Source organism: Psammomys obesus, unplaced genomic scaffold (assembly GCF_907164565.1).
Source record: "Psammomys obesus unplaced genomic scaffold, mPsaObe1.curated_primary_1811, whole genome shotgun sequence".
Classification (NCBI taxonomy): Eukaryota; Metazoa; Chordata; class Mammalia; order Rodentia; family Muridae; genus Psammomys; species Psammomys obesus.
In genome coordinates, this window is record NW_026592368.1 from 566,827 (window position 1) to 636,719 (window position 69,893).

Sequence of the window (69,893 nt, forward strand, 5' to 3'; positions counted from 1 at the left end):
TGGAGGTGCTGCTGAACCCAGAACAACAACATAGACGCTTCTAGGGAGAAAGGGGACTGTGAACTGAGGCAATTTAGATTCACATAATCCGCGAACTTCTCCTGGGACTTCACCAGGAACTTACCCGTGGACTTCTGGTAACTCAGTCCCTAGGCGCTTCCCCTTATCCACCTCCCTACTCTCTCCTTGGCAGAGGCAGTGGAGGTAGCCCAACAGTGCCCACCAAAGAGCATAGTGTCAGGCCCACAGTGCTGGCTGCTCCTAGCAAAGAGAGCTGGCTCAGGATGTGAGATAGAGAATACTCAGCGCCCCCCCCACACACACACACCAGGCACTCCCCTAGGACTGGCTGCCATTATCCTTCCCTCACAGAGGTGGAGCTATAGAGACAGCTTCCAGCATCTGCCACAGAGCACAGTGGCTCCTAGCACAGCACACAGTGCTGGCAGGCACCAAGTTCTGTGGCTACAGCACCACTGAGCTGACTGTTAGCCTACACCCAAATTGGCCCCAGCAGGATCGAATCTGAGAGTAGAGAACAAGGGGAACCCCTGTGTTTTCAATTTGGTCCTGCTAGACAGTGAGTGTGCCTTCAAGTGAGTGCTTGCAGAGCCCCAAATCCTGGGGCCCTCTACACAAGCAGCCATCAGATCCCTTTTACCCACACCCCTATTGTGGGCATCATAGGGATTCTTGGGACAGCGTTTTCAACATCGAAGCCTCTGCTGTGCGGGTCTACCAGTGAATTCCAGGCAAACAATTCCTGGAGTCCAGATAGAACTGTATACCAGAGGCCTGTAGGCCACTAAGATAGTCAGGGAATCTGTGCTACGCACTGCACCCACTAACGGCACCTACAGATAGTGCCAGCATTACATTCCTCCCTTGGGTACAGCAGAAACACCAATGTGCACTCTCAAAGCAGTGGACCTCTCTCTTCCTTAAAAATACTCCAGACACCAGAAAAAGATTGATCCAGTCTGAAGTACAGACTCCAGGAATAAACAGGGTTGCAGATAAGCAGAAGATCAGAGGCTGGTGTAAGAACACACGCAACAAGAATCAAGACATCATGGCTTCAACAGCAACCCTCAAAATCAATGGACATTTCAGTTTATCAGAAACCACAAGAAAATGACTTTTAAACCATGCTTATCCAGTTATTAGAGGCATATAAACAGGAAATAAATCTCTCAGAGAAATAGCCACACAAATATAGGCACATAGAAAGGAAATGGACAAAACTCTCAAAGAAATACAGCCAAACAAGTAGAGGCACAATTAGTGACATACGAAGAGGAAACAAACAAACAAAAATAGAAGCCATCATGAAAAGGTAGGAATCCACATTCAAACAGATAAAGGAAATGGTATTAAGACATGAAAACAATTAAAGTCAATAAAGAAAACACAAACAAAGGAAATCCTGGAGCTGGAGAACTTAAAGAACAGGAACCACAAAGGTAAGCATCACCAATAGAATACAAGAGGTGGAAAAGAGAATCGCATCTGTTGAAGATACATTTGCAGAAATCGATATGTCTCTCAAAGAAAAAGCAAAATCAGAAAAGTTCCAAACAAAAAATCCAAGAAATCAAGGACACCATGACAAAATCTAAGATTAATAGGAATAGATGAAAAAGAAGATACCAGGCTTCAAGGTCCAGAAAATATTTTCAGGAAAATCAGAGAAGAAAAAATTTTCCAACTAGAGATGTCCATGAATATATGAGGCCTTATATATAAACCAAATAGACTAGACAAGAAAAGAAACTCCTCGTGTCACATCATAGTCAAAACACTAAACCTACAAAACAGAAAAAATATTAAAAGCAGCCAGAGAAAAAGGCCAAGTAACATATAAAGGTAGACCTATCAGAACCACACCAGATTTCTCAACAGAAATTATGAAAGCGAGAAGGGCTCAGGCAGATGTCATGCAGACTTTAAGGGACCATAGATGCCATGCTAGTCTACTATACCCAGCAAAGCTTTCAATCAATAGATGGAGAAAACAAAATATTTCATGACAAAACCAAACTTAAACAATCTACATAGCAACCTGGCCTTATAAAAGATGCTAGAAGGAAAACTCCAATCAAATAAAAACATCTACAGTCAACAAAACATAGGATATAGATAAGTACACAACAAAAAATTAATAGAAGCAATGAAACAGTATCACCACCAACCCCACAACAAAAGAAATTAACATTCATTGGTCACTATTAACTATCAACATCAGTGTACTCAACTCGCCATCAGACTAACAGATTGGTTGCAGAAACAGGATTGAACATTCAGCTGCACTCAAGAAACACCTCTGCAACAAACATAAACACTACCTCTGAATAAAAGGGCTGGAAAAAAGGTTTTTCAAGCAAATGGACCCAGAAACAAGCTGGGATAGCTATCTTAATATCTAATAAAATAGATTTTCAACTAAAACTAATAAAAAAAAAAGAGGAGTGGCACTACATTCTCATCAAAGGAAAAATCCACCAAGAAGACATCACAATTCTGAATATGCCCCAAATACAAGAGCACCTACATTTGTAAATGAATTAAATACTATGAAAGCATAAATCACACATTGATCTCAACACCTTAATAGTCGGACACTTAAGCATTCTATTCTCACTAAGGGACAGATCATCTAGAGAAAAGACAAATAGGGAAATAAAGGAACTTACAGAGGTCCTAAATCAAATGGACCTAATAGATGACTACAGAACTATTCATCCAAATTCAAAAAGTATACCTTATTTTCAGCACCTCAAGGAAACTTCTCCAAAATAGACCATATAGTTGGTCACAAAGCAATCCTCAACAGATACAAGAAGGTTGAAATAATCCCTTATATTCCATCTGACCACTATGGACTAAAGCTGGACCTCAACAACAATGAAAATAGCAAAAAGCCTATACACTCACAGAAACTGAACATTTCAGTGATAGCTGGGTTAGGAAGAAATAAAGATTTCCTAGAATTCAATGAAAACCAAGGTGCAACATACCCAAACTTATGGGACAAAATGAAAGCAATACTAAGAGGAAAATACATAGCACTAAGTGTCTTCAAGAAGAGATTTGAAACATCTCATACAAGTAACTTAGTGGCCCAAATGAAAGCCCTAGAAAAAAAAGAAGCAGATATACCCAAGAGGAGCAGATGGCTGGAAATAATAAAACTCAAGACTGAAATCAATAAAACTAGTCAAAGAATCAGTGAAACCAAGAACTGGTTCTTTGAGAAAATCAAAAAGATAGACAAACCTTTAGCCAAGCTAACTAAAAGACAGAGAAAAACTAGCCAAATCAGAAATGAAAAGGGAGACATAACTATAGGACTGAGGAAATTGAAACAGTCATTAGATCTTACTGCAAAAGCCTATATGCAACAAAATTTGAAAATCTAAAGGAAATGGACATTTTTCTTGATAAGATTCCATTTACCAAAATTAAGATCAGGTAGAAAGATTGAATGCTCTTATCCTCCAAAGAAATTGAAGCCGTCATCAACAGTATCATTTCCAAAATTGGCCTGGGTCAGATGACTTCAGCGCAGAATTCTACCAGACCTTCAAAGAAGTGCTAACTCTAATTCTCTTCAAACTATTCTACAAAACAGAAACAGAAGGAACATTACCAAACTCATTCTTTGAAGCCACAGTCAACTTGATACCTAAACCAGACAAAGACCCAACAAAAAAAGAGAATTTAAGACCTATCTCGCTTACGAACATTGATGCAAAAATAATCAATAAAATACTTGCAAACCGAATCAAAGAACACATAAAAGATATCATCCACCATGACCACATAGGCCTCTTCCCAGAAATGCAGGGGTGTTTCAACATACGAAAATACATCAATGTAATCTGCCATATAAAGAAACTGAAGGAGAAAAACCACATGATCGTCTCCTTAAATGCCAAAAAAAGCATTTGACAAAATCCAACACACATTTATGCTTAAAGTCTTGGAGAGATCAGGGATACAAGGCACATATCTAAACATAGTAAAGGCAGTATACAGCAAGCCTTTAGCCAACATGAAACTACACAGAGAGAAACTTAAATTAATCCCAGTGAAATCAGGGACAAGGCAAGGCTGCCCACATTCTCCTTATCTTTTCAACATAGTAGTTGAAGCCCTAGCTAAAGGAGATCAAGGGATACAAATTGGAAAGGAAGAAGTCAAAGTATCACTATTTGCAGATGATAGAATAGTATACATGAGTGACCCCAAAAATTCAACCAGAGAACTCCTTCAGCTGATAAACACCTTCAGCAAAGTGGCTGAATACAAAATTAACTAAGAAAAAAATCAGTAGCCCTCCTGTACAGGAAAGACAAAAGGGCTGAGAAAGAAATTAAGGAAACAACATCCTTCAAAATAGCCCCTAATAACATAAAGTATCTTGTGTGTGATTCTAACCAAGGAAGTGAAAGACCTATTCGAAAAAACCTTCAAGTCTCTGAAGAACGAGATAGAAGATACTGGAAGATGAAAAGATCTCCATGCTCATGGATTGGTAGAATTAACAAAATGAAAACGGACATCCTGCCAAAAGCTATCTATGCAATTCCCATCAAAATACCAACACAATCCTTTACAGATCTTGAAAGAATAATTCCCAAACTCATGGAAAAACAAAAACATAGAATTGCAAAAACAATCCTGTACAACAAAAGATCGTATCTGGAGGTAACACTATCTCTGATCTCAAGCTGTACTACAGAGCAATAGTAATAAAAACTGCATGGTACTGACAGAGAAACAGAATGGTGGATCAATGGAATCGAATAGAAGATCCAGAAATAAATCCACACAGCTATGGATACATGATTTTTGACAAAGAAGCCAAAACCATATAATGGAAAAATGACAGCATGTTCGACAAATGATGCTGGTCTAACTGCATGTCCATATGTAGAAAAATGCAAATAGATCCATATTTATCACCATGCACAAAACTAAAGTCCAAGTGGATCAAAGACCACAACATGAAACCAGACACACTAAATCGGTTAGAAGAAATAGTGCGGAAGAGTGTAGAACTCATTGGCACAGGAGACACAACTTTCTGAACAGAACACCAAAAGCACAGGCTCTAAGATCAATAATAAGTGGGACCTCCTGAAACTGAAAAGCTTCTGTAAACCAAACAACAGCCTACAGACTGGGAAATGATTTTCACCAACCCTGTATCTGACAGAGTTCTAATAGCCAGAATATATAAAGAACTCAAGAAGTTAAATAGCAAAAAATAAAGTAATCCAATTAAAAATGGGGTACAGAGCTAAACAGAATTCTCTGTAAATGAATATAGAATGGCAAAGAAACACTTAAAGAAATGCTCAACGTCCTTAGTCACCATGGAGATGCAAATTAAAATGGCCGTGATATTTTACCTTACACCCATCACACTGGCTAAGATAAAAATCTCAAGTGACAATACACGCTGGAGAGGATGTGAAGAAAAGGGAATTCTCCATTGTTTTTGGGAATGTAAACTTGTACAACCACTTTGGAAATCAATCTAATGCTTTCTTAGGAATTTAGGAATAATGCTTCCTCAAGATCCAGCTATACCACTCCTAGGCATATATCCAAAAGATGCTGAAGTATACAATAAGGGCATTTGTTCAACCATGTCTGTAGCAGCTTTATTCACAATAGCCAGAACCTGGAAACAACCCAGATGACCCTCAACTGAGGAATGGATACAAAAATTGTGGTACATTTACACAATGGAACACTACTCAGCAATTAAAAACAAGAAACTCATGAATTTTACAGGCACATGGTGGGATCTAGAAAAGATCCTGAGTGAGGTATCTCAGAAACAGAAAGACACACAGTATATACTCACTTATAAGTGGTTACTAGACATATAATATAGGATAAATCTACACAAATCTAAAGATACCAAGCAAGGAGGAGGACCCTGGTAGGATGACCAATCCTCACTCAAAAAGACAAACAGGATGGACATTGGAAGAAGGAGAAAACAGGAAATAGGACAGAATCCTACCACAAAGGGTCTCTGAAATACTCTACCCAGCAGTGTATCAAAGCAGATGCTGAAACTCATAACCAAACTTTTGGCAGAGTGCAGGAAATCTTATGAAAAGAAGGGGGAGTTAGTAAGACCTGGAGAGGACAGGAGCTCTAAAAAGGAGAGCAACAGTACCAAAATATCTGGCACAGGGGTCTTTTCTGAGACTGATAATCAAACCAAGGACCTTTCCTGTATATTACCTAGAACCCCTGCTTAGATGTAGCACATGGTAGCTCAGTATCCAAGTGAGTTACCTAGAAATAAGAACAGGGACTATCTCTGACATGAACTCTGTTGCTGGCTATTTGAACATCTCCCCATGAGGGGGGAACAGCCTTGCCAGGTCACATAGGAGGACAATTCAGCCTGCCTTGATGAGACCTGTTAAGCTAGGGTCAGATGGAAGGGGAGGAGGACCTTCCCTATCAGTGGACTTGGAGAGGGGCTTGGGAGAAGAGGGAGGGAGGGTGGAATTGGGAGGGAATAAGAGAGGGGGCTACAGCTGGAGATACAAAGCGAATAAAGTGTAATTAACATTAAAAATTTATCAATTAAATTCATATTATACACTTTGGTGCCCTAAGGGAGGAATAACTTTTAATTGATTGACATATGGGTTTGCTCTATTATCCAGGATTGCACTGAACTCTGATTTATTGAGAGGTTGATTTCCCTGTGCCTTTTGATTGCATATAGTCTTATAACAGATAGGTTCTCTCAAGTATGTAGTCTTTGCAAATTGTTAATGTGAAACAGAAAAAGATATCCTAACAAACTACAGTTTGGCCAGCTAACATTCCTAATTGTAGTGCTGGTTTTTTTTTGTTTGTTTGTTTGATTTAAATTTTTTGTTCACTCTACTCACCCATCCTTTCTTAGGGAAGTAAAATTATTTGAGGGGACATTCTTCCATTACCATATTCGAATGCACAGTACATGCAATGCCCTAAACTTCAGTATATTAGTTGAAAGTATCCTCTGTGATGCCTTTAAATGATTGCATTTTTAAAGAACTGAGAAGGATTTCTTACACATCCTAATGTTTTCAAAGCATGGTAAGCAGTGGATAAACACATTTCTTTAGAAGCAGGTATGGATCATAAGGACACCTCTACTCAATGACTAATCCAGAATGAAAGAATAGAATAGAGTGGAGTAATTTAAATCTCAGAATGTAAGCAGTGGACTTGGTGTCTGCACCGCAATTAAGTAGATGTTTTAGAAGAGAGGACTGTTGGCTTTTCCAAAGTGAGAAATAAGCTGACTCTGTCGGGTGCAGACAGTATTTTCAAGATACAGATGTATGTATAGTAGAAGAAAATCTGAATCACTTATAGTCAGTAGGAAGAGTCAATTCTACTGGTTATCATTGGTTTGGAAGAGTGTGGTCCATTTATTTTGCTATATCTGCATATAATGGGCATATTCAGGACTTCTTTTGATGTAGCATGTCTTCATAAGCCAAAGTTGTTTTCATATGAAAAATTTCTTGCTTCAAACTTGGCCAAAACACTCCAATCAGGAAGCTCATCCCTGAGCTCTTGCTGTCTATCTTCTTTGCTGAAATCATGGTGCCTGTGGCTACAGATGATTCAAAACATATTTTTCCAACTTGTTTTCAAGCAGAACACAGGAAGGACCTCAGATGGAGAGCCTAAGGGAAGAGTTTCGGAAATATCAATGTCAGTAGAGGAAGTGTCTAGAAGGACTTGGGGTGATTAGTGTGACCACTGCACTCATTAACAAAGTGAGAAACACTCATGTTCCCAAACACTTGAGCTTAATATATACCTGCTGGACATAGTTACAGTTGTATCCACCAGTCTTATGTCTGAGCATATGTGTGTGTTAATAGGATGTTCTTGATTATTACATTTGGGCTCCTGTACATTCCCAATTTTGTGTGTGCCTTTACTGACAATGACTGTTATGTAACCATCAAGGAAGATTTTTGCCTTGAAGGAGATGTGAGAGTTGGTGTATTTTTCCCTCTTCATATTTTTTACACAACCAAAACCTTTCTAAAGGAAACGTCTTTCCCTGACTTTTACCTACAGTAAGTACAATCATTAATTGTAATTGTCCAGAATTTTTGTGATTTAAATGACAGATGGATTAAAACTTCATTGTGTTTTTCACGATCAGTCTTTTCCATTATCAAAAGTATTGAAGTATATTTTCATGTGTACTTTTCCTCGTTCAAAGAAAAAGTGATAATTTTTGTATTATTCATTTTACTTTCCTCATATGCTATTGGAACCTCATGACATTTTACATCATGCTTGTTATGCCAAATGATTCGAATATATTCAGTGTTATGATTTCATGGTAGGGATACTTTTCTCTAAGTTTGACATGGTACTTCTTGGCTTTCTTCAAGTCCTGACATGTTCTGTAGAAAGAGATGATGCCATTGAATGTAAAGACTGCTGAGTGCCTGGAATGTTGTGAATGTGACATTGACTTTGTTACATACAGCTGATTTTACAACAGGTCTCTCACCACTAAATTTTGGGAGATTTTTTTTCTCAACATATATATTTTTTATCTCATATTTTATTTTTCATCTCAGTGTTTCCTTGCTAATCATTTTTTATTCTCAGAAAGATTTTAAAATGTTTATGTTTGCCATATGTTTCCAGTGCTTTGCCTCAATTATACAAATGTGCATATTGAAATGTTCATTATGTGAGGGTGACCACTTTTTTGTAGCTTTTTGAAAGATGTAGAAAGTCTGATCTCTCTAGACGAACATTCAAGTGTATCTCATTATTGAGGAAACAAAGTGTGCTTATCTAATACAGACATCACACATCTCTATAAAAGACCCTGAAATAGAGCAAGAGAATTTGTAAATTTATGAATACACAAGAAATTCACAGAAAGCAATAGGTAGAAATTTACAAAATTAAATATAGTTATGAAAGTGAATTCTGATCAATGTGATGTTACTGTTTATTTCTTATAACATTGGTGGAAAGTTAAGTAAAAAATAAACGGCAGTGGAATAAAAATATGTTCAGATGTCAAAAATTATCAGATATTTGGGGGTGGTGTTACATTCAGTTTGAAACTAACATAGCATAAATAGCCACAGATCCAAAATTTTATATGTTGATGCAACAATTTGTATCTCACTGCAGCACTTCAAAGTAGATATAATTTGTTAAAAATCATAATTTAATTCATATAAAATCACAAATGTATCTCAGGCCTAGAAGACTGGGGACTCTGGATGCTGAGTGAAACCCTTTCACTGCATCATAACTGATGCCCCTTGTTACTCTCCTTTTCCCTTACTCTCTAATTTTGGCAGCTCAGATACCAGTGTACATCTGTATATGCTTTTCTCTATGTCATACACCAAAAAGCCCAAAACTGAAAACACTTTACTTTAGTTACATGAGCAATCGGTATCTTGCTTGTCCTTGATGAACCAAATGATTGTATCCTGTAAAAAATTATTTAACTTTCTATATAGTCAAAAAAAAAATCAAAGTAGTTCATTTGAGGAAAACAACATTTTTACTATAAAAAATTAATAAACACTTAATCCCAAACATTTTTCTGAGTACACTTATACTAGTTAGTATTTTTTCCTGGACTATAAGATCTACATTTATTTATTATATATTATAAATATATATTATATAAATATATAAACCATAAATATTTATTAATATATTAAATATAAATATATAAATATTTATAATATAGTATATATTATATACTACATATTATATATGTTATATATTATATATATATATTATATATGTATGTGAGCAACTGCAAGTGTTTTAGGATATTGCTAGAAGTGTGTCTGAAAAGCATCCTGGATTGTTTTCTACATTCATATCCTTCTGTGTGTTAGCAGAAATTGGTTCCACCCCAACTATATATCTTGATCCTCATCCTCCACTCTTGCCTGTAGCCATATACTTGAGGTCTTTATTTCCACGAATTGCATCCCTGTGGTCTTTTCTTCGTACACAGTCAGAATGGCCATTTGGTGTCCTCTAAATCATTTCACAGAGGTCTATAGTGTATCTGGTCTGCATTCATTTAACTGAGAAATATGCTTTTGGTGTCTACTCTTCTGTATCCACTGATCTTTCTTCATCTCCTGATTGCTCTTTTAATTGGTGCCCTGATTGCGTTTTCTAGTTCCCCTTTTCTCAGGAAATTTAACAAAGATAATGTACTACTATACACAGGTATTTCCCAGCACTGCCTGAAACACAAACACAAGCAGCTCATCAAGAGTGCACCAATGTCTCTCATTTTGTCAGGGTTTGGTTGACAAAATGTTTTGATGGCAGTCATTGTCAGAACTGTTCTACCATTTATTGTTCTACCACTTTTCCTAAAATCTTACAGAAATAGAAGAGAATTCAAAACAATGTAGATTAATTTGTAGATTAATTTCCTTTTAAATTAATGGATTAAAAGATTATTTCATTGTATTAGGTTTCAAATTTATTTACTCTAAGCAAATAAACAATTCATGAAGTATTCTGTAATTTTTAATGTAAATTATCTGATGCCACAGAAATTTAGAAATAATGCAAGAAATATCTCATATGTATTTTCTTTCCTATTAATGTGCCTGCATTGTCTGTTACTATTATTATCCTAATGAGAATATTGTAACTAACCATATCTTGGACCGAGAGATGGCTCAGTGGTTAAGAGCACCAGCTGCTTTTCCAGAGGTCCTGGGTTCACTTCCCTGTTCCCATTACTAAGGAACCCACTTGGAGACTGAGCTGCCATGGGCTATATCTGTATAGCAGTTTTAGCTTATTGCCTTCCATAGTTGTTGGTTGGAGTATCAGCCTCAGAAAAGAACCCCATAGCCAGATATTTTGTTTCAATTGATCTCCTTGTGGAACTCCTGTCACCTCCAGGTATTTCTATCTCCCACTTCTTTCATAAGATTCCTTGCGCTCTGCCCAAAGTTTGGCTATGAATCTCAGCATCTGATTTGATACCCTGCTGAGTAGAGTCTTACAGAGGTCCTCTGTGGTAGGCTTCTGTCCTATTCCCTGTTTTCTCATTCTTCCCATGCCCATCCCTTTTACCTTTTTGAATGATGATTAATAGTCTTACCCAGGGTCCTCCTCCTTGCTTAGCTTCTTTAGATTTTAGTATATCTATCCTGTTATATGTATAATATACACTGATAAGTGTGTATATACCATGTGTGTCTTTCTGCTTCACTCAGGATGATCTTTTCTAGTTCCTACCATTTGCCTACAAATTTCATGATTTCCTTGTTTTTAATTGCTGAGGGACATCTGGGTTGTTTCCATATTCTAGCTATTAGGAATAGAGCTGCTCTGGTCGTGGTTGAACAACTGTCCTTGTCATATACTTGAGCATATTTTGGAAATATGCCTAGAAGCGGTATAACTGGATTTTGAGGTAGCACTATTCCTAATTGTCTGGGAATGCACCAGACTGATTTTTCAAAGTGGTTGTCCAAGTTTATATTTACCCCAGCAATGGAAGAGGGTTCCCCTTTTTCCACATCCTCTCCAGCATGCATTGTCACTTGAGTTTTTGATCTTAGCCATTCTGATGGGTGTAAGGTGAAATCTCAGGATCATTTTGATTTGCATTTTCCAGATGACTAAGGACTTTGAGCATTTCTTTAAGTGTTTATCTGCCATTCAATATTCCTCTGTTGAGAATTCTCCCTTTAGCTCTGCTCTCCTTTTTTTTTTTTTTTACTTGGAGTATTGATTTGTTGATTTTTGGTTTCTTGAGTTCTTTTTGTATTCTGGATATTAGCCCTCTGTCAGATATAGGGTTGGTGAAGATCCTTTCCTAGTCTATAGGCCCTTTCCTAGTCTCTAGGCTCTCATTTTGTTTTAATGGCAGTGTCCTTTGCTTTACAGACACTTTCAGTTTCCCATTTATTGATTGTTGACCTTAGAGCTTGTGCTGTTAGTGTTCTCTTCAGAAGGTTGTCTCTTGTCCCAATGAGTTCAAAGTTCTTCTCCAGTTTTTCTTCTAACAGTGTATCTGGTTTTGTGTTGAGATCCACTTGGACTTTAGTTTTGTGCATGATGATAAATATGCATCTATTTGCATTTTTTTTACATGTGGACATCCAGTTCGATCTGTCTGTTAAAGATGCTATCTCTTTTTTGTTGTATCATTTTGGCTTCTTTGTCAAAAATCAATATCTATTAGTGTGTGGGTTTATTTCTGGGACTTCTATTTGGTTCCATTGATCCAACATTTTTTTTCTATGCCAGTACCATGGAGTTTTTATTATTGTGGGTCTCTAGTACAGCTTGAGATCAGGGATGGTGATATCTCCATAAGCTCCTTTATTGTACAGGATTGTTTTAGCATTTCTGGGTATTTGCTTTTCCATATGAAATTGAGAATTGTTCTTTCATATTCTATAAAGAATTGTGTTTGTATTTTTATGGGAATTGCATTAAATCTGTAGATTGCTTTTTACAGGATGGCCATTTTCACTATACCTATTGCCTGCAGAAGCCAAAATAGGTATTGGATTTTCTGAAACTACACATACAGAAAGTTGTGAGCCACAATGTCAGTGCTAGGAATAGATCTCAATACTAGTGGAAATCTTATCAATGATTTTAAATGCTGAGCCAGCTAACTAAAACAAATTTGGTGTCTTGATTTTCTCTGTCTGATATTTGAGGATACATCTTTGATTCAGGTATTCTTTGCATGGCTATAGCAGAGGGCCTCCAACAGTTAGTCTTACAGATCCATGAGCACGGGAGATCTTTCCATCTTCTGATATCTTCTTCAATTTCTTTCTTCAGAGACTTGAAGTTTTTCTCAAACTGGTCTTTCACTTGCTTGGTTAGAGTCACACCAAGGCACTTTATGATATTAGTAGCTATTGTGAAGGGTGTTGTTTCCCTAATTTCTTTCTCAGCCTTTTTGTCTTTGGTATACAGGAGGGCTTCTGATTTTTTTGAGTTGATTTTGTATCCTGCCACTTTGCTGAAGGTGTTTATCAGGTGAAGGAGTTCTCTGGTTGAATTTTTGGGGTCGCTCATATATACTATCATATCATCTGAAAATAGGGACACTTTGACCTCTTCCTTTCCGATTTGTATCCCCTTAATCTCCTTTAGTTTTCTTATTGCTCTGGCTAGGACTTCAAGTACTATGTTGAAGAGGTATGGAGAGAGTGCGCAGCCTTGTCTTGTTCCTGATTTCAGTGGGATTGCTTTAAGTTTCTCTCCATTGAGTTTCATATTGGCTATAGCCTTGCTGTATATTGCCTTTACTATCTTTAGGTATGTGCCTTGTATCCCTGATCTCTCCAAGACTTTAAACATGAATGGGTGTTGGGCTTTGTCAAATGCTTTTTCAGCATCTAAGGAGATGATCATGTGGTTTTTCTCCTTCAGTTTGTTTATGTGGTGGATTACATTGATGGATTTCCATATGTTGAACCACCCTTGCATGCCTGGGATGAAGCCTACTTGGTCATAGTGGATGATATCTTTGAAGTGTTCTTGGATTCGGTTTGCAAGTATTTTATTGAGTATCTTTTCATCAATGTTCATAAGAGAGATAGGTCTGAAGTTCTCTTTTTTTGTTGGATCTTTGTGTGGTTTAGGTATCAAGGTGAACTGTGGCTTCATAGAATGAGTTTGGTAGTGTTCCTTCTGTTTCTATTTTGTGGAATAGTTTGAGGAGAATTGGTGTTAGCACTTCTTTGAAGGTCTGGGAGAATTCCGCTCTGAAGTCATCTGGCCCAGGGGTTTTTTTTTGGAGGGGAGACTGTTAATGACTGCTTCAATTTCCTTGGGAAATATATGGCTATTCAATCTTTCTACCTGATCTTGACTTATTTTTGATAGATGGAATCTGTCAAGAAAATTATCCATTTCATTTAGATTTTCAAATTTTGTGGCATATAGGCTTTTGTAGTATAATAATAGTTTGGATTTCCTCAGTGTATGTAGTTATGTCCTCATTTTCATTTCTGATTTTGCTGATTTGGATAGTTTCTCTCTGCTTTTTAGTTAGCCTTAGTTTGGCTAAGGGTTTGTCTATCTTGTTGATTTTCTCAAAGAACCAGCTTTTTGTTTCATTGATTCTTTGAATAGTTTTATTTGTTTCTAATTGATTGATTTCAGCCCTGAGTTTGATTATTTCCAGCCATCTGCTCCTCTTGGGTGTATCTGCTTCTTTTTTTTTTAAGGGTTTTCAGTTGGGCCATTAAGGTGCTTGTATGTGATGTTACAAATTTCTTCTTGCAGGCACTTAGTGCTATAAATTTTCCTCTGAGCACTGCTTTCAATGTGTCCCATAAATTTGGGTATGTTGTGCCTTCATTTTCATTGAATTCTAGGAAGTCTTTAATTTCTTTCTTTATTTTTTCCTTAACCCAGCTGTCATCGAGTAGTAAGTTGTTCAGTTTCCATGTGTGTGTCGGCTTTTTGTTATTTCTGTTGTTGTTGATGTCCAGCTTTAGTTCTTGGTGGTCAGATAGTAAACAGGGATTATTTCAATCCTTTTGTATCTGTTGAGGCTTGCTTTGTGACCCACTATATGGTCTATTTTGGAGAAGGTTCCATGTGGTGCTGAAAAGGTGTACTCTTTTGAGTTTGGGTGAAAAGATCTGTAGACGTCTGTTAGGTTCATTTGATTTAGGGATTCTGTGAGTGCTTTTATTTCCCTATTTGGTGTCTGTCTAGTTGATCTGTCCCTTGATGAGAGTGGGGTGTTGAAGTCTCCCACTATTAAGCTATTAGGATCAATGTATGATTTAAGCTTTAATAATGTTTTATTTACGAATGTAGGTGCTCTTGTGTTTGGGGCATAGATATTCAAGATTTTGATGTCCTCTTGGATTTTTCCTTTGATGAGAATATAGTGGCTCTCCTTATCTTTTTTGATTAACTTTGGATGGAAGTCTATTTTATCAGATATTAGGATGGCTACTCCCGCTTGTTTTCTGGAACCATTTGCTTGAAAAACATTTTTCCAGCCCTTTACTCTAAGGTAGTGTTTATCTTTGTTGCATAGGTGTGTTTCTTGGATGCAACAGAATGTTGGATCCTGTTTCCGCAACCATTCTGTTAGCCTGTGTCTTTTTATTGGGGAGTTGAGTCCATTGATATTGATAGATAATAGTGACCAATGCATATTAGTTCCTTTTGTAATGGAGTCAGTGATCTTACCCTGTTTCATTGCTTGTTTTCTTTTCATTTTTGTTGGGATATTATCTGTATGCCATGTTTTCTTGGGTGAAGTTGTTTTCATTGGATTGGAGTTTTCCTTCTAGTATCTTCTGTAGGGTTGGTCTGCTGTGTAGATATTGTGTAAATTTAGTTTTGACATGGAATATTTTGTTTTCTCCATCTATGTTGATTGAAAGCTTTGCAGGGTATAGTAGTCTGGGTTGACATTTGTGATCTCTTAGAGTCTCCATGATACTTGCCTAGACCCTTCTGGCTTTCATAGCTTCTGATGAGAAGTCCGGTGTGATTCTGATAGGTCTACCTTCATATGTTACTTGGCCTTTTTCCCTTGCTGCTTTTAATATATTTTTTTGTTCTGTAGATTTAGTGTTTTGACTATCATGTGACGTGATGTGTTTCTTTTCTGGTCTAGTCTATTTGGTGTTCTGTAGGCCTCTTGTATATTTATGGACATCTCTTTATGTTGGGAAAATTTTCTTCTATGATTTTTTTGAAAATATTTTCTGAACCTTGGATCCTGGAGACTTCTTTTTCAACAAATTCTATTATTCTTAGATTTTGTCTTTTCATAGCATCCTTGATTTCTTGGATATTTTGTGATTGGAACTTTTCTGATTTTACTTTTTCTTTGAGAGAGGTATCAATTTCTGCAAGTGTGTCTTCAGCCCCAGAGATTCTCTCTTCCATCTCTTGTATTCTGTTGGTGATGCTTACGTTTGTGGTTCCTGATCTTTTCTCCAAGTCCTCCAGCTCAAGGGTTTTCTCAGTTTCTGTTTTCTTTATTGATTCTAATTCTGTTTTCATGCCTTGCATCATTTCTTTCATGTGTTTGAATTTGGATTCCTGTCTCTCTATGATGGTCTCTATTTCTTTGTTCATTTCCTGTTTATATGCCACTAATTTTATCTCTAGTTTTCCCTCTATTTGTTTGGCTATGTTTGCCTGTGTTTCTTTAAGGATTTTGTCTATTTCTTCTTTCTTTACCTCCAATTGACTGGCCAACTCTTTGAAAGATTTGTTCATTTCCTCCTTATGAGCCTCAAATAATTGGGTAAACATGGCTTTAAAGTCATTTTCCTGTGCTTCTGATGAATTGGAGTATCCATCAATTTTGGGGTTTGCTGGTGAAGTCATGATGTCCTGATTTATGTTGGAAGTGTTCTTTTGCCTACCCCTGGCCATTGGCATATCTGAAACCTTCCCTGTTTGTTTTTGGATTCTGCAGATCAGACTGGTACTGTCTCTGGCATCTGGAGAGTTCTTCAGGAAGCTGAGAGAGGTTCCGTGTCCTCAGCCTGTGCTGAGGACTAGCTGTACCCATGGGAGAAAAGTACGCAGGCCCAAATGGGGCAAATGCAGTCGTGCACGCACGCACGTGTGTGTGTGTAAGTGTGCGTGGACATGTGTCTCGAAGGACAGAGTGATGGATAATGTTGAACCCTTGAGTGTGTGGGAGGTGTTCTGCACTGTATATGTTGCAGGCGCTAGTGATGATCGCAGTGCAATTTCTGGTATTAACTGCCTTAACTCCTCAATTAGACCCACAGAGCAGTAACTTCAATGTCCCAAGTGCCCCTCTGTTTCCCAAAGTGGGTATATAGGTGGGAAGGGGTTTGATGCCTGGCTTCTGTTTTAGAAGGACCCAGGATCTGGGGATCTGCAGATTCTCAAGGGTGCACTCACAGGCAGGTCACTTGGCAGAGATCAGGGTATCCGGGCTCTCTGCTCTTTGGCCCTGCTTCTTTGATGTGCTCCGCCAGCTCTGTGCTGCTGTCACTGCCAAGTTATGAGGTCTTGTTGCAGGTGGAGATTTCAAGGTGGTCATGTCAGTAGGGATCAGGGTATTCAGACTCTCTGTTTTCTGGTTTGGCCCTGGTTAGTCTTAAACTGGAGGGCTGATGTGCCCCGCCAGCTCAGTGCTGCTCTGCCACCAGGTTAGGAAGTCCTGCTGTAACTGGAGACTGGGTTGCTCGTCCAGATGCTTTCTGGGAAGTCCTGGGGTTTCTTCACTGTGCTTGCCAAGCTTGGGAGGCCCAGCGCCTGGTGTGCCTAGCTTGTGTGGCGTTTCTGTCTGGTTTTGGTGAGTATATAGTGTATTCTCTGTCACTGTGGGATTGGGCAGGCCGTACCATCAGTGATCACAATCCTGTGGAGGTAGTATGGTGTCTAGCAGATTTGGGCCCTGGGAGGATGGTGCAGCCGCTGAGCGAATCTGGGACTCTGAGACAGGTACTGCTGGCATTTGCCGCTAAAGGGCTTGGAGCTCTGCCTCAGTGGCTGCAGACCCCAGGCAGTTAGGTCTGTGCTAAGAAAGATGAGTCCGCTGTGCCGAGGAGGAGGGTAGTCTGGGGGAAGGGAGTGCCAGGAGATCAAAGGACCGTTTCTCACCTTCCCCAAACAAGTCCCTGGGTGACCCGAGACCAAAGTTTTCACCTCTTGCGATGTTCCCTGTTGTTTAGAAAGCCTCACCGTTGTTTTCCTGGGTTAGAGGTCCTTCCACTCACCAACTCAGATGTTTAGCTCTTCCACAGCTCAGCTGTGTTATGCTAGACGCCATCTTGGCTCTGCTCCCCCCCTTTTGTATGTTTATGGACATCTCTTTCTTTAAGATGAGAGTTCTTCTTCTATGATTTCTTTTGAAAATATTTTTCTGGACCTTGGAGCCTGGAATCTTCTTTTTCATCAATTCCTATTATTCTTAGATTTCATCTTTTCATGGCATTCTTGATTTCTCGGATGTTTTGTGTTTGAAACTTTTCTGGTTTTACATTTTCTTTGAGAGATAAATAAATTTCTGCAAGTGTATCTTCAGCACCTGAGATTCTCTCTTCCATCTCTTGTATTCTGTTGGTGATGCTTACCTATGTGGTTCCTGATCTTTACTCCAACTTTTCCAGCTCCAGGTTGTTCTCTGTGTTTTCTTTACTGAGTGTAATTCTTTTTTCTTGCACCATTTCCTTCATCTGTTTGAATGTATCTGTTTGAATCCTGCCTTTCCATGATGGCTCTATAATTTTGTTCGTTTCCTCTCTATATGCTTCTACATGTACCTCTATTTGTTTGCCTGTATTTACCTGTATTTCTTTGAGAGTTTTGTTCATTTCCTCTCTATATGCCTCTGCTTGTGCCTCTATATGTTTGGCTATATTTGCCTGTATTTCTTTTTTTTAATTTTTATTTTTTATATTAATTACAGTTTATTCACTCTGTCCCAGCTGTAGCCCCTTACCTCATGCCTTCCAACACCCACCCTCCCTCCTTCATCTCTTCCCAAGCCCCTTCCTAAGTTCACTGATAGGGGAGGTCCTCTTGCCATTCCTTCTGACCCTAGCTTGCCTGTATTTCTTTGAGAGCTTTGTTCGTATCCTCTTTATATGCCTCTAATAACTGGATAAGCATAGGTTTGAGATTATTTTCTGATGAATTAGAATATTCATTGATTCACGGGGTTGCTGAATCAACCCCATGATGAATCAACCCAGTCATGATATCCTGATTTTTGTTGGATGTGTTCTTATGCCAACCTCTAGCTACCTGTTTGTCCATAACATTCACTGTTTTTCCTGGAGGGTGTACTTCAGACTGGGTCCGTCTGTCTCTGGTGTCTGAAGTATTCTTCAGGAAGATTAGAGAGGTCCACCGGTTCAAGCGTGGATGCTGGTGTTTCAGCTGTAACTAAGGGAGGAAATTCGCAGACACATGTGAGCAAGCATGAGCTAATGCTTGGAAGTGTGCCTTGGAGGACAGGGTGCAAGAACATGTAGATGCCTCGAAGGGAGGAGCTTAAGCCCAGGAGTGGTTGCTGGCCCTGTTTGTAGGCACAATGCACATGTGCAGGTGCCCTGATTACTTCAGTGGCCTACAGGCCTCATCTACTGTCTTCCTGCTATTCAGATTTGTTTGGGTTCCAGGAATTGTTAGCCTGAGCTCCACAGGTGGGCCCACAGAACAGAGGTTTTGATGTTGAGAACTCTGTTCCAAGGATCCCTATGTTTCCTAAATGGAACTGTGGGTGGGGTTAATCTGATGTCTGGATGCTAGCATAGGGTGACCCTGGATCTGGGGCTCTGCATCCATTCACTTGAATGCACACTTACTAGCTAGCAGGCCTAATTGGAAAGCACAGGGAATCCCCCTGTTCTCTACTCTCAGATTTGTGCCTTCAGAGGCAAATGAGGGTGTAGTAATGTGGTATCCCTTGTTTGGACTCTGGGCAGGGAGCTCTCTACTTGGGGCAGCTGCCTCTGCTGTCTCAGTCACTGAACATGGAGGCTCTTGATAGGGTTTGCCATAGCCCCAAAGCAGCAGCAGACCCAGATGGCCAGTATTACAGCTGTCTCTGACATCTTAGTCACTGAGCATGGAAGGCTCATGCTTGAGGCAACCACTGCAATCTCTGTCAATAAGGGAGACCCACACTTGGAGGAAGACGAATTGCAGGGGGTGTTGAATATTCAGTACTCTCAGGTCTATGGGTGACCTGGATCCAAACTGTTCCAGCTCAGGGGTTGTCCCTTCTCACCCAGGAAACCTCAATGTTGATTTTTCTGGCTTCAGCTGCGCCTCTTCTCGCTAATTTTGGTGTTTCAGCTCCTGTGTCCCTCAGATAAGATGCTTGCTGGCTACCACCATCTTGGACTCCTAATACCAATTTCTTCACCTTTTTATTGTCTAAAACTTTGTAGACTTTTTGTGTCATATTTCTTTGTTTGCTGACTAGTTCTATGTCAGCTTGAACAAACTAGAGTCACTGGAGAGAAGGAAGACACAGCAGAGTAAATGCCTCATTAATATCAGGCTCTAGGCAAGCCTGTAGTGTATTTTCATAATCATTGATTGATGTGAAAATGTCCAGTCTATTGTGCATGGGGCCATCACTGGGAGGTGGACTTGGGTTTGTAATAAGGCAGGCTGAGCAACCAACACTGAGCAAGCCAATAAACAGCATTCCTCCATGGCCTCTGGATCAGAGCTCCTGCCTTCACTTCTGGCTCTGCTCGAGTTGCTGTCCTGACTGTGTCCAGTAATGAACAGTGGGAAATATTGTAATTCAAATATGCTGGATAGTTTCATATCAACTTGAAACAAGCTAAAGTCATCTGAGAGGAGGGAACATCAATTATGAAAATGCCTTCATAAGACTAGCTTGTAGGCAAGCCTGGAGGGCATTTTCTCAATTAGTGACTGATGGGGGATGGTCTAGCCTTGTGTGAGTGGTGCTATTCAAGGGCTGGGAGTCCTGAATTCTGTAAGGAAGCAGGTTGAGAAATCCATTATGAGCAAGCACGTAAACTCGGTAGCCTCTGTTTCACCCCCTGCCTCCATGTTTTGGCTTTGTTTCAGTTCCTGTCCTGGCTTCTTTCAGTGCTGGACTATGAAGTGGGAGTATAAGCCTAATAAAAATTTTCCTTCCCAGTTTGCTTTTGGTCATGGTGTTGCATCACAATAGTAGCTGTAATAAAGTTGCCAAATAAACACTATCCTCAACAGTTTCCACCCCATCCAATGAAGAACAATCATGAAAACATATTGTTTAGGTTTTTTTTATGGTGTGTGTGGTTCATGTTTGTGTGTTTCATGTGTGTGTTTCAGGGTATGGAAGTAGATACTGAGACTCATAGCCAAACTTTGGACAGAGAGCAGGAAACCTAATGGAAGGAGGGAGAGATAGAAAGACCTGGAGGTAAGAGGAATTCCACAAGGAGACCAACTAAGCCAAAAAACCTGGACACAGCAGGGCCTGCAGAGACAGATACTCCAACCAAGGTCTTTACCTGGAGAGGTCTTAGATTTCCTGCTCAGTTTCCATGTGGGTTTCCTAGTAAGGTGGGGCATGGGCTGTCTCTGACATGAACTCAGTGGCGAGCAGTTTTATCACCTTCCCCTGGAGGGTGCAGCCTTGCCAGACCTCCGAGGAAGATGATGCAGTCATTCCTAATGAGACCTGATATGTTAGGGATGGACAGAAGTGGAGGAGGTCCTTTCCTATCAGGGGATTAGGAAAAGGGCTTAGGGGGAGAGGAGGTAGGGTGGGTGGGACTGGGAGGAGATGGAGGGGGCTACAGTTCAGAATACAAAGTGAATTAATTGTAAGAAAGAAAGAAAAAGGGGGAAGACGAGAAGATGGCGGCGCCGGGAGGACTCTCATTCTGAGGAGCAGCACAGCAGGATTGGCACAGTGACCAGCAATCAGAACTCGTGGCCATAAAACACAAGTGATTGTGTTTCACAGGTGAGAGGATACCCCACGGTGGGGGATTCAATCAGCTTTAACTCACGGGGCTAAACCACAGAAGAGATACCGGTTCTGCCAGGCGCTTGGTCGCCGGCCCAGAGCTACCCGCCAGCACAATCTGGTCACGGTCCCAGACTGAACTGTGGGCCCACAACACCATAGACTGGATTTCCCAGTCGAGAGATAACCCCACGGAGCAGGAAACAATTGAGACCACCCTCAGGTTACCCAGACATCCCCTGGAAAAGACTAGGGTTCCACGGGTGCCCCAAGAACCAGCCCCGACCCATAGCCAGGACACAGGCGCCTGCCTGCGTGCCTGATTCGCCGCCTCAGAACTGTGGGCACCAGGGCACCAGACTGCATGTCTCTGGCAGGAGGAAACCCCCAGCGGAGGGGGTCAGTAGCTCTAATGCTTAGGACACCCAGCACCAAAACACTTCCTGGACTCACGCACTCTAGTGCAGGCAGGAGCGCTGTGCTCTGCCGCCATTATTGAGTTCCCCTAGGGCACTGGGACACACAGCTGCATTCTCAAACCTACAAAAGCCAGAGAGCCATTACAGCAGCCCTCAGATACTGTGCCAAGGATCAACCAGTTATTCCTAGCTAGACTGTCAAAACTGTGGGAATCCCTGGTCCTTCAAGAGGGCTGCACCCACAGCGTCTGGACCAGAGCAGTGCCTGCAGCTGCCATCCCAGAGACAACACAGCTTCTGGTCCAGAGTGAGGCACCCAGCCTCCAGACCAGAACAGTGCCCCCAGGCACCAACTCAACCTAGGTGCACATTCTCCAGGTCCAGAGCAGAGCAATCAACCTATGGCCCAGAGACTTGCTGAGTGCACCTCCCACTTTCCCGGACAGAACTGTGCGCCCCAGGATAACAGACTGAGTTTCCCTGTTGGGAGAAAACCCCACAGCTAGGGAATCATCAGTTTCTTCAAGAGGACTGTACATGGAAATTTAGTGAGCAGCAGCACACTAAATTTATAACAAGAAACCCAGCAGTGGGGCAGCTGTCTTGAGAAATTCTATGGGTAAAAGGAGATTCCCCCCTCCCTAACATAGACCACAGCTACTACTCAGGGCTATACACCTGAGGTGAGCAGTGGCAACTCCTGAGAAACACTGGCCATACAGTGACCATAACCAAAAAGCAGAGAAGGACTCCTTCAGAAAAAATCATCTTCCGGCCAAGGGGATACTCCCTACCTCAGGACTCCAGGAAGCACAGAAACTAATAGCCACCACCTAAATCAGCCCAATGGGTAGAGGTCAGCGTAAAGGCTCAACCAACAAAAGACAGAGCAATATGGCATCTCCAGAACCCAGCCATCCAGAGGCGAACAGCCCTGGACAATGCAGCATAATAGAAATTCAAGAAGATGACCTTACATCTATGTTGATGAAGAGGATAATAGAGGAAACAAATAAAATACGTAAAGAATTAGAGGAAGATAAAACCAAACAGATCATGGCTATCCGTAAAGAAATGGAGGAAGATAAAGACAAGCAGATTAGGGCCATCTGTGAAGAAATACGGGAAGATGCAGCCAAACAGCTTGTGGCCTTCAGAGAAGAAATAATTAAATCACTGAAAGAAATAAAAGAGACAGAGTTGAAGGAACTAAAAGAAAAAGAGGAAAATGCAAGCAGACAGGTGAAGGAAGTAAACAAAAAAACTCAAGACCTGAAGATAGAACTAGAAAAATTAAAGAAAACACAAATGGAGGAAATAATGGAGAGGAAGAATTTAGGGAAGAAAACAGGAACTACAGAGGTAAGCATAACCAACAGAATACAAGAAATGGAAGAAAGAATCTCAGGTGTAGAAGATACAATGGAAGAAATCGACGTATCTGTCAAAGAAAATGTTAAATCCAAAAAATTCCTGACACAGACCATGCAAGAAATCCAAGACAATATGAAAAGACAAAATCTAAGAATAATAGGAATAGAGGAAAAAGAAGACTCCCTTCTCCAAGGCCCAGAAAATATTTTCAACAAAATCATTGAAGAAAATTTCCCCAAGTTAAAGGAGAAGCCAATAAGGATACATGAGGCCTACAGAACACCCAACAAATATGACCAGAAAAGAAAATCCTCCCGCCACATAATAATCAAAACAGTAAGTATACAGAACAAAGAAAAAATACTAAAAGCTGCAAGGGAAAAAGGCCAAGTAACATATAACGGCAAACCCATTAGAATCACACCTGACTTTTCAACAGAAACTATGAAAGCCAGAAGGGCCTGGACAGATATCATGCAGACCCTAAGAGAACACAGATGTCAACCCAGGCTACTAAACCCTGCAAAACTCTCAGTCCTCATAGACGGAGAAAACAAGATATTCAATGAGAAAAACAAATTTCAACAATACCTACACACAAATCCAGCATTACAGAAGACACTGGAAGGAAAAATACAACCCAAGAAAATTAGCTTCTGTCAAGAAAACACAGGAAATAATTAACCTTACTACAGCAAAACAAAAAGCAACCAAGCACACAACCTTATGAACACAGCCAACATCAATATCAAAGGATCTAACAGCTACTGGTCATTAATCTCTCTCAACATCAATGGACTCAACTCTCCAGTAAAAAGACACAGATTAACAGAATGGATACATAAACAAAACCTAGCCATCTGTTGCATACAAGAAACACACCTAAGGCACAAAGATAGACATTACCTGAGGGTAAAAGGTTGGAAGACGACTTTCCAAGCAAATGGACCCAAGAAACAAGCAGGAGTAGCCATTCTAATATCTGATAAAATAGACTTCCAACCAAAATTAATAAAAAGAGATGAGGAAGGACACTTCATACTCATCAAGGGAAAATTCCACCAGGAAGACATCACAATCCTGAACATCTATGCCCCAAATACAAGAGCACCCACATTTGTAAAAGAAACATTGATAAAATTTAAACCACATATAGATCCCCACACATTAATAGTGGGAGACTTCAACACGCCCCTCTCAACAAAGGACAGGTCAACAAAACAGAAATTAAACAAAGAAAATATCTCTGACAGAGGTCATGAATCAAGTGGACCTCACAGATATTTACAGAACTTTACACCCAAACACAAAAGAATTTACCTTCTTCTCAGCACCTCATGGAACCTTCTCCAAAATAGACCATATAGTTGGTCACAAAGCAAGCCTCAACAGATACAAGAAGACTGAAATAATCCCTTGTATCCTGTCTGATCACCATGGAATAAAGCTGGACTTCAACAACAACAGAAATAGCAAAAAGCCTACACACACATGGAAACTGAACAACTTGTTACTAAATGACAGCTGGGTTAGGGAAGAAATAAAGAAAGAAATTAAAGTCTTCTTAGAACTCAATGAAAATGAAGACACAACATACCCAAACTTGTGGGACACAATGAAAGCATTGCTAAGAGGAAAGTTCATAGAACTAAGTGCCTTCAAGAAGAAATTCGAGACAGCTCATTCAAACAACTTAATGGCCCAATTAAAAACCCTAGAAAAAGAAGAAGCAGACACACCAAAAAGGAGTAGACGGCTGGAAATAATCAAACTCAGGGCTGAAATCAATCAATTAGAAACAAAGAAAACAATTCAAAGAATCAATGAAACCAAGAGCTGGTTCTTTGAGAAAATCAACAAGATCGACAAACCCTTAGCCAAGCTAACTAAAAGGCAGAGAGACACTACCGAAATCAACAAAATCAGAAATGAAAAGGGGGACATAACTACAGACACTGAGGAAATCCAAACAATCATTAGGTCTTACTTCAAAGGTCTATATGCCACAAAATTTGAAAGTACAAATGAAATGGACAATTTTCTTGATCGATTTGACTTACCAAAGCTGAATCAGGACCAGGTAAATCAATTAAATAGTCCTATATCCCCCAAAGAAATAGAAGCAGTCATCAAAAGTCTCCCATCCAAAAAGAGCCCAGGACCAGATGGCTTCAGTGCAGAATTCTATCAGACTTTCAAAGAAGAGCTAACTCCAATTCTCTTCAAACTATTTCACAAAATAGAAACAGAAGGAACATTACCAAACTCATTCTATGAAGCCAAAGTCACCTTGGTACCTAAACCTCACAAAGACTCAACAAAGAAAGAGAATTTCAGGCCAATCTCCCTTATGAACATTGATGCAAAAATACTTAACAAAATACTTGCAAACCCAATCCAAGAACACATCAAAGATATTATCCACTATGACCAAGTAGGCTTCATCCCAGGTATGCAGGGGTGGTTCAATATACGGAAATCCATCAATGTGATCCACCATATTAGCAACCTGAAAGAAAAAAAAACCACACGATAATCTCCCTAGATGCTGAAAAAGCATTTGACAAAATCCAACATCCATTCATGTTTAAAGTACTGGAGAGATCAGGGATACAAGGCACATATCTAAACATAGTAAAGGTGATTTACAGCAAGCCTATAGCCAACATCAAACTGAACGGAGAGAAACTTAAAGCAATCCCACTGAAATCAGGGACATGACAAGGCTGCCCACTCTCTCCATATCTCTTCAATGTAGTTCTGGAAGTCCTTGCTAGAGAAATAAGACAGTTGAAGGAGATCAAGGGGATACAGATGGGAAAGGAAGAAGTCAAATTATCACTATTTGCAGATGATATGATAGTATATATGAGTGACCCCAAAAACTCTACCAGGGAACTCCTACAGCTGATAAACACCTTCAGCAAAGTGGCGGGATACAAAATTAACTCAAAAAAATCAGTAGCACTCCTGTATACAAAAGACAAAAGGGCTGAGAAAGAAATTAGAGAAACAACACCATTCACAATAGCCACAAATGACATAAAGTACCTTGGTGTAACCCTAACCAAGCAAGTCAAAGACTTGTATGAAAAAAATTTCAAGTCTCTGAAGAAAGAATTAGAGGAAGATATGAGAAGATGGAAAGATCTCCCATGCTCATGGCTTGGCAGGATTAACATAGTAAAAATGGCCATCCTACCAAAAGCAATCTACAGATTTAATGCAATTCCCATCAAATTGCCAACACAATTCTTTACAGACCTGGAAAGAAAAATTCTCAACTTCGTATGGAATAACAAGAAACTGAGAATTGCTAAAACAATCCTCTACAATAAAAGATCTTCTGGAGGTATCTCCATCCCTGATCTCAAGCTGTACTATAGAGCAACAGTTATAAAAACTGCATGGTACTGGCATAGAAACAGAATGATGGATCAATGGAATCGAACAGAAGACCCAGAAATAAACCCACACACTTACGGACACCTGATTTTTGACAAAGATGCCAAAACCATACAATGGAAAAAAGATAGCATCTTCAACAAATGGTGCTGGTCCAACTGGATGTCTACATGTAGAAAAATGAAAATAGACCCATACTTATCACCCTGCACAAAACTGAAGTCCAAGTGGATCAAAGACCTCAACATAAAACCAGACACATTAAATTGGCTAGAAAAAAAAGTGGGAAATACCCTAGAACTCATTGATACAGGAGAAAACTTCCTGAACAAAACACCAACAGCACAGGCTCTAAGAGCAACAATCAATAAATGGGACCTCATGAAATTGAAAAGCTTCTGTAAAGCAAAGGACACTGTCATCAAAACAAAGCGACTGCCTACAGATTGGGAAAGAATCATCACCAACCCTTTATCTGACAGAGGACTCATATCCAATATATATAAAGAACTAAACAAGCTGAAAAGCAATAAACCAAGTAATCCACTTAAAAAATGGCGAACAGAGCTAAAGAGAGAATTCTCTGTAGAGGAATATCGAATGGCATAGAAGCACTTAAAGAAATGCTGAACCTCATTAGCCATCAGGGAAATGCAAATCAAAACAACCTGAGATTTTACCTTACACCCATCAGAATGGCCAAGATCAAAAACTCAAGTGACAACACATGCTGGAGAGGTTGTGGAGAAAGGGGAACCCTTCTCCACTGCCAGTGGGAATGTAAACTGATACAACCACTCTGGAAATCAATCTGGTGCTTTCTCAGACAACTAGGCATAGCGCTTCCTCAAGATCCAGCCATACCACTCCTAGGCATATACCCAAAAGAGGCTCAAGTACACAAAAAGGACATTTGCTTAACCATGTTTGTAGCAGCTTTATTTGTAATAGCCAGAATCTGGAAACAACCCAGATGCCCCTCAACTGAAGAATGGATGCAGAAACTGTGGTATATCTATACAATGGAGTATTACTCAGCAATGAAAAATAAGGAAATCATGAAATTTGCAGGTAAATGGTGGGACCTGGAAAGGATCATCCTGAGTGAGTTGTCCCAGAAGCAAAAAGACACGCATAGTATGTACTCAGTCATATAAACATACAATATAGAATAAACCCACTCAAATCTGTAGATCTAAACAAACTAAGCAAAAGAGAGGACCCTAACTAAAATGTTCAATCCCCATCCTGAAAGGCAAAGAGGATGGACATCAGAAGAAAAAGAAAATAAGAAACAACCTCGGAACCTGTTACAGAGGGCCTCTGAAAGCCAGAAGAAAACAGGAAACAACCTTGAAACCTGCCACAGAGGGCCTCTGAAAGCCTCTGCTGTATAGACTGTCAAAGCAGTTGCTGAGCCTGATGGCCAACTGATGGGCAGAGTGAATGGAATTTTATGTAAGAGGTGGGAAATAGTAAGAGCTGGAGGGGACGGGAACTCCACAAGGAGAGCAACAGAACAAGATAATTTGAACACAGTGAGCTTCTCAGAGACTCATACTCCAACGAAGGACTATTTGTGGAGATGACCTGGAACCCCTGCACAGGTGTAGCCCATGGCAGTTCAGTGTCCAATTGGGTTACATAGTAATGGGAAGAGGGACTGCCTCTGACATAATCTGATTGGCCTGCTCGTTGATCACTTCCCCCTGAGGGGGGAGCAGCCTTATCAGACCATAGTAGAGGACAATGCAGCCACTTTTGATGAGAACTGATAGACTAAGATCAGAAAGAAGAGGAGAACCTCCCCTATCAGTGGACTTGGGGAGTGGCATGCATGCAGAAAGGGGAGGGAGGTTGGGATCGGGAGGGGAGGAGGGAGGGGCTTATGGGGGGATACAAAATAAATAAAATGTAATTAATAAAAAATTAAAAAAACAAAAAAAACAAAACAAAAAAAAGAAAGAAAAAGGGAAGTAGGGAAGGAAGGAAGGAAGGAAGGAAGAAAGGAAGGAAGACTAAAGATCAAAATACTTTCTTTAGGGATTTGTGTGTTTCATGTGCTAGTTCATTGTTATTTATTTTGTTTGTTTATTTGTTTGTTTGTTGACACAGGTTCTCTCTAACTTTACCTAGCCCTGACAGTTCTGGAACTTACTGTGTAGACCAGGCTGATCTAGAATTTGCAGAGATATGCTAGTGTCTGTCTTCTGAGTTCTGGAATTAAAATCATGCCGTACCATTTTCAGATAAACTTTTCTCTCTCTCTCTGTCTTCTTTTCTTTCTTCTTTGAGACAAGGTTTTCATATTTAGTTCTGGATTCCCAGAAACTCTCTATGTAGATATGGCTGGCCTTAACCACAGAGATCCATCTGCCTCTGCCTCTTGAGTAATGGATGGGATTAATTGTGTGAACCATCAAAGCTATCTTCGATGTTTTTTTTAAAGTATTGTTTGATTTTTTTTAATTGCCTGATTGTTTTCTGAAAAAGAAGGGACATGACTTTAGATGGGTGGGTAGATGAAAGGAAAATGAAAAAAAATCATTTTATAATACAAGAAAGATATTGCACATATGCATGAAAATGTAGCTAATTTAAATATATTAATAAAAATGAGTAATCAATAAAATGCAGAATTAAAATTCACTGTATGAAAAATGAGAAAGATGATCTTTTCTAGGTCCCACCATTTGCCTGCAAATTTCATGATTGCTTTAATTGCTGAGTAGTATTCCATTGTGTAAAAGTATCACAGTTTCTGTATCTTTTTCTCAACTGAGGGACATATGGGTAGTTTCGAGGTTATGGCTATTACAAATAAATCCCAGAAGCAGAAAGACATACATGGTATATACTCACTTATATAGACATGTAAGATAGGATAAACATACTGAAATCTATACACCTAAAGAAGATAAACAAGAAAGAGGACCCTCACTTAGAAAGACAAATGGAATGGACATTAGATGTAGGAGAAAACAAGTAACAAGATAGAAGCCTACCACTGAGGGCCTCTGAAAAACTCTACCTAGCAGTGTATCAAAGAAGATACTAAGACTCCTTTGGCAGAGTGCAGGGAATCATATGAAAGAAGGAGGAGTTAGTATAACGTGGAGAGGACAGGAGCTCCACAAGGACCAACTATATCTGGGCACAGGTGTGTTTTATAAGACTGTCCAAACAAGGACCATGTGTGGATATAACCTAGAACCCCTGCTCAGATGTAGCACACGGTAGCTCAGTATCCAAGTGGGTAACCTAGTAAGGGGAGCAGAGACTATTTCTGACATGAATTCAATGGCTATCTTTTTTACCTCCCCCCCCAAGGGAGGAGCAGCCCTTTTAGGCCACAGAACAGGACTCTGCAGTCAGTTCTGAAGATACCTGATAAACCAGGGTCAGATGAAAGGGGAGGAGGTCCTCCCCTATCAGTGGACTTAGAAAGGGACTGGGAGGAAATGAGTGAGGGAAGGTGGAATCTAGAGGGAATGAGGGAGTGGGATACAACTGGGATACAAAGTTAATAAAATGTAACTAATATTAAAAAAATTAAAAGATTACAAAAAGAAAAAGGAAAAATGAGAAAGAATCAAATAAAATTATGTTGGATTTTAAACAGAATTTTAATTATCATATACAAATGGTACAAGACTATGACATACCATATGTTTTTAAAACATGAATCTAAAATAAAGTTTTGAAAATCTTCGCTATAACATTTCCATTTCTTTCTTCTAGCATCATCATCATCATCATCATCATCATCATCATTGTATTACAATGTATTCAATTTGCATCCTGGCTGTGGACCCCTATTTTGTCCCCTCCTAATACCACCCTCCCTCTCTCTTCTACCCCTATGCCTCTCCCCTAGTCCACTAATAGGGATGTCCCCCTCCCTTTGTATCTGACCATAGCCTAGGTCTCATCAGGACTGGCTGTATTTTCTTCATCTGTGACCTGGCAAGACTGCACATCCAAAGGGAATGTGAACAAGAAGCCAGCCACTGAGTCCATATCAGGTGTTTATTATTTGAGATTTTTTAAAAATATTTACAGCCTTTTATTAAAAGGAATCCAATATATATTACACATATGTATACATTGTTTTTATCTTCATGATATCCTTGAGAATTTTTATAATTTTTACTTTTTTACATTAATCACAGGTTATTTCCTTTGTATCCCAACCATAGCCCCTTTCCTCATTTCCTCCCAATCCCACCCTCTCTTCCTCATCTCCTCCCTGCCCCTTTCCAAGTCCACTGATAGTGGAGGACCTCCTCCCCTTTCATCTGACGCTGGTTTATCAGGTGTCTTCAGGACTGGCTGCAATGTCCTGCTCTGTGGCCTATCAAGTCTGCTCCTCCCTTCGGGGGGGGGGTCAAAGCGATAGCCATTGAATTCATGTCAGAAATAGTCTATGCTCCCCTTACTAGGTAACCCACTTGGATACTGAGCTACCATGGGCTACATCCTAACAGGGGTTCTAGGTTATATCCATACATGGTCCTTGTTTGGAGAAACAGTCTCATAAAAGACACCTGTGCCTTGATAGATTTGGTCCTTGTGCAGCTCCTGCCTTCTCCAGGTCAATACTAACTCCCCCTTTCATAGAAGTTAAAAAGCAATAAATCAAGCAATCCAATTAAAAAAAATGGGGTACAAAGCTAAACAGAGAATGTCTCTAGAGGAATATAGAATGGCAGAGAAACATTTAAAGAGATGCTCAACGTCATTAGCCTTCAGAGAGATGCAAATCAAAACAACCCTGAGATTTCACCTTACATGCATCAGAATGGCTAAGATCAAAAACTCAAGAGAATTTTTATAACATATTTTTACTTAATATATTTTCATTATTAGTCTGAATATTTTTACTTTATTCCTTGTAGTCTGTCACATCACTCCTACATTTTGTAGTTTTCATGATTTCATCCTGCTAAATACGCTTTCATCCCTACCTATTACTTTTAAATTGTGATAGATAGAACATCTTAATTTTGTTTCATTTGTGTGAAGTTTCTAGACATATCCATTAAGTTTATAAGAAACACACATCAGGCACACATACTGTAAATCACAGAAGCTTCCTAGAAAAGGAGTTTAGAGGATGCAGGAAAAAAAATACACCGTTCTTTGAGCCTGCATGCAGATATGTGGCTGACCAGCAGTTTTTCAATGGAAAAAAAGTTTTGAAAAAGGATTAGGAGAACACAAAGATTCAGAGATGCAAACAATTAAGAAAACAACAACAACAATGAAAACCTGTGAGCCCGCCACTGAGTTCATGCCATAGTCAGTCCCTGTTCCCTTTACTAGGGACCCCACTTTGTGACTGAGTGTATGGGCTACAACCTGAACAGGGGTTTTAGTTCCTCTCCCATGCATGGTCCTTGGTTGGGGTATTAGTCTCTACAGGGCCCCAGGGCCCAGTATTTTTGGCTCTATTGGTCTGATTTTGAAGCTCTTGTCTCATCCAGGTCTTTCTCTCTCCCCTTTCTTTCATAAAATCCCATTCATTCTGCCCAAAGTTTGGCTATGAGTCTCAGCCTCTGCTTTGATAACCTCTATCACTAGTCTTTGAGAGGCCCTCAGTGGTAGGCTTTTGTCTTGTTCCATGTCTTCTACTGCTTCCAATGACTATTGCATTTGCCCTTCTGACTGAGGATCAAATATCTTCCTTAGATTTTTCCTTGTTGTTCAGCTTCTTTAGGACTATAGATTTTAGTATGTTTATCATATATTATATGAGTAATACCCATTTATAAGTGAGTATATACCATGTGTGTCTTTATGCTTCTGGGTTGGCTGATTAAGATAATCTTTTGTAGTTCCTAAAATTTGCCTGCAAATTTCACAATTTCCTTGTTTTTAATAGTTGAGTTCTTAGCAGTTTTATTTGTAATAACCAGAATCTAGAAATAACCCAATTTATTATTCATGGACAGTTTATTTTTTTATACATAGAAGATCAATAAAACAATATAATAATGAATTAAATTCCCTGAGACTATAACCAATGAAAGGTAATAATGTAGGACCTTACCTAACCTTATCTACTTAAAATGGACATTCTAATTAGAGTCATTCATGAAAAGATATTAAAATTATGATTTTATAGACATTGGCATTTGAATTATAAGAGGCATTGCACAAAATGTGAGAGTTTATGGTCAGTGTATCCTTTCTGTATGCTTTTCTTTAAATCTGTGCAGGTATAAGTTTAAGAACTACCAATTCCTTCTGGCCCTGGTATTTGCCATTGAGGAGATCAACAGAAACCCTAATCTTCTACCCAATAGAAGGTTGGGTATCTATAATGCTGCACCTTATGAAATGAGTATCCTTCTTGCTCCATTTGTTTGGCTCACAAGTTGGAGGCTACCTCTAGCTAATTACAACTGTAGACTGAAGAGAATGTCACCTGCTGCACTCACAGGAACATCATGGAAAATATCTTCCCAAGTTTGGAAACAGAGGTATTTACAAAATACCTCTGGTGAGGGTTGGGATGACGGAATTAGGAGACAAGTATCCTTTTTTTTTTACACTAGGTGTCTGAAAATGCAAAACAGGGGTACGTGGATAAATCATCTATAAAGGAAAGCATGAATGTCCTTGATGATAGATCCACATTTCCATTACCTGAAATAAAAAGGAAGGAATGGTGCATGATATCAGCTACCTTAGTGAAACTGGAGACCAGTCAGTAATTATTTTAGAAAAGGCTCTATTTGGTTACATTTTAAAATATGACAAAACCATCTTCATCTTGACTGTTTACATCTGTTGATTCAGGACTGATACTCTGATGCCAGTATTGTTCTTGTTTCCAATTTCCTTTTTCTACAGCTCACTTTTGGGCCTTTTGATTCTACCTTAAATGACCAAGGTCAGTTTAATTCTCTCTTTCAAATGGCACCCAAGGACACATTTCTATCTCTTGCCATAGTGTCTTTGATGCTTCATTTCAGCTGGTCCTGGGTTGGTCTGATCCTCCCAGATGACCACAGAGGGACTCAGATTCTGTCAGACTTGAGAGAAGATATGGAGAGTAAGAGCATCTGCATAGCCTTTTTGAAAATGATCCCTGGTTCCTGGAATTCATTTTCCCATTCAATATGGAATGATCTGTGAAGATTCAGGAATCATCAGCAAATGTGATAGTTATTTATGGTGACATTATATCTTTGCAAGGTTTAATGTGACATATTGAGCAACTGTTAGTGACATGGAAAGTCTGGATCTTGAACTCTCAATGGGATGTTGATAATATTGCTGATTATTTCATGGTAGAGGCATTTCATGGGAACCTCATTTTTTCACACCATCATGAAGATATGGTTGACTTAACAAATTTCATTCAAACAGTTAATCCCTACAAATACCCAGAAGACAATTATCTTCCTAAGTTTTGGTTTCTGTTCTTCAAGCGCTCATTTTCTGAGTCTGATTTTCAACTTTTGGAAAACTGCCAACCCAATGCTTCTTTGGACTTACTGCCCAGACACCTTTTTCAAACAGTCATGAGTAAAGAGAGCTACAATATATACAATGCTGTGTATGCTGTGGCCTACAGTCTCCATGAAATGAATCTCCAGCAAATGCAAGCACAACCATATGGTAATGCAAAAGAAAAGGAATTCTTCCCCTGGCAGGTAATATCCCTTCCTGTGTGTTTTAATATCAGCAATGTGACACTTTTATTATGAAAATTCAGTATCATAGGTTTTAGAATATGTTGTCAATAAATAAGGATGTATTCTACAAAGCATGGGCAGAAATAATAGATTCTTAAGTGTGAAAATGCTTCTAATCACTGTCACAGGGTTATGAATTAAGGATAACTTCAAAATGTACTTTCCAACACAGGGTTCTTGTTTTAAAGATGGAATCATTGAATATATTCCAGAAGTTCATAGTTGTGCCTAGCATTCCAAAACAATTTGGATCAGTAGAATCTACATAACTTGGTATCCTGTGTTTAGTTCAAGCTTTTATCTTGCATGCGGTTTTCAAATTTTAATACATTCCAATTCAAGTGTTTTTCCTTTACTCAGCCAGACTGATGCCATAATAACAATGAGATTCTTTGTACTTTTTTGAAGAAAATGTTTTGTACCTTGGATGTACTACAGGTTATTTTCCTACATCTCTTTCAGTTCCTTCCTTTCCTAAAGAATGTCCTACTGAAAAATCCTGTGAGAGGTCACATAGCAATGAATGGGAGAAAACACTTAGATTCAGAGTATGACATTCTCAATTTTTGGAATTTTCCAAAGGGTCTTGGATTAAAGGTGAAAGTAGGAGCCTTTTCTTCAGATGCTCCCCTTGGTCAACAGTTGACTTTATCTGAGCAAATGATTCAATGGCCTACAAAGTTTACAAATGTGAGTCATTCACTTTCACCTTTAATAAAAACACAAATAATTTTCAGGATGCAATGATCCTTTGAACGTCACATAAAAAACAACCAACAGAGACTGTTTTCTCTTTCCAGACTCTGATCAATGGAAAATTTAATTTTTAAATCTTATTAATGCCCACATGTTCTTATGAATAGAATGTCTGTTAGGTTTCTGTAGTTTCTTCAAAATGCCGATAGATGGTTTATTTTGTCACCCTGCCTAAATTTTTTTGGTGAGAGGGAAAGTAGTATTTTTGTTGTCAGCCTCTAAAAAGGTAAAATAATATGACTAGAGTGTGTGAATGAGTATGTGTGTGTGTGTGTGTGTGTGTGTGTGTGTGTGTGTGTGTTTGCTTTTCTCCTTTGGATAAATAGTCAACAAAAACAACTTAAGGGAGAGCAGGTTTGTTTTGACTGACTCTGTGTGCATGCATCCCATCTTGTTTAAGAGGCAGAGGATGCAATGACACCAAACTCACAACCAGAATAAGATTTTTTAAAATGTGGTTGCTCATCTCCCATCTCTTTTTTTTTTCTTTCTGTGACAGTAGCCAATGAAAACTGACCCCCACAGTATGGTGGCTTTATCCTCCTCAGGTAAATGTTTCTATATAAATCCTCATAGAAATATCCTAAAACTTATTCCCATGATGTATCAAATCCATGTATAGTTGTTAATCAGCAAACACAAACACATTGGATATTAAAGTTCCTCTTTGTAGCCAGTAAGTATAGAGACAGGTTGAATCTGAAGTAATAGCATGACCTTCTTGAACACTACTGAAATGACAACAGCTTCATATACTGGACAAAGACTTACATGTGTTGTTTGTGTAGCCCAAAATGTTCCAAAATTAGCAACACCCAAACCAATTATCTTTCATTGTAAGTGTATTTCCATATTAATGTTTGGTGATACTTAGAAATATGCACCTCACTTAAATTAAAAAAAAACACAAATATTTGTTAATAGCTTTCATTTCTCTTAGATTCCTCAGTCTGTGTGCAGTGAGAGCTGTAGGCCTGGATTCAGGAAGTCTGTCCAGGAAGGCAAGGCTGTCTGTTGCTTTGATTGCACTTCTTGTGCAGACAATGAGATTTCCAATGAGACAGGTAAATGTATGCTGACAGAGAACTTTCCAACTTGTCTGCAATATCTAAGCCAATGGAAATGCACTCGAGAGAAGTAAGAAATAAACTTTTGTTCCTTGATTGGAAATTTAAAGTGTTCCAAGAGGAAGCAAAAGAGTCATGGACCCACTCATTCCTATAGACAGAAGTCTCATAATAATACTAAACTAATAGCTAAAATAAACATGCAGAAGACCTGGTGTATTCATGTAGGCCTTGTGTTCGTTGTTTCAGTCTCTGTGAGCTCCTATATACCTGGCTTATTTGATCCAGAGGGCTTTGATCTCTTGGTTCTCTACATCCCCTCTGACTCTTACAATACTCCCAACTCCTCCTTTCAGTGGAAGTTCCTGGGGGGAGGGATTTGATAGAGACCTCCAATTTAGATTCTCATCACATAATGTCTGGCTACAGGTCTCTGAATCCACTCTTATCTTCTGCCAGTGGAAACCTCTGTCATGATGATTGGATAAGGCACTCATCTATGAATATAGCAGACTAGCATTAGGAATCATTTTACTGAAATTTTTAGTTCAGTTACATATGATTTTATCCTAGGTTCTGGGGTATCCAGTCTCTTGATCTTGGTTATACAAGAAGTGTCATTCATGGGCTCCTTCTTCCTAAGTGGTCCTTAAGTCAGATCAGATATTTCTTGGCTATTTCCACAGCTTCTTTAGAACCATAACCCTAGTATATTTTAGAGTCAGGACACACATAAGTTCTGTGGCTAGGGTGGTGTCCAAGTCTCACTTTTGGCAGCCTACAGCATAACCTGTACAGGAATTATAATTCAGAACATGACTGCTCTGGCTAGAGATCACATCTAAAGATCTTCCAGGTCTGTGTGATCTTGTTGAAAACAAACACTTTTTTAATCCAGGAGAGAAAGATAAGCAGATCTGAGTTCAAGGCCTGCATGGTATAGAGGAAGTGTCAAGTAAAGGAAAGCATATGTCAAGGTGAGACAGTACAGGCCTTTAATCCCAAACAGTGAATGTAAAGCTAGTTTGTAGAAGGAAGCTATCATGTTTGCAAGTGATGTCCAAAGACTATATTTTCATGGATCGTTTCTATAGTTTAAAGTGATGTATAATTGAGTGGCAGAATAAAGCATCAAATCAGAGAAAGATTTGACAGAATAGGGTATGCCCAACTCTGACTAGAAGAGAGAGAAATGGGGCAATGTAGAGAGAGAGGAAGCAGTTTTACCAAGACAGTAATAGAGAGACAGATTGTAGAGAGAGAACTCAAGTGAAGACCAAGTCAGCCAGAAAGTGAGAAGGAGCCAGGAGATTAGAGAAGATTGTTGGCATTAGTTTGAGGGCAAGGAGAACAGTTTAGAAGCAGAGAGATAAGCCAGATTGATCAAATCAGCTGTGAGAAGAGTTTGAGCCTGAACAGCTGAGTTGGAATAGCCAGCAGTACCCAGAAAGAACAAGAAAAAGTAAGCTTATTTAGCAGTAATTCTCAGAGGCTGAAAACCTTCTAGGTTTAGTTTACATTGTAAGGTGGTTAGAAGCTTCCAGTTGCCTGCAAATTTTATTATGTCATTTTTTTAATAGCTGAGTAATACTAGAATGTAATATGTAAGTGTACCATATTCTTCATCCATTATTCTGTTGAAGGGCATCTAACTTATTTCCAGTTTCTGGACATTATGGATAAAGCTAGTTTGAGCTAGTGTCATTGTGGTAGCAGGAGGTTTTCTTTGGGTATATGCCCAAGAGCTGTATGGCTAGATCCTGTTGTAGAGCAATTCCCAACATACTGAGGAAATTCCATGTCCATTTATGTAATGCTATACACGTTTGTATTCCCATAAACAATTGAGAAATGTTCTCCCCAATCAACATCCTTGCCAACATGAGGTGTCCATTGTGACACGTATAGGATGGAATGTCAAAGTAAATTTGATTTTCATTAGCTATTCAGGATGCCAGAGAATATTGAACATTTACTTAAGTTTAGTTTTTCTTTCAGCCATTTTTTATTCTTCTATTGAACATTCACTGTTCAGATCTGTACATTTTTTCATTTTTTGATATCTAGTTTCTTAAGTTCTTTATATAATCTTTATATTAGTTCTCTATTAGAAATGAAGTTTGTGGAAATCATTTCTAATTTTGTAGGAAGCTGCCTGGCTTAAATAACTGTGTCCTTTGCCTTACAGAAAATTTTCTGTTCCATTAAGTGCATTTTCTTTAGTGCCTTTGCTGTCAGTGTCTAGTCAGAAAGCATTTGCCTGCTCCAAGGCTATTACCCACTTTATCTTTTGTCTGGTTCAGTGTATCTTCTTTTATGTTGAGCTCTTAGATTCACTGAGAGTTGAGTTTTATATAAGGTGATGAATGTGGAAATATTTGCATTATTTTTCCTATAGAAATCAAGTTTTAACATCATCATTTGGTGATAATGCTGTCTTTTATCCATGTATATATTATTGGATTCTTTATTAAAAAATCATCTGTTCCAATGTATTTGAATTTATATCTGTATTTTCAATTCAGTGGGCAAAATGTCTGTTTTTATGCCAATACCATGCATACAATATCTCTGTAGTACAACTTGCAATAGAGGTAGTGATTTCTCCAACAGTTATTGTATTGTTAAAGAGTATTTTGAGTATCCTGGGTTTTTAATTTCTACATATGAATTTGAGATTTATACTTTAAAGTTCTATAAATAATTGTGTTGCAATTTTAAGGGGATTGCATAAATCTGTAGATTGTTTTTGGTAGGGTGAGCATTTTTTAATATGTTATCCTATTGGTCCATGAGCATGGAAGAATTTTCCATCTCTTCATAACTGCTTCAAGTTCTTTATTCAAAGACTTGAATTTTTGTCACACAGTTATTCCCCTTGCTTATAGTTAGACCAGTATAGTTAGTATTTTTGAGGGTATTGTGAAAAATTTTGGTTCACTGATTTCTTTCTTGGTCCTTTGGTATTTGTATATAGGATGGCTACTGTTTTTTTTTTAAGTTAATCTTGTGTCCACCCACATTGTTGAAAGTGTTTACCAGCTAAAGGAGTCCTCTCATGGAAGTTTCAGTGACAGTTAGAAATGTTTTCATATTATTTGCAAATAATAATATTTAACTTCATTTTTTTCCAAATTTATCCCCGTCAGCTCCTTAAGTTGTCTTATTCTAGCTAAAATTTCCAGTACTATATTGAGTAGACATGGAGAAAGTTGACAAACTGGTCTTGTTCTTGAGGTTAGTGAAATTATTTGAGTTTCTTTCCATTTAATTTGATGTTGCCTATAGGCTTGCTGGAACTTGCCTTCAGGACTTTATCATGAAGGTATGTTGGAATTTGTCAAATTTCTTTTCTATATTTAATGTGATGATCATTCATTATTATTTTTTCAGTTTGTTTATATGTTGGGTTGCATTTACTCATTTTTATGTTTGAGCCATCCTCAAGTCTCTAGAATGAAGCCTAACTGTGGCTTCATAAAATGAATTGGAAACTGTTCTTTCTGTTTCTTCTTGTTAAATAATTCTAGGAGAATTGACGTTAAATCTTCTTTGAAAATTGTGAAGACTCTTTCATGAAAACAATCTTGCCCTCACTGTTACAGTTTGGGAGATTTTAGTGACTGCTGCTATTTTGCTGTGAGTTACAAATCTATTTAAATCATTTGATTTTAACGATCTTGATTTTACTTTGGTATGTAGCACTTAATTACAAAATTATCCATTACCTTTAGATTTTCCAATTTTGTGGCATGCATTTTTTTTAAACTGTCTCCTATTATTGCCTGGAATTTCTCAGTGTCTGTATCGTCTCACGTTTTGTTTCTGATTATGTTAATTTTTTGTCTCTCTCCACCTTTTAGGTAATTTGGAAAAGAATTTGTCAATCTTATTGATTTTCTCAAAGAACCAACTCTTTGTTCAGTTGATTCTTTGTATTGCTATCTTTATTTCTAGTTTATTGTTTGGAGCCTTAGTTTTATTATTTTTTCCATCTAATCCTTTTGGATGTGATTACTTTTTTTGACTAGAGCATTCAGGTGTGCTGTTAATTTCTCCCAATAAGATGTCTTCATTTTTTTATGTAGGCACCAAGAGCTGTGTACATTTCTCTTTATTGCACATTCATTGTATCCCAAATTTGGTAGGCTATGATTTCATTCTAACTGAACTCTAGAAAGAATTTAATTGCTTTCTTTACTCATGGCTTAACCTGTTTTATCATTGGTTAGATATTTGTGATGGTTGTTCAGTTTCCATGAGTTTGTAAACTTATACAATGTTGTAAATGTTGTAGAAGTCCAAGTATCCGTGTTAGTATTCTAAGATTCAAGGAGTTATTTAATTTTTGTTGTTTTTTTGTTTTGACTTGTTTTGTGTCTGAGTATGTAGTCAGTTTTGGAGAAAGTCTATGAGGTGCTGAGAGGAAGGTGTATTCTTTTATGTTTGGGTGAAATGATCTATAAATAGGTTAGGTCTTCTTGGTTTAAAACCCCTGTTAGCTCCAGTATTTCTGTTAGTTTTTGATTGAATGACATTTCCCCTTAGTAAAAGTGGAGTACTGAGGTCTCCACTATCAGGGCCTGAGGGACAATGTGGTATTTAAGCTGTAGTAATCTTTCTTTTGTATATAATAGCATGAAGTCACATCATCACATAATTATAGTGTACTGTTTGCAGAGAAAGGACATGCATTTTCGGTGGACTCATCAGCTCCTCAATATTTTTTCAGTTTCTAATTTATTTCTGCTTTAGAAACAGAAAGTGTGGTACATTTACACAATAGAATACCACTCAGCAATTAAAAACAAGGAAATTGATTTAAGTTTCTCTCCATTGAGTTTGATGTTGGCTATAGGCTTGCTGTATATTGCCTTAACTATGTTTAGATATGTGCCTTGTATTCCTGATCTCTCCAAGACTTTAAATATGAATGGCTGTTGGACTTTGTCAAATGCTGTTTCAGCATCTAAGGAGATGATCATGTGGTTTTTCTCCTTCAGTTTGTTTATGTGGTGGATTACATTGATGGATTTCCATATGTTGAACCACTCTTGCATGCCTGGGATGAAGCCTACTTGGTCATGGTGGATGATATCTTTGATGTGTTCTTGGATTCAGTTTGCAAGTATTTTACTGAGTATTTTTGCATCAATGTTCATAAGAGAGATAGGTCTGAAATTTTCCTTTTTTGTTGGGTCTTTGTGAAGTTTAGGTATCAGGGTGACTGTCACTTCATAGAATGAGTTTGGTAATGTACCTTCTGTTTCTATTTTGTGGAATAGTTTGAGGAGAATTGGTGTTAGCACTTCTTAAAGGTCTGGTAGAATTCCGCGCTGAAACCATCTGGCCCAGGGGTTTTTTTTGGAAGGGAGACTGTTAAAGACTACTTTAATTTCCTTGGGGGATATAGGGCTGTTCAGTCTTTCTACCTGATCTTGACTTAATGTTGGAAGATGTAATCTATCAAGAAAATTGTCTATTTCATTTAGGTTTTCAAATTTTGTGGCATATAGGCTTTTGTAGTATGACCTAATGATTGTTTGAATTTCCTCAGTGTGTGTAGTTATGTTACCTTTTTCATTTCTGATTTTGCTGATTTGGATAGATTCTCTCTGCTTTTTAGTTAGTTTGGCTAAGGGTTTGTCTATCTTGTTGATTTTCTCAAAGAACCAGCTTTTTGTTTCATTGATTCTTTGAATAGTTTTATTTGTTTCTAATTGATTGATTTCAGCCCTGAGTTTGATTATTTCCAGCCTTCTGCTCCTCTTGGGTGTATCTGAAATCAGGAACAAGACAAGGCTGCCCACTCTATCCATACCTCTTCAACATAGTACTCGAAGTCCTACCCAGAGCAGTAAGACAACTAAAGGAGATCAAGGGGATACAAATCGGAAAGGAAGAGGTCAAAGTGTCACTATTTGCAGATGATATGATAGTATGTGTGAGCGACCCCAAAAGTTCAACCAGAGAACTCCTCCAGCTGATAAACACCTTCAGCAAAGTGGCAGGATACAAAATCAACTCAAAAAAATCAGAAGCCCTCCTGTATACCAAAGACAAAAGGGCTGAGAAAGAAATTAGGGAAACAACACCCTTCACAATAACCACTAATAACATAAAGTACCTTGGGGTGACACTAACCAAGCAAGTGAAAGACCTGTTTGAGAAAAACTTCAAGTCTCTGAAGAAAGAAATTGAAGAAAATATCAGAAGATGGAAAGATCTCCCGTGCTCATGGATTGGTAAGATTAACATTATGGAAATGGCCATCCTGCCAAAAGCAATCTACAGATTCAATGCAATTCCCATCAAAATACCAACTCAATTCTTTACAAACCTTGAAAAAAAGATTCTCAGCTTCATATGGAGAAAAAAAAAACCCAGAATCTCCAAAAGGATCCTGTACAACAACAGATCATCTGGATGTATCTCTATCCCCGATCTCAAGCTGTACTACAGAGCAATAGTAATAAAAACTGCATGGTATTGGCATAAAAACAGAAAGGAGGATCAATGGAACCGAATCGAAGACCCAGAAATGAACCCACAAACCTATGAATACTAGATTTTTGACAAAGAAGCCAAAACCATTTAATGGAAAAAAGACAGCATCTTCAACAAATGGTGCTGGACCAACTGATGTCTACCTGCAGAAAAATGAAAATAGATCCGTATTTATCACCCTGCAGAAAACTAAAGGCAAAGTGGATCAAGGACCTTAACATAAAACCAGATACTCTAAATCTGTTAGAAGAAAAAGTGGGAACAGCCTAGAACTCATTGGCACAGGAGACAACTTCCTGAACAGAACACCAACAGCACAGGCACTAAGAGCAACAATCAATAAATGGGACCTCATGAAACTGAAAAGCTTCTGTAAAGCAAAAGACACTGTCATCAAAACAAAACGACTGCCTACAGATTGGGAAAAAATCTTCATCAACCCTTTATCTGACACAGGGCTAATATCCAGTATATATAAAGAACTAAAGAAGCTGAAAAGCAACAAACCAAATAATCCAATTAAAAAATGGGGAATGGAGCTAAACAGAGAATTCTTGATAGAGGAACATTGAATGGCAGAGAACACTTAAAGAAATGCTCAACCTCATTAGCCATTAGGGAAATGAAAATCAAAACAACCCTGAGATTTTACCTTACACCCATCAGAATGGCCAAGATCAAAAACTCAAGTGACAACGCATGCTGGAGAGGTTGTGGAGAAATGGGAACCCTCCTCCGTTGCTGGTGGGAATGTAAACTGGTACAACCACTTTGGAAGTCAATCTGGCGCTTTCTCAGACAATTAAGAGTAGTGCTACCTCAAGACCCAGCTATACCACTGCTAGGTATATACCCAAAATTTGCTCAAGTACACAAGGACATTTGTTTAACCATGTTTGTAGTAGCTTTATTTGTAATAGCCAGACCTGGAAACAACCCAAATGTCCATCAACAGAGGAATGAATACAGAAATTGTGGCATTTTTACACAATGGAATACTACTGAGCAATCAAAAAAGGAGGAAATCATGAAATTTGCAGGCAAATAGTGGGATCTAGAAAAGATTATTCTGAGTGAAGTATCCCAGAAGGAGAAAGACAAACACAGTATATACTTACTTATATAGACCTACAAGATATGATAAACAAAATGAAATCTATACACCTAAAAAAGATAATCAAGAGAGCGGACATGGGGTAAGATGATCAATCCTTGTTTAGAAAGACAGATGGGATGTGCATTGAACGTATGACAGGAGTCTACTGAGGGCATCTGAAAGACTCTAACTAGCAGTGTTTTCAAAGCAGATACAAAGACTCATGACCAAACCTTCGGCAGAGTACATGGAATCATATGAAAGAAGGGGAGTTAGTATGATGGGGAAAAGATAGGAGCTCCACAAGGACCAAATATATCTGGGCACAGGGTCTTTTCTGAGACTGACATTCAACCAAGGACCATGTATGGATATAACCTAGAACCTCTGCTCAGATGTAGCCCGTGTAGCTCAGTAACCAATTGGTTTCCCGTAGTGAGGGGAACAAGGACTATTTCTAAAAGGAACTCAATGGCTGGCTCTTTGACCTCCCCACCCCCCAAAGGAGGAGCATTCCTGTTAGGCCACAGAGGAGGACCTTGCAGCCAGTCCTGAAGATACCTGAGAAAACAGGATCAGATGAATGGGAAGTGGGTCCCCCCGTCAGTGGACTTGGAAAGGGGCAGGGTGGAGATGAGGGAGGGAGGGTGGGATTGGGAGGGAATGAGGGAGTGGGATACAGCTGGGATACAGAGTTAATAAAATGTAAATGATAAGAAAAAAATAAAATTTAAAAAAAGAAGTGGGAAATAGTAAGAGCTGGAGAGGACAGGAACTCCACAAGGAGAGCAACAGAACAAGAAAATATGAAAACAGGGAACTTCCCTGAGACATACTCCAACCAAGGACTATTCATGGAGATAACCTAGAACCCTGACAATGCAGCCACTTCTGATGAGAACTGATAGACTAAGATCAGAAAGAAAGAGAGGATGACCTCCCCTATCAGTGGACTTGGGGAGGGGCATGCATGCAGAAAAGGGGGAGGGTGGGACTGGCAGGGGAGGAGGGTGGGGCTTATGGGGGGATACAAAATGAATAAAGTGTAATTAATAAAAGTTAAATTAAAAAATTCAAAAAATTAAAAAAAACAAGGAATTTATGAAATTTTCAGGAAAATGGATGATACTAGAAAAGATCATCCTGAGTGAGGTAACCCAGAAACAGAAAGACACACGAGGTTTGTACTCACTTATAAGTAGACATTAGTCACATAATATAGGATAAACATACCAAAATCTAAAGAAGCTAAACAACAGGGAGGACCCTAGTACTATTTCCTTTACATTCATTTGTGATCTTGTGTTTGGGACATGAATATTAAGAATTGAAATGTCATCTTGATGGAATTTTATTTTGATTAGTATGTAGTATCCTTACCCATCTCTTTTGATTAGATTTGATATGAAGTCTTTTTTGATATTAAAATGTCTACACAAGCTTGTTTCTTAAGATCATTTCCTTGGAATGTTTCTCCAACCCTTTACCCTGAGAGAATGTCCTGTTGTTCAGGTGTTTTTCTTGGATCTACCAGAATATAGAACCTCTTTTCACACTCATACTGTTATTCTGTACCTTTTCATTCAGAAAAGTGGAGCCATAGATAATTGAGAGGATCTGTGACCAATGACTGTTGATTCCTTTTATTTTGCTTATGTTGCTGCTGTTGATGATGGTGGAAGTGTGTGTGTGTGTGTGTGTGTGTGTGTGTGTGTATGTATGCATTCCCTCTTTTAGTTTTTTTCTGAGATTTTTCTCTTGTTTTCTGTGTTTTCATCACTGTAGATAACCTCCATGGATTGGAGTTTTCTTACTCTCACATTTTATACATCTAGGTTTAAATTAGATATGGCCTAAATTTGACTTTATTATGATTTTTTTTTGTTTGTTGACGAAATTGCTGGGTATAGTAGACAGTGCTGGTATTTTTGATCCATTAGAGGCAGCACTACATCTGATAAGGCCCTTCTGCACTTTGATTCACTATTGAGTTTTCCGGTGGAATTCTAATATGTCTGTCCTTATGTTCAGTTTTTAATATTCTTGCAGTTTTTAATATTCTTTCTTTGCTCTGTATGTTTAGTGATTTTATTATTATGTGACAAGGTGTCTTTCTTTTCTGACCCCATATACTTGGTGTTCTTTGTGCTTCATTGTACATTTATAGGCTCAGGAAAATTTTCTTCTCTAATTATGTTGAAAACATATTATAGACCACGAAGATGGGTTTGTTCTCCTTTCTCTATACCTATTATTCTTAGGTTTGGTCTTTTCAAAGTGTCGAAGATTTTCTGTTTATTTGTTTTTCTTTATTGGTTGGTTTCAGGAGGTTTGGGTTTTAGCATTTCCTTTCACTGATGGACCCATTTACTCAAACATCTCCTCAATGCCTTGATTCTCTTATAAATACATAAGTCTTGTATTCTCTTGGTACAGACTGACTCTCATTTATTTTTGAATTCCTAAGAATTTAATGTTGAGAATCCCCCTAGTTTCTGGGTTTTTTTTATAGGTTATATTTCCATTTTCAGGTGTTGATGAGTTTTTTTGTTTGTTTGTTTCTTTGTTTTCTTCAACTGTTTCTGCTTTTTTGTTTTTCTGGTTTTTTTTCCTTTTAAAAAGAGATTTATTATTTCCTCCAATGTTTGTTTTTGTTTCCTGGATTTCTTCATGGGATTGATTTATTTTCTTTTTGAGAATCTCTAACATCTTTGCATAGTTTGTTTTAAGGTATTTTAGTTGTGTTTGAGCTAAATTGGAATATTCAGGACCAGCTGTCATGGCACAGTTGTGTTCTAGTGTAGACATGTTGCCTTGGCTGTTATTGTATTTTTATGCCATCATCTAGGCATCTGGGTTTGGCATGATTAGATATCTAGGAACTGATTTTTGGGTATTAGTCTTTGTTGGATAGGTGTCTATTTTTCTGGTTTCTGCTTTCTCTCTGGATTTTTGGAGAGTATTGTGGATGGGTATTTCTTGTTTTACTTGCTTGCTCAGCTGGTGTGTTCACAGGGAATGCCTGATGATGTTGGAGCTGGCATACTGGAATGAGTTGGAGGAAAGAAAATTGGATGAAAAGTCCTGTGACCTGTAGGGAATGGGTTCAGAGAGGAAAGAGAGACAAAATATTTTTGGCTACAGATGTGGAAAAGAGCTAGGAGATTGGATCCCTGTAGCAGTGGGAATGTTGTGGTTATGATTTAGCCTGCTTTTTGCCTTGGGAGGAGCATCTCTTTGGTTAGCAGGTGGTGTCTGATATAGTTGGTTTCTGAGAGAAAGCAACAAGTGGAGAAAGTAAAGACCGAAGGGTAAGATCCGTGGAATCCATTGGAGATAGGAGCACAGGCCACAGATTGCTGCCAAGATCTTCATCATAAATCACTGTAAAGAGAGTCTTGTTTGAGTAAGAATGAGAGTATTATTGTTCATGTGCATAAACACAAACATTTAGAATGCTGCCTGACAAAAAGTATATAAAGTTAAATGACAGCATCAAGTTCCTCCTCATTCGATATGTCCTCCTCCCACCCTAAATTTTCATGTGGGTCCATAGTATCAGATAGGAAATACTCTTTTGATAAATATTCTTCCCCTGTATTTCAGCTATATGACAAGTGCATAAATATACTGAACATAGACAGAGTAGGAACACTTTGGTCATGAATACAATATCCTGCACAGTTTTGAGCTAGTGACTATATTTTGAAATATAGTAGAGAGTGAACACACACATGATCAAAATGAAAAATTTTAAATTATCAATGAATAATATTGTAGAATAAGAAAACCCTATTTTTTTTAAAAAAGAAGTGTTTCTATAGTTAAAGCATACATTGTACAATAGAAGCAACAACACTCAGAAACGAAGAAATAAGCTGTGAGTGTGAAATTGCCTTGGGAAAAATTTATTAGCATTTATGATCACTAAAGAAAAATATATCAAAATAAAGATTTGATTTTTCTGACAATAAACTTCATACATGTTTAGGTCAAAATGTAAAAAAGAAAATTATTTGATGAAGTGATAGTTTTTAGAAATAAACAAAGGTTTAATGTAATGGAAATATTTAATTACAAACCAAGTTGTATATGTGCTTTAATTCAGAATAAAAGTCACAAATTTGGAATCAGAGTATTCAAAGCTTCTTTTTTGAATACCTAAAAATACTGCAAAAATCTGTCCCTATTTGTAAAAACAAAACAATGCTATAGCTAAATGTGAAAACATATTCTAGTGAAGGACTTAAGCTTCAAGGATGTAACAGTATTTATTATTTCAAAATTACTCCATAGTATGAACCAAATTTGTGTACCCAAGGGATTTTAAAATAAGTAAATATGGGTCTCGAGTCTTAGAACAATACATAGAAATTAATTTCAAAGATTATTGTACCCAGAAATTGGTGATTTTTTTCATAAGGTGATATCTGAATGAAATTAGCATTATACAATACTATCCTGTAATCTTATGAGCTTATAAAATTGATGCAAACACAGGCAAAACATACAAAGACAAAGGAAAAGCATTGGGATTCTTTGATTTTTGTCACCTTGGCAAAGATGGCTGTGTAGATTTGAAATGCTTCACAAATGAAAAAGTAACGGAAGGTGAGTCAGGAAGCAATTTAATGAAGTGGGATTAAGTAACAACTTAGAGGGAAAGGGAACATTGAGGATTGATTCATGGTCCCCTTTATTTCTGAATAGATATGGACCAGTGTGTGATGTGTCCAGAAAGTCACTATGCTAACTCAGAGAAGAACCACTGCCTCCAGAAATCTGTGAGCTTTTTATCCTATGAAGACCCTTTGGGGATGGCTTTCACCACCACAGCACTGTGCTTCTCTGCACTCACAGCTGTGGTTCTTGTTGTCTTTGTGAAACAGAGACACACCCATTGTCAAGGCCAATAATAGGGATCTCAGCTATACCCTGCTATTGACACTCATCATCTGCTTCCTCAGTTCCTTGCTCTTCATTGGCAAGTTCAACACAGCCACCTGCATCTTGCAGCAGACAGCATTTGGAATTTTGTTTACTGTGGCTCTCTCCATAGTATTGGCCAAAGCTATCACAGTGGTTATTGCATTCAAGGTCACTGTTGCAACTAGATTGGTGAGGTGGTTAATGGTATCAAGGGTCCCTAACTTCATCATTCCCGTCTGTACACTCATCCAACTTGTTCTCTGTGGAATCTGGTTACCTCTCAACCCTCCATTGATCATGATGCTCATGCTGAACATGGCCACATCATCATTGTGTGCAACAAAGGATCAGCAGTTGCCTTCCACTGTGTCCTGGGATACCTCTGCTTCTTGGCACTTGGGAGCTATGCCATGGCCTTCTTGTCCAGAAATTTGCCTGACACATTCAATGAAGCCAAGTTCCTGTCATTCAGCACGCAGGTATTTTTTTTATGTGTGGGTCATGTTCCTCTCTGTCTACCACAGCACAAAGGGGAAGGTCATGGTGGCTATGAAAGCCTTCTCTATCTTGGCTTCCAGTGCAGCACTTCTTGGTTTGATCTTTGCTCCCAAGTGCTACATCATTTTTTTAGACCACATACGAATTTCTGTCTTGGCATTAGGCATAAAACCCATTCAAGAAATATGTCACTTAAAATTTAGTTAAAATTAAAATTAAGCTGTTACTAAATTAAATTCAATGATTGAAGCCTGTGTCTCACCATTCTAAACCTCTTATTCAGGTATGAGAGTATAAGGGTTCATAATTCTTCACATAATAGTAATAAAGTCTTTGTTGACCTGGAAACATTATTTTTATCTCATGTTTGAAATTCACGTTTTACTTTTTTCTGTAATAAAATTTCTCTATGTTACCTTTCTTGGCCTCAGGACTCATATGTAGAACAATGTGGCACAAACTCAAGGGTATCTGATTTCCTTTGCCTACTAAGTGCTGGCATTGGTGTCACCGGCCACATTTTATTTAGTTGATCCTTCTCTGATTTAAAAAAAAAATGAAAATCATTAAATTTCGTGTAACTTATTTCAGTTTTTGAACTTGGGAAGATTCTGTTATATCCTACTCTGTAAATTGACAGTTATGAGAGTAGATTGTTTCTCAAACATAAATTTTCATTTTTATGATTTTCAGAAGAAATTTCCTGATTTAGAATGACAGTAGAATATCCTATTTTTATATCTTGTTATTTTGTCATGAGGGGAAATAAAAAACTCTTACTGTGGGGAACTACAACAATGCCTGATCTATAGCTAGTAGTTCTTTAGATACTCAGAGCTCAGAAACAGTGTTGTATGACTGATGAAGTGGTACATAGTGTGTTATAAGAACAAGGCAAGCAGGGTGAGCAATGAGCATTATGGAAGATGGAGTTAATAAAACTACAGCAGAATAATATGAAGGCTATATTCTTCATTATAATAAATTAAACTTCTTTCTTGAAGAAGTAGAAATAATGGGTAATGGACAATGAAAAAAGAAATGTTGTTTTAAATGACCTTAGGAAAAGTTGTTGAACCTGATCATAGAAATCATGACTGGATATTCATGATCTCTAAAGAAAACGCATGTCTCTACAAAAACAGGGAATGTTAAAGCATCTTATGTGGGTAACGTCATTAAATGCCAGCAATATAAATGAACATTAGCTGATGCAATTTGGACATGTGCAGTTCCTTACAAGCTTTCTATTTGAAGATTTGTTATCTTTATGGTATGATTGAAGAGGTAGGCTTTTCAGTGCTCAGGTAGATGGTGTTAAGTTCATGACTCTATTATATTTCTGAGGCAATATAGAAAGTGACAAGTCTGAAAGAGACCAATGTGGCTTAAGCAGAAGTGATTGTCTTTTTTTTTTTCAATTATAGTGACAGATATTTTCCATTGGGAAAAGGGGTATTTGGAAAAAAAATGTTTTCATGGGCAGTTTATGTAAGGGTTCATTTCTACAGATGCAGATTTAAATGTAGAGTCAGATGTTTACATGCTATTCTCTACTTCCTTGGAAATTTCTGTCTTCCTTGGACATGTATCAATAATATCTTTATAAATTGTCTTGTGCTAACTATTATGATGCATGGGGGAATGGATGACTTATGTAGGCAAGGGCAGTAAATGAGAAGGGGCTGGGATTTTCACAGAGAATCAGATTTCAGCAAACCTTAGTAGAATAAAAAGTTCCTTGGCTTGATGTACCAATCTAGTCACATGAATTAGGTCAGATGGAATATCCTACATCCAGCACAGGATAGAAGGGCCACAGTGAGACTGTGGATGTGACAAGCTCAATGCATGCAATCAGATTTCTTACATCCTTATCAGAAACAGAATGTAATGTTGGCTTTCCTGAAGAATACAGTTGTAGTTACTGGGGTACAATGACATTTGCAAGCTATACAGGGTAAAGAAGATTAATGTCTAAGACTAAATGTTCTTCCAAGGTTCTATATGCTTTTCTGAGTTCTAGAGAATGCAGAGATACAAAGCTATACTGAATGCTCCAAAGCCTGAGGGAGGGCATCAGGTCTCAGGAACTGAAATGGGCACAATGCCCTAGAAGCTCCTTACTATAAACTGAAAATCCTGTGGCACATGCTTCCCAAGGCATTTGGACCATGATTCCCCAGAGTACACTATTTTTTATCTTTTAATTTCAAAATATGTAATTCAAACTTCAAAGCAGACATAGAGTAGCCAACCAATCTGAGAGATATAATGCTCTCCAGCCTAACAAACAAAAGATTTCCATAGACATTCCAGAGGACCAAAGTTTTTTAAATTTATTTATTTTTTTAATATAAATTACACTTTATTCATTTTGTATCTCTGCTGTAGCACCCTGGTCCTAGTCCTGGTCCTGGTGGTCCTGGTCCAGATTACTCACCCAGGGCTCAGCTGTGACTTCAAAAGTCCACTGTCAAGCGTTGGCCATGTAGAACTTTCTCTCTGGGGCTCGATATATCCCAGTAGAACCCTTGGGCACCAAATACACACCTGGCAGCATTTCTATAGATGGATGCACAAGCCCAACTCGCTGGAAGCTCTCTACAAACACTGGCTCTCTCCCCTTGGTAACCCAGTCAAGGACCATCGCCCAGGGATGGCTTCCCCCACAGTGGGTGGAGCCTCCCCATCAACTGCAGTCAAGAAGTTGAGGCCCCTTTTAGCACCAGGACCAAGACGCCGGCATGACTCTGCCCAATGTGGGCAGATGGGGAGGCCCCATTTCCGAATACATCACTTAAGATGAGTAAGCAACACCTTTTTAACAATAATCTCAAACCAACAACAACACAACAGTGAAAAACAGCAATTAAAAAAGAAACAAAATTAAGGGACTCTTTAAGGGGAGCAGGTGCTGGATGCAGCTCAGCTGGTGATTGTACCAACTATTTGTCCACCTCGGGCAGTGAGGACGTGGGCTCCATGGGCCTCCTAGTGCACCACAGCAGAGAGAAACAGCAGCTAGTTGGGAAGATCCACAAGGGACTGCACATCCACTGATGCTGAAGCCAGAGGAGGCTGAGCTGCTCCAGCTTCAGGCATGACCTGGGGTCCAACAGCTGTGGGGTTCCAGGAGCTCAGCATCCTCTCGGGCATCGCATCTGCCCCCAAAGCTGGTCTCCGTGTCTCCCGTGCCCCTGAGGCTTCTTACATGGGAGGCTATGGAGTCAAGGCCCAGAGGAGGAGCCCATGATCTGAGTACAGAGCACAGATCAGGGTGAGCTATCCAGAGAAGACCTCTCCATGCCAGGGAAGGCACAGCCTGCTCTCCTTCCAACAAGAAGGCTGAGCTGAAAAGTGTCCTGCTTTTCTCCTCTGGGCCAGAGATTCAGGAGACTTCCCCAGTGTGACCCATGGTTAGAACCTGCAGCAGGATCATCTGGCGCCTCCCGTGGTCTCCTCACCCTTGTCCTCAGACTTCACCCTCTTGGTCTCCTGCTCCTCCATCCCTCAGAGGATCTCCCTGGCCTGGTGGTCCACCTCCATGGTGGGCACATGGACCCTGGCATAGTTCAACAGTTGCCTCACTAGGGCCAGGTCCATTACCCCACAGAAATCCAGGGGGAATCTCTGCAGCCACTAAGACAGGAAAGAGAAGATGGCACTGTGGGCAAGAGCAGGGCAGAGGTTCACAGGGTTGGGACCCTGGCCTTACTTTGGGGCTGCAGGGGCCATGCATGTCCTCTGGGGCCTTTTCTTTCCACTGCCTGCCTCTGCTGCTCAGAACCCAGCAGCCCAAGGAAGACCTCTGCCCTCCACCAGCAGGCAAGGTCACGGGGATAGTCCCTAGGGAAAGAACCCCAAAGGTAAGGCTCCTGAACATTACTGGTCCTCCACCCTAGCCCCTCCCCACTCACCTTCCCCTCTGCCCCAAGCCCACTCACATCTTTGTCTGCTGGTCCTCCTCACAGTTGGGCCTGAAGGATCTCTCCTGTGACAGTCCACTGGGGTGTCACCCCTAAGGCTCCGTTTCCCCAAACCCACCCAAATGTCTAGAGGGAGCTATTAGAATCTTTCCAGTGAGGGGTTTGTGAATGCTGGGGGCTCCATCCATCCCAAACACCGCAGATGGGGTCCAGAATCCTTTACACAAAGGAGAAAAGGATGATCAAGGCTTGAGAAAGGGTGGTGTGTGAGACTCCCTGGGGAAGGTGAATGGCACCTGCTAGAGCCCCACCTCTGCCCCAATCACCCATGTATGGCCATGTCACTTTAAAGGGCCAGGCCTGGCACCTAGGCTGCTGCGACTCAGTCGTCCCGGTTCTGTGAGGACACAGGCCCTAGGAAACAGCAGGAGGAAGTCTTAGGGCTGGATCCCTAGTGGAACCGCTTGACTGCCTTTTCAGGATCAGGTCCAGAACCAATCCGGTGGTCGCAAACTTTGGATAAAGGGCCAGAAAGAGCCATGGGCAAATAGGGGATCATCTGCTCCATGAAGTTCACGCCATCATTGCTGAGCAATGGGGATGCCATGCAGGAAGGCTTGCTTCCTTTCACTCTGAGGAAGGACCAGGGCAGGAGGGAGGCTTGAAGTGTGCAACCCCGAGGGGCACCAACGACCCCTTTCCCTACACTGAAGTGGGCTTGAAAAGTGTTCCTCAGTGACCCAACAGGAACACTCGTCCAGGCTGCGACCGTTGTGGATGGGGGATGGGAGTGGACCAGAAAGCTCTCCCACCACATGGTGGCCCTGGTTACCTTGGTCTCCCAGTGGGGAACAGGCCAGAAACCGGTCAGTGAGCGCACCACATGTCTCCAGCAGCGACCCAGGTAACCACGGCTGGCTTCCAAGAGACCTGAGGCCCTGGAGGTCTGGAAGCAGAAGAACAGACTCATCTCTCCAGGTCCTCTGGACCAGCTGATCTGTCCAGGCAGCTGTTGCTGCTGCTGGTCTCTGGTTACCTGGCAAACAGGGTTCTGAGTTCCACCCGGAACAATGCTGAGGAAGCATGGTCACTTCCTGGAGTTACCTGCCCAAGCCTCCCCCTCATGGGTTCTCCCTGTGGGCCACGAGCCCTGCAAGCTCCGCTGATAAAACCGTCAACCATTCCAGAGAGAAATGATGGAGAAGTTGCCTCCCATCACCACTAGAGTGCTCAGAGACACAGGAGACGGTGCAAGGATGAAAAGAACTGGAGCAGAAGAGAGGGATGGCTAACAGCAGAAGAGATGGATGGCTCAGAGCTTAAGAGCAGGAGATGCTCTTCCAGAGGTCCAGAGTTCTATTCCTGCCAACAGTGGTGGCTCAGAGCCAGCACCCTCTGCTGGCAAGCAGATTAATTAGGAGACAATGAAACAGGAGAATACTGGTCCTGGTTCTGGTTCTGGTTTCTCCCATACTGGAGAGAAACCTTATGAATGCAACCAATGTGGTAAATAATTTTTTTTAATACTCCTCTGCTAATGCATGAAAGATCACACACTGGGAAGAATCCATATGAATGTAATCAGTGTGATAAAAACTTTGCATGTTACTCTCATCTCCTAATACATAAAAAGAACACACACTGGAGAGAAACTATGAATGCAACAAGTGGGGTAAAATATTTTCATGTAACAGTCATCTCCTACTGCATAAAAGAACCCATACTGGAAAGAAACCATATAAATGTAGCCAATGTGGTAAAGCCTTTGAATGTCATAGTAGTCTCCAAAACCATAAAAGAACACACAGTGGAGAGAAACCTCATGAATGTACGCATTTCAGAGTAGTCTCTGAAAACATAAAATAACACACAATAGAGAAAAACCTTATGAATGTAAACAGTGTGGTTTCACCTTTGTACAACACAGTCATCTACTAATACATAAAAAATGCATACTGGAGAAAAACTATGAATATAACTAATATCATAAAGGCTTTCCATGTAACAATAATCTCCCAAGACAAGAAAACATATTGGGTTACTTTGTAGATATTGTTTAAATTTGGTTTTGTCATGGAATATTTTGAATTCTCCGTCTATGTTGATTGAAAGTTTTGCTGGGTATAGAAGTCTGGGTTGGAATCTGTGGTTCCTTAAGGACTGTATGAGGAAATAGATAACTACACAACAAAAACAAAACAACGAATACAATCAATGAAACTCAGTGACACCACCAACCCCACATCAAAAGTAAGTAACAATTGTTGGTCACTAGTATCTATCAACATCAATGGACTCAACTTCCCAATTAAAAGACACAGACTAACAGAATGGTTACAGAAAGAGGATCCAACATTCTGTTGCATCCAAGAAACACACCTATGCAACAAAGATAAACACTACCTCAGAGTAAAGGGCTGGAAAAAATGTTTTTCAAGCAAATGGTTCCAGAAAACAAGCTGGAGTAGCCATCTTAATATCTAATAAAATAGACTTTCAATCCAATTTAATCAAAAAAGATAAGGACGGCCACTATATTCTCATCAAAGGAAAAATCCACCAAGAGGACATTACAATTTTGAATATCTATGCCCCAAATACAAGAGCACCTATATTCATAAATGAAATAATCTTAAAGCTTAAATCACACATTGAACCTAATACCTCAATAGTGGGAGATTTCAACACTCCACTCTCACCAAGGGACAGATCAACTAGACAGAAAACAAATAGGGAAATAAAAACACTTACAGAGTCCCTAAATCAAATGGACCTAATAGACGTCTACAGATCTTTTCATCCAAAATCAAAAGAGTATACCTTCTTTTCAGCACCTCATGGAACCTTCTCCAAAATAGACCATATAGTTGATCATAAAGCAAGCCTCAACAGATATAAAAAGATTGAAATAATCCCTTGTATTCTATCTGACCACCAAGGATTAAAGCTGGACCTCAACAACAACAGAAATAACAAAAAGCCGACATGAACATGGAAACTGAACAACTGGTTCTCTGAGAAAATCAACAAGATAGACAAACCCTTAGCCAAAATAACTAAAAAGCAGAGAGAAACTATCCAAATCAGCAAAATCAGAAATGAAAAGGGTGACATAACTACAGACACTGAGGAAATTCAAACAATCATTAGGTCATACTAAAAAAGCTTATATGCCACAAAATTTGAAAACCTAAATGAAATGGACAATATTCTTGATAGATTACATCTTCCAACATTAAGTCAAGATCGGGTAGAAAGACTGAATAGCCTTATATCCCCCAAGGAAATTGAAGCAGTCTTTAACAGTTTCCCCTCCAAAAAAAGCCCTGGGCCATATGGTTTCAGCGTGGAATTCTCCCAGATCTTCAAAGAAGTGGTAACACTAATTCTCCTCAAACTATTCCACAAATAGAAACAGAAGGTACATTACCAAACTCATTCTATAAAGCGACAGTCACCCTGATACCTAAACTTCACAAAGACCCAACAAAAAAAGAGAACTTCAGACATATCTCTCTTATGAACATTGATGCAAAAATACTCAATAAAATACATGCAAACTGAATCCAGGGACAAATCAAAGATATCATCCACCATAACCAAATAGGCTTCATCCCAGGCATGCAAGGGTGGTTTAACATACAGAAATCCATCAATGTAATCCACCACATAAACAAACTGAAGGAGAAAAAAAAACAAATGATCATCTCCTTAGATGCTGAAAAAGCATTTGACAAAGTCCAACACCAATTCATGTTTAAAGTCTTGGAGATATCAGGGATACAAGGCACATATCTAAACATAGTAAAGGCAATATACAGCAAGCCTATAGCCAACATCAAACTCAATGGAGAGAAACTTAAATCAATCCCACTAAAATCAGGGACAAGACAAGGCTGCCCACTCTTTCCATACCTCTTCAACATAGTACTCGAAGTCCTACCCAGAGCAGTAAGACAACTAAAGGAGATCAAGGGGATACAAATCGGAAAGGAAGAGGTCAAAGTGTCACCATTTGCAGATGATATGATAGTATATATGAGCGACCCCAAAAATTCAACCAGAGAACTCCTCCAGCTGATAAACACCTTCAGCAAAGTGGCAGGATACAAAATCAACTCAAAAAAATCAGAAGCCCTCCTGTATACCAAAGACAAAAGGGCTGAGAAAGAAATTAGGGAAACAACACCCTTCACGATAACCACTAATAACATAAAGTACCTTGGGGTGACACTAACCAAGCAAGTGAAAGACCTGTTTGAGAAAAACTTCAAGTTTCTGAAGAAAGAAATTGAAGAAGATATACTCACTTATATAGACCTATAAGATATGATAAACATAATGAAATCTATACACCTAAAAAAGATATTCAAGAGAGCTGACATGGGGTAAGATGATCAATCCTCATTTAGAAAGACAGATGGGATGCACATTGAACATATGACAGGAGTCTACTGAGTGCATTTGAAAGACTTTAACAAGCAGTGTTCTCAAAGCAAAGACTCATGACCAAACCTTTGGCAGAGTACAGGGAATCATAAGAAAGAAAGGGAGTTAGTCTGATGAGGAAAGGATCGGAGCTCCACAAGAACCAAATATATCTGGGCACAGGGTCTTTTCTGAGACTGACATGCAACCAAGAACCATGTGTGAATGTAACCTAGAACCTCTGCTCAGATGTAGCCTGTGGTAGCTCAGTAACCAATTGGTTTCCCATAGTGAGGGGAACAAGGACTATTTCTAACAGGAACTCAATGACTGGCTCTTTGGCCTCCCCACCCCCCAAGGGAGGAGCAGTTCTGTTAGGCCACAGAGGAGGACTTTGCAGCCAGTCCTGAAGATACCTGATAAAGCAGGAGCAGATGAATGGGGAGGAGGTCCCCCCTATTAGTGGACTTGGCAAGGGGCACGTTGGAGATGAGGGAAGGAGGGAGGAACTGGGAGGGAATGAGGGATCGGGACACAGCTGGGATACAGAGTTAATAAAATGTAACTGATAAGAAAAAAATAAAATTAAAAAAAAGAATAGTAAAAAAATAATGGGCTCCTTCTTAAGAAAAAAATAGCATGAGAAGTACATCTGGCACGAGTTTATTCCTCCCTTAAGTGTCTTGTTCCTAGGGAAAATCATAAATCTTTAGCAGGACATTTGGGAGGATGGTTGACAAAGGTGTGTTTAGACTCTGGCAGGTATTTGACTTGGCTTGGAGAACTATTACAGCTCCTGACTTTCCTCTTCACTAGTCAGTGATAATGAAACCACAGTTTGAAGTTTTTGTTTCTTGTTTGCGTTGATCAGAAAGTTTCTAGGCAAAGATTTCTTGTGGGCACTGCCCTATGTTAAAACATAAACTTTGTATCCTTGGTAAAAGTCTAAATGTTCTGGAAAGCATGCCAATTTTAAGGTGCTTCCTTGTGAGATCACTATAAAAATACTAGCTTGACTTCAGTAAAATTGCAGCAGATTCAAAAGCCTCTCTGGTCTCTGTCTGTCAATTCATCGCAGAAACCGTGTCTTCCTGTCCAAAGCCTTGTTCTCCTGCGGACGCCGGGATCCCGACTGGGCCGGTCCGTGTGGCACCAAACGTGTCTTTATAATGCAGACGATGAAGATCCTGCATTACCCCTTCCATCTCCTAACACTTGAAGGTGATCATGTCCCTGATAAATGCCTGGAGAAGAACTCAGTGGATTTCTACAGCTGTATGAATGGACTTTCCACATTGCTTCTTATTTTCACTGTTACCACAGTTCTCTTGATGTGAATAAATGTAACAAAAGGCTTTGTGAATACCAGTCAATATGTATTGGAAAAAAAATCCGTAATTTGAGATATAGTCTACCTTTTTGGAATCATTTGGAGACAGGACATGTCCACATACCCATGGCTCTTTTAAAACTCAATCTGTGGAGCTGGGCATTGTGGCACACACATGTAATCCCAGCTCTCACGGAGCAAAAGGCAGGCAGATCTCTGTGACTTTAAGACCAGCCTGGTCTACAAAGTGAGTCTAGGACAGCCAAGGATACACTAGCATATTCTCCCTCCAAATGAAACAAAGAAACATACAAACAAAAGAATTCACTCTGTGGATCAAGCTGGCCTCAACCTCAGAGAGAGGGGCCTGCCACTGATTCCCAGGTCTAGGATGATAGGGATGAACCTCTGAGCCTCAGATGAGATGTTTTTAAAATGACCTATCTTTGAATCAAGAAAAGAAAGGATAAAATGAGATGTACAAAGGAGCCATCATTCTTTTAATAAACAATAATAATTCTTCAAATTCTAGTTATTTATACTCCCAAATAATTTCTGTTGTTTTCAATAAGTGAATTATTCCCTTTACTTTGTTAATTTCATCCATTTAAAGGTGTTTTATTTGAGTGTGTTTGTGTGTATACACCTATGCCATGGTGTGTATGTGCCAGTGAGAGGACAACTTTTTGCTGTTTATTATATACATCCCATATGTGAGTTCTAAACAGGAAACCCAAAGAATCTTTTGGCGAGCAACCACACTGGCCCTTATTTGGGTTTAAAATTTATTTATGTTTGTGCTGGTATGTGAGTTTGCATACATAACAGCCCAAGTATAGAAATGTTAGAAAAATCTCTAGGAGTAATATGGGCTACCCAGAGATTGAGCTCGAATCATCATGCATAACCACAACCAACTTTACCCACGGAGACAATTTTCTGACATTCACTTGTAGTTCTGAGAAATGGTTATGAACAACTGTTTACTCCTAAGAATGAACTAACACATTCCAAATTCAAAAGCAGTTTTCATTTTCATTTGCAAACAGCATTTATTATTCAAATCATTTTATTTTTCTCCCATCCTTAGATGACAATATGTTTATACTCAGAATATAGGGAAGTATTTTACTGATGTACTATTTCAACTAAGTTTATTTGAGTATCAATGAGCTCAGTGGGGAATGTTTGTGGTTTTGCAAAACTGGCAACATGATCTTGACCATGATATAAGAGTGGTAAAAATAAACCCCACAAATCTGTCATACACTCTTCACATATATATCATGGCCTAAGAATCCATAGTCACATTACACACACAAAACATGCTTTTTTAAAAATAAATCTCATTACAATACCTAGCACCTCTTGATAATTCTCTTAAAAGGCAGTACTTCAAGATGATGTGCCTTATAGTAAAAAGGGAACATGAGGAGGCATGGAACTTCAAGCAATACATGTATACATACATACATACATACATACATACATACATATACATACATACATATATATACATACATACATACAATTAAGCATTTTAACATTAATGTTGGTAAAAATACATTGACAAAACAAAACACATTGGGGAAACATCTTGAAGGGTAGCACATGAGAATCAAGATTTCAAATGTAGCCTTAACTAATTAGTGACATCCAAACAAAGCTTGAAAACAAATGTTTCAAATTAATTTGTGAAAACATGAAAATCAAAAGCACCACGTTTTCTCGGAGACCTTTCCTTGAAGAGTTTGATCACACACTGTTTGATATTAATAAGGAATGGACTACATAGATGATCAGAATGCCATTGTATCCATTGCAGCAGAAAAATACCTATCAACAAATGGAAATGCATAAGATGAACAACAAGCCACAGAAAGAAGATCAAAATTACCTAATAAATGTTTGTGAATGGATTTGCTACATATACAGCAAACATCAAAACCTACTCCAATGTTTCAAAATACAGACCATAATCACAATTGGTGATATCCTCACATTACCATGTGAACATGGTAAATAATCTATTTCCTTCAAGGCTATGATAAAAACAGATTTTAAAAGGTTTCTTTTCATGAAAATAAATATATCTATTATGGCCAAAGTTATCAAATCTTTTACATAAATAGGGTTGCTCTCTACTATGAATTCTTTTCTACTTCTTGACATCAAGATGATATATAAAGGATTCAAGATAATTACAGTACTAGAGATATGGCTGTGCAGTTAAGACAAGTTCATTTCCAGGATCTAGATTGGGGTTTTGAAAACTTCCTGTAATCTCTGGTTAAAGAAAATCAAATGGTCTGTTTTCCTGTAGACCAGCATAGGCACATAAACACACAAAGACATATTGTTATCACATAATGGAAATTAAAACAAATTCCTAAACTAATATGTTTACTAATGAATATTTTTGATGTGTAACCATTTATTCCTATAGCTCAGGTATTGAGGTACCTACAGGCTTGTCTACAGAGTTTTTCTTCATCATGAAATCCTTCATGTAACAGACATAAAACATGTAGGTTTGAAGTCAGAGAAATGAATCTTTCTCAGTTGGTGGTGTCATTTGGGAATATTTAAGAAATGCAGCCCTGCTGGTGGAAGTATGTTACTTGGAATGGGCTTGATAGTTTTCAACTGTGTATCATTTGTAGTTCCCACACTCTGCTTCATGCTGTAGGTTAAGGATGTGAGCTCCAAGCTTCCTATTTATCTGCCATGTGTGACACTTTTGATGTCCATTTCATAGTGATCCCATATCCCTCTGAAACCGGAACGCAAAGTAAACACTTTTGGAAGTTGCCTTAGACATTGTGTTTTGTCACAGAAAAGGCACTAATACACACCATAAATTTTACAACTGGATGATTCATTTAATGTAATTGAAGAGAATTGTAAAATCTAAAAGGGTTACCTCAATGTATATATTCATAGACCTTTTGTCCATATGAGCTTACAATTGAAAACAAAACAAGGATGGATGTCATAATGTATGAATACATTGTTGACACTTGTTAAAATCTCCCCGCCCAATTAATCTTGCATAAATGAATGCAACTTGATTGGTCAAAGATCTTAACAAATCTCTTATTCTAACAGATATTCTTCAGAATGGATTCTTTCAGGTTCTCAAAGTCTACTGTGATGTGCAAAGGCTTTATCGGGTTGCTTACACATTCTGAAACTCTGTTTAAGTTCATAGTCCATAGGAAAGCCACAGACTTCCCAATAGCTGACCAGCTTTTGTTATTCATCATTTGTTCCACAAAATGTGATGGTTCCATACCATGCCTCTTTTCCCCTAAACATAATGACTGTTCCAAACTAAAATTTCTCTTCCCTAAGACATAATATGTCTTCCTAACCACAAAAGAACAAATGGATATAATCGGTTCCACTATAAAACCTACATATTGCATCAGTTGACATCATCAATGACATAAAGACATCACATATCCCTAAATGTTGATTGATGGAAAAAAATTATTTGTAAGACAGCACAGACAGTTTTGATTTTTCAAGCTCAGAACCTCTGTAATTTTCTGTCTCAGGTGTCACAGTTGAGCTCCAAAGATTGTTATGTGGCCCTAATCAACCAGTAGTGCCTAGATGACAATAAATTTTTGTCATTTGCATTGAACTAGTGTTTGAGTTGTAGTGAATGGGCTGAAGAATACAGAGGCCTTACCACATTGATTATATTCACAGAATTTCTCTCCAGTATGAAACTTTTATGACCATGAAGACTATAGCTATGTGCAAGGCCTCACATTTTAACACATTTATAAGGTTTCTCTCCAGTACGAATTCTTTCATGATGATGTTAAGTACACTCATAGTCTTTCAGTGTAGTATGAATTCTTCCATGACTTTGAAAATGATTCTATGAGAAAAAGTTTTTAACACATTGATTATATTCATAAGATTTCTCTCCATTATGTGTTCTTCGTGACTTAGGAGATTTTATGTTCACAGCATTTCTATTCAGTGTATGTTCTTTTATGTATTTGTGGATTGTTATGCCTTGCAAAGGCTTTGCCACATTGGTTATATTCATAGGGTTTCACTCCAATATGTTTTCTTTTTTTATACTTTTATTTCTTTCTTATCAGTTACATTTTGTTAACTCTGTATCCCAGCTGTGTCCCGATCCCTCATTCCCTCCCAATCTCACCCTCTCTCCCTCATCTCCACCCTGCCCCTTTCCAAGTCCACTGATGGGGGGACCCCCTCCCCATTCAACTGATTCTGTTTTATCAGGTATCTTCAGAACTGGCTGCAAGGTCCCCTCTGTGGCCTAACAGGAATGCTCCTCCCTTGGGGGGTGGGGAGGTCAAAGAGCCAGCCATTGAGTTCCTGTTAGAAAAAGTCCTTGTTCCCCTTACTATGGGAAACCAATTGGTTACTGAGCCACCACGAACTACATCCGAGCAGGGGTTCTAGGTTATATCTATACATGGTCCTTGGTTGAATGACAGTCTCAGAAAAGACCCTGTGCCCAGATATATTTGGTCCTTGTGGAGCTCCTTTCCCCATCATACTAACTCCCCTTCTTTCATATGATTCCCTGTACTCTGCTGAAGGTTTGGTTATGAGTCTTTGTATCTGCTTTGAAAACACTGCTAGTGAGAGTCTTTTAGATGCCTTCAGTAGACTCCTGTCATACGTTCAATGCACATCCCATCTGTCTTTCTAAACAAGGATTGATCATCTTACCCCATGTCCACTCTCTTGAATATCTTTTTTAATCTTTTTTAAGTGTATAGATTTCATTATGTTTATCATATCTTATAGGTCTGTATAAGTGAGTATATACCGTGTTTGTCTTTCTCCTTCTGGGATATTTCACTCAGGATGATCTTTTCCAGATCCCACCATTTGCCTGCAAATTTCATGATTTCCTTCTTTTTGATTGCTGAGTAATATTCCATTGTATAAAAATACCACAATTTCTGTACCCATTCCTCAGTTCATGGACATCTGGGTTGTTTCCAGGTTCTGGCTATCACAAATAATGCTGCTACAAACATGGTTGAGCAAATATCCCTTTTGTGTACTTGAGCAAACTTTGGGTATATACCTAGCAGTGGTATAGCTGGGTCTTGAGGAAGCACTATTCCTAATTGTCTTAGAAAGCACCAGATAGATTTCCAGAGTGGTTGTATCAGTTTACATTCCCACCAGCAGTGGAGGAGGGTTCCCCTTTCTCCACAACCTCTCCAGCATGTGTTATCACTTGAGTTTTTCATCTTGGGCATTCTGATTGATGTAAGGTGATATCTCAGGGTCGTTTTGATTTGCATTTCCCTGATGGCTAATGAGGATGAGCAATTCTTTAAGTGTTTCTCTGCCATTCGATATTCCTCTGTCAAGAATTCTCTGTTTAGCTCTGTTCCCCATTTTTTAATTGGATTACTTGGTTTGCTGCTTTTCAGCTTCTTTAGTTCTTTGTATATACTCAATATTAGTCCTCTGTCAGATAAAGGGTTAGTGAAGATTCTTTCCCAATCTGTAGGCAGGCGTTTTGTTTTGATGACAGTGTCCTTTGCTTTACAGAAGCTTTTCAGTTTCATGAGGTCCCGTTTATTGATTGTTGCTCTTAGAGCCTGTGCTGTTGGTGTTCTGTTCAGGAAGTTGTCTCCTGTGCCAATGAGTTCTAGGCTGTTCCCCACTTTTTCTTCTAACAGATTTAGAGTATCTGGTTGTATGTTGAGGTCTTTGATCCACTTGGACTTTAGTTTTGTGTAGGGTGATAAATATAGATCTATTTTCATTTTTCTGCATGTGGACATCCAGTTGGACCAGCACCATTTGTTGAAGATGCTGTCTTTTTTCCATTAAATGGTTTTGGCTTCTTTGTCAAAAATCGAGTATTCATAGGTGTGTGGGTTTATTTCTGGGTCTTCTATGTGGTTCCATTGATCCTCCTTTCTGTTTTTATGCCAATACCATGCAGTTTTTATTACTATTGCTCTGTAGTACAACTTGAGATCGGGGATAGAGATACATCCAGATGATCTGTTGTTGTACAGGATTGTTTTGGAGATTCTGGGTTTTTTGTTTCTCTATATGAAGCTGAGAATCTTTTTTCAAGATCTGTAAAGAATTGAGTTGGTATTTTGATGGCAATTGCATTGAATCTGTAGATTGCTTTTCGCAGGATGGCCATTTTCACAATGTTAATCCTACCAATCCATGAGCACGGGAGATCTTTCCATCTTCTGAGATCTTCTTCAATTTCTTTCTTCAGAGACTTGAAGTTTTTCTCAAACAGGTCTTTCACTTGCTTGGTTAGTGTCACCCCAAGGTACTTTATGTTTTTAGTGGCTATTGTGAAGGGTGTTGTTTCCCTAATTTCTTTATCGGCCCCTTTGTCTTTAGTATACAGGAGGGCTTCTGATTTTTTTGAGTTGATTTTGTATCCTGCCACTTTGCTGAAGGTGTTTATCAGGTGAAGGAGTTCTCTGGTTGAATTTTTGGGGTCGCTCATATATACTATCATATCATCTGCAAATGGTGACACTTTGACCTCTTCCTTTCCAATTTGTATCCCCTTGATCTCCTTTAGTTGTCTTATTGCTCTGGCTAGGACTTCAAGTACTATGTTGAAGAGGGGGGAGAGAGTGGGCAGCCTTGTCTTGTCCCTGATTTCAGTGGGATTGATTTAAGTTTCTCTCCATTGAGTTTGATGTTGGCTATAGGCTTGCTGTATATTGCCTTTACTATGTTTAGATATGTGCCTTGTATTCCTGATCTCTCCAAGACTTTAAACATGAATTGGTGTTGGACTTTGTCAAATGCTTTTTCAGCATCTAAGGAGATGATCATGTGGTTTTCTCCTTCAGTTTGTTTATGTGGTGGATTACATTGATGGATTTCCATTGTTGAACCACCCTTGCATGCCTGGGATGAAGCCTACTTGGTCGTGGTGGATGATATCTTTGATGTGTTCTTGGATTCGGTTTGCAAGTATTTTATTGAGTATTTTTGCGTCAATGTTCATAAGAGGGATAGGTCTGAAGTTCTCTATTTTGTTGGGTCTTTGTGTGGTTTGGGTATCAGGGTGACTGTTGCTTCATAGAATGAGTTTGGTAATGTACCTTCTGTTTCTATTTTGTGGAATAGTTTGAGGAGAATTGGTGTGAGCACTTCTTTGAAGGTCTGGTAGAATTCCACGCTGAAACTATCTGGCCCAGGGCGTTTTTTGGAGGGGAGACTGTGAATGACTGCTTCAGTTTCCTTGGGGGATATAGGGCTGTTCAGTCTTTCTACCTGATTTTGACTTAATGTTGAAAGATGGAATCTATCAAGAAAATTGTCCATTTCATTAAGATTTTCAAATTTTGTGGCATATAGGCTTTTGTAGTATGACCTAATGATTGTTTGAATATCCTCTGTGTCTTTAGTTATGTCACCCTTTTCATCTCTGATTTTGTTGATTTGGATAGATTCTCTCTGCTTTTTAGTTAGTTTGGCTAAGGGTTTGTCTATCTTGTTGATTTTCTCAAAGAACCAGCTTTTTGTTTCATTGATTCTTTGAATAGTTTTATTTGTTTCTAATTGATTGATTTCAGCCCTGAGTTTGATTATTTCCAGCCTTCTGCTCCTCTTGGGTGTATCTGCTTCTTTTTTTTCTAGGGTTTTCAGTTGGGCCATTAAGTTGTTTGTATGTGATGTTACGAATTTCTTCTTGCAGGCACTTAGTGCTATAAATTTTCCCCTGAGCACTGTTTTCAATGTGTCCCAATAATTTGGGTATGTTGTGCCTTCATTTTCATTGAATTCTAGGAAGTCTTTAATTTCTTTCTTTATTTCTTTCTTAACCCAGCTGTCGTTGAGTAACAAGTTGTTCAGTTTCCATGTGCGTATAGGCTGTTTGTTATTTCTGTTGTTGTTGAGATCCAGCTTAAGTCCATGGTGGTCAGATAGAATACAAGGGATTATTTCAATCTTTTTGTATCTGTTGAGGCTTGATTTATGACCAACTATATGGTTTATTTTAGAAAAGGTTCCATGCGGTGCTGAAAAGAAGGTATACTCTTTTGAGTTTGGATGAAAAGATCTGTAGATGTCTATTAGGTCCATTTGATTTAGAGTCTCTGTAAGTGTTTTTATTTCCCTATTTGTTTTCTGTCTAGTTGATCTGTCCCTTGGTGAGAGTGGAGTGTTGAAGTCTCCCACTATTAGGGTTTTATGATCAATGTGTGATTTAAGCTTTAAGATTGTTTCATTTACGAATGTAGGTGCTCTTATATTTGGGGCATAGATATTAAAAATTGTGATGTCCTCTTGGTGGATTTTTCCTTTGATGAGAATATAGTGGCCGTCCTTATCTTTTTTGATTAACTTGGGTTGAAAGTCTATTTTATTAGATATTAGGATGGCTACTCCCGCTTGTTTTCTGGAACCATTTGCTTGAAAGACATTTTTCCAGCCCTTTACTCTGAGGTAGTGTTTATCTTTGTTGCATAGGTGTGTTTCTTGGATGCAACAGAATGATGGATCCTGTTTCTGCAACCATTCTGTTAGTCTGTGTCTTTTAATTGGGGAGTTGAGTCTGTTGATGTTGATAGAAACTAGTGACCAACAATTGTTACTTACTTTAGATGTGGTGTTGGTGGTGTCACTGAGTTTCATTGCTTGTCTTCTTTTGGTTTTTTTGTTGTGTAGTTATCTATTTCCTCTGTTTCCTTAGATGTAGTTGTTTTCTTTGGTTTGGAGTTTCCCTTCTAGTAACTTCTGTAGAGCTGGGTTACTATGTAGATATTGTTTAAATTTGGTTTTGTCTTGGAATATCTTTAATTCTCTGTCTATGTTGATTGAAACTTTTGCTGGGTATAGTAGTCCGGGTTGGAATCTGTGGTCCCTTAAGGACTGTATGATTTCTGTCCAGGCCCTCTGGCTTTCATAGTTTCTGTTGAGAAATCTGGTGTGATTCTGATAGGTCTACCGTCATATGTTACTTGGCCTTTTTCCCTTGCTGCTTTTAGAATATTTTCTTTGTTTTGTAGGTTCAGTGGTTTGACTATGATGTGACGTGAAGAATTTCTTTTCTGGTCTAGTCTACTTGGTGTTCTGTAGGCCTCTTGTATGTTTATGGCCATCTCCTTTAAGTTGGGAAAGTTTTCTTCTATAATTTTCTTGAAAATATTTTCCGGACCTTTGAGCCTGATGTCTTCTTTTTCTTCTACTCCTATTATTCTTAGGTTTTGTCTTTTCATGGTGTCCTTGATTTCTTGGATGTTTTGTGTTTGGAACTTTTCTGATTTTATTTTTTCTTTGAGAGATGTGTCAATTTCTGCAAGTGTATCTTCCGCTCCTGAGATTCTTTCTCCCATCTCTTGTATTCTGTTGGTGATGCTTACCTTTGTAGTTCCTGATCTTTTCTCTATGTTCTACAGCTCCTGGTTTTTCTCTATTTGTGTTTTCTTTATTGATTCTAATTCTGTTTTCATGTCTTGCACCATTTCCTTCATCTGTTTGAATGTGGACTCCTGCTTTTCAATGATAGCTTCTAGTTTTTTGTCCGTTTCCTCTCTATTTATCACTAATTGTGCCTCTACTTCTTTGGGTATAATTGCCTGTATTTCTATGAGAGCTTTGTTTATTTCTTCTTTATTTGCCTTCATTTGTGTGGACATTTCTTTGAGAGCTTTGTGAATTTCTTCTCTGTTTGCCTCAACTTTCGTGGTCATTTCTCTGAGAGCACGATTTGTTTCCTCTTGGTTAGTCTCGATTTCTTTGGTTATTTCTCTGAGGGCTTTGTTCATTTCATCTTTATGGGCCTCTAATAGCTGGAGAAACATAGTTTTGAGGTCGTTTTCTTCTATATCTAGTGAATTGAAGTGTCCATTGTTTTGTGGGGTTGCTGGTGAGGTCATTATGTCCTGATTTTTGTTGGGAGTGTTCTTACATCTGCCTCTAGCCATCTGGTTATTTATAATCCTCACTGGTTGTTCCTCGAGATCGTAGTTTGGGCTATGATCCTCTTTCTGTTTTTTGGACTGTTTTTTCAGGAAGATGAGAGAGGTTCACTGCTTTGGGAGTGTGCACTGTGTTTTCAGTTTTGCCTAAGTAAGAAATGTGACGCTGGCGCTATTCGAGTGCGCTTTTAGCAGGCGCAGTGTGCATGGGCGGATTCTCTGACTATTGCAGTGGCCTGCAAGCCACTATTACGCAGTTCTGACTGAGATCCAGGGATTGTTTGCCTGGATTACCCTGGTGGACCCGCAAGGCAGAGGCTTCAATGTTGGGGTCGCTATCCCAAGAATCCCTATGATGCCCACACTAGGGGTGTGGGTGGCAGGGATCTCGTCTGTTTGCTTCTGTGGAGAGGCCCTGGGTCTGGGGCAATCTCTCCCTAGAAGGCTCACTCACTCTCTTGCAGGACCAGTTGGAATGCACAGGGGTTCCCCTTGCTCACTACTCTCTGTTTTGATCCTGCTGCGGAAGTGCACTGGTAGGCTAACAGTCAGCTCTGTGACACTGTGGCCACAGGACTCGGTGTCCACCTTTCCTGTGTGCTGCCTCTTTGTCCTTTCCCTCTGCCAGGAGGGGTTATGTTGACTGGTCCCTGGGTGGCGCGGGAAAGAGTTAGGATGTTTGTACTCAATCCCAGATCCCGGGCCCAGATCTCTCTGCCAGAAGCAGCCTAGTGGTAGAATCTACATTTGCTGATCCCAAGAGAGTACCAGGTAGGGTTGAGTGTCCTCAGATCCAGAGCTTGGGTTTCTCTGCTAGGGGCCGCTGGGTGAGCTGGAGAGAGGGTGCTGTGTCTTTGGCAGGCTGCCTCTCTGTCCTTCCCCTCTGACCTTCTCCTCTGCTAGGGCAAGCTTATGGAGGTGCTCTCATGGGAGTACCAGCAGGGGTTGGGGCTTCTCAGTCGGATCCTGAGCCCTGAGCCGGCATTTCTCTGCCAGGGGTCGG

At 39.1% G+C, this 69,893-nt stretch overlaps 1 protein-coding gene across 1 annotated transcript; it reads left to right on the forward strand.

The window, feature by feature from the left end:
• The first annotated feature begins 7,923 nt into the window (after positions 1-7,923).
• On the forward strand, positions 7,924-49,474 carry LOC129681270 (vomeronasal type-2 receptor 116-like). The gene is given in 11 exon segments (XM_055613177.1): positions 7,924-8,123; positions 32,934-33,197; positions 33,537-33,850; positions 33,853-34,376; positions 34,881-35,108; positions 36,115-36,238; positions 48,555-48,729; positions 48,731-49,062; positions 49,065-49,264; positions 49,266-49,395; positions 49,398-49,474. Coding segments are annotated over 11 exon segments (2,568 nt in total).
• Positions 49,475-69,893: the final 20,419 nt, after the last annotated feature.